Source organism: Cucumis sativus, chromosome 1, assembly GCF_000004075.3.
Source record: "Cucumis sativus cultivar 9930 chromosome 1, Cucumber_9930_V3, whole genome shotgun sequence".
NCBI classification, from domain to species: domain Eukaryota; kingdom Viridiplantae; phylum Streptophyta; class Magnoliopsida; order Cucurbitales; family Cucurbitaceae; genus Cucumis; species Cucumis sativus.
In genome coordinates this window covers 8,273,062-8,328,226 of record NC_026655.2, presented here as the reverse complement: position 1 = coordinate 8,328,226, position 55,165 = coordinate 8,273,062, and the positions used below count along the sequence as shown (strand labels likewise).

General features: G+C 30.2%; 3 protein-coding genes across 7 annotated transcripts; 1 reads left to right on the top strand and 2 right to left on the bottom strand.

The window, feature by feature from the left end:
* Nucleotides 1–15,026: 15,026 nt before the first annotated feature.
* On the top strand, nt 15,027–31,215 carry LOC101214657 (E3 SUMO-protein ligase SIZ1). Of its 5 annotated transcripts, none has more exons than XR_004219441.1 (18): nt 15,027–15,226; nt 15,446–15,497; nt 16,692–16,772; nt 18,985–19,027; nt 19,487–19,559; nt 19,752–19,911; nt 20,044–20,174; nt 21,859–21,936; nt 24,151–24,238; nt 24,320–24,395; nt 26,200–26,273; nt 26,499–26,606; nt 27,579–27,740; nt 28,054–28,158; nt 28,233–28,313; nt 28,392–29,577; nt 30,295–30,673; nt 30,760–31,215. XR_004219441.1 is itself a non-coding variant. In XM_031890175.1 (17 exons), the coding sequence occupies exons 2-17, from the start codon at nt 15,474–15,476 to the stop codon at nt 30,432–30,434; spliced, it is 2,610 nt and encodes an 869-aa protein (XP_031746035.1). In that variant the 5' UTR covers nt 15,028–15,226; nt 15,361–15,473; the 3' UTR covers nt 30,435–31,215. The 5 variants fall into 5 exon arrangements, 1 of the variants encoding a protein (XP_031746035.1); XR_004219439.1 differs by having other exon boundaries at nt 15,028–15,226; nt 15,372–15,497; XR_004219438.1 differs by having other exon boundaries at nt 15,028–15,226; nt 15,361–15,497.
* A 1,140-nt stretch (nt 31,216–32,355) lies between these two features.
* LOC101214417 (transmembrane protein 209) lies at nt 32,356–36,444 on the bottom strand. The gene is given in 8 exon segments (XM_004147218.3): nt 32,356–32,867; nt 32,988–33,143; nt 33,145–33,365; nt 33,509–33,694; nt 33,836–34,025; nt 34,558–35,471; nt 35,592–35,647; nt 35,973–36,444. Coding segments are annotated over 8 exon segments (2,058 nt in total). The 5' UTR covers nt 36,167–36,444; the 3' UTR covers nt 32,356–32,726.
* A 1,409-nt stretch (nt 36,445–37,853) lies between these two features.
* LOC101221560 (MLO-like protein 3) lies at nt 37,854–47,568 on the bottom strand. The gene is made up of 15 exons (XM_011655253.2): nt 47,105–47,568; nt 46,959–47,016; nt 46,581–46,846; nt 46,368–46,484; nt 44,399–44,459; nt 42,562–42,650; nt 41,702–41,776; nt 41,478–41,566; nt 40,382–40,431; nt 40,203–40,243; nt 39,631–39,804; nt 39,427–39,462; nt 38,997–39,064; nt 38,548–38,608; nt 37,854–38,425 (listed from the first exon to the last, which is right to left on the bottom strand). Exons 1-15 carry the CDS (start codon nt 47,228–47,230, stop codon nt 37,982–37,984), a joined length of 1,755 nt encoding a protein of 584 aa, XP_011653555.1. The 5' UTR covers nt 47,231–47,568; the 3' UTR covers nt 37,854–37,981.
* Between the last annotated feature and the right edge of the window lie 7,597 nt (nt 47,569–55,165).

Below are 55,165 nucleotides of genomic sequence, written 5' to 3'. Positions count from 1 at the left end.
TTTAGTTATTAATTTTCATGAAGATATGCATCCTCTCATAAGGCATTCATTCATGAAGAAACACAAACAATAACCATTTATTCCAATAACCATTTATTCCAATAACCATTTATTCTAGCACGTGTTTAGTCTCGTAGATAAATATTATTTGAACTATTTTTTAAAAGGTGGACTAGTTTTGTGAAACGAAAACCCAACCGCAATATTTTTTTATGATTTTCCACTAAATTCAATAAGTTTGAAAGAGAAATTAAAAAAATAGAAATAAACATATGTTTATCGGTATAGAAAATTTTAGAGTGATAGTGATAGAGTTAATATTTGAACCTAAAGTGAGAAATGTCTATCCGAGTTGATAATGATTTATTATAAAAGAACATTTTACTATATTTGTAAATAAGTTAGCTCATTTTGTTATATTTTAAAACATCCTTTAAAAGATGTTAAATTAAAAAAAAATACTTTGGAGTGTTTTTAAGTATTGGTCTAGTTTTCTAGTTTTGAAAGATTAGGTTTTTAGGAAACATTTGTTTGTTCATTTGAAATATTGGGTGTAATCCTAATTAAAGTATATTTTTAAAAAATTGTTAGTGATTAAATCATGTTTTGGGTGTGGTGTTTACTTGTGTGTAATGAGAATGAGTTTTGTAATCAGAAAATTGAATGATTGTCAAAATATTTACATTTTAAAGTAATTTTATAATGACAGTAATTATTTTAGATTTTAATATATGATTAATTATTTGGGTTTTTCTCAAACATTGATGTGATATAATTTCTAACATATAATTAACAATAATCACACTTTGCAATGTTAAACCACCATGAGTTCGAGGGAGAGTAAGGTCAAACATGAGCAAGCATAAGCGAGAGTAGGAGAGGAATTGATCAATGAAATTTCTAAATTAGAAGGTCCAAAATACAACAATCTCGCTCTACAAATAGCGTCTAGTGTGTATGGTTTTGACATAAAGTAAGAGTTAGAGCAAAAGCGAGAACGAGAACGATTGCAAACATGAGTGAGACCTGGATCACGCATGAGATGGAGTAGGATGGCGAGTGGGAGAGGAATTGATTGATGAAATCGCAAATCAACTTATTAAAAGTCCAAACTTAACGTAATTTTATGGGTTTGTTAATTGCAAGCTCAAAAGAGATGGAAGAATGAGTTTAGCGAGGAATTATATTGAAAAGGAAGAAGGTGAGATATGACAAAGAAAAAAGAATCAATGAAGGTAATACATATATGTTTGTGCATTTTTTACTGGGAATAAACCATTAGTTGTAGATGGCAAAGTAGATGTCAAAGATGAATCAAAATGTGACGAAGTGGAGAAGATGACGGAGATGGATTTAAAATTGAGGTGTAGAAGAAGATCAAGTGAAGAACAAATGTGTAAAAAATTAATGTTGATGGATGTCAAATAGAAACTAGACTCAAACTTAGAGACGAAAGTATCTATTAAATGCCAAGTTAAGGGTTGTTCGGGCCCTTGAAGGTAGTGGGGTGGGATTTTGTCACTCATTCCATGTTTGGGAGTCGAATGATGTTAGTGATTTTCACAATTATTTATTATCTACAGCTAACTATAATCATACTATTTGATACTATTTTATCGTTTATTATCCATTCTCTCTATTTTTGTTATGGTGTTTAATATTTTTTATCCACGCTAAAATAGTCTATTTGTCAAATACAAACTATTATAATTCAGACTAATGACATTGACAAACAATTTATCGCTTTGAATGTTGCTTAATGTACTTCAAATTTCAAAGTGAAGCAATTAAGTGAGTTTTGTAAAATATGTCACCTAGATTAAAATAACTTGCACTTTCAATTTTTTTTGTTCAATAAGTCTCTAAATTATAATAAGTTTCTCACAATTTCAATTCTTTTAAAAATTATGAATACTTATGCTAGATATAAATTTGAATTTTGTGTTTAATGATTCAAATAAGATGAAAACAATTTTGTGTTTTATACCTCTAAAAGATGATAACTTGTTGTGCACGTGCGTGCGATGTTTGGTTGGCGATAAAAACATATAGTTGAGTTTATAATAATTAAGAGAGTTGATCATAATAACAATGTGAGAAATGTGAATAGATTCAAATAACGAGATAATAAATCTCTTGATTGATGAGTTATTTTTACCCATCCAATCCAACTTTTCCAAGTTGCCAAACTTCTTTTTTTGGATGGGGCAAAAAAAAAAGCATATAAAGTGTAATAAAAAAGCATATGATAAAAAAAACCATCCAACCATTGGTTGATTAAATTATAAATAAATATGCTTTAAACTAAGTTGAAATTTATACCAAAAAGAAAAAGCATATTTATTTATGTTGTAAGTGTAGAAATCGCTGACTTAATTAAATAACATTTTTATTTTTTAGTTGATCGATTTATCGGATACATTGTCCAAAAAAAAAATAGAAAATTTGACAAAATATTTATAATTTCGTAAAAAATTCAAGTGTAATAATTTTTTTGTTTTAGTGATTGTTTTGTATGGAATGTAAATATTATATATTTTTTTTAATAAACTTCATTTAACTGGAAAGATAAAAATTAAACATTGAAAAAACTTGTCAATCTAATAAAAATTAAAATTCAAAACTTTATGATTATTTTATTCCTCAAATATAATTTCATAAAAAAATTATAATTTTTCAATAATTGAATTCAGTGTTAAAATACTAGTTTATTTCGATTAAAGTTAGCCTATTATGATTAAAAAATAATTATTTTTTTTGAATTAGTTAAAGTAAAAAAGTCCATGAATTTTATTTCAAAACACATAGTAAAATATGAATATCATATATCTCGATAATATTAAATTTATCAAATAAACATTATGATCTAATAGCACATTAATTTTAATAGAAGTGGTTATGTTATTACAAAATTTTATTACAAAATTTTATAATTTTTGTAAAAGAAGTTATATTATAAAATTTTATAACAAGCGAATCTCACGTAGTAATAATTTAGTTTATATAAATTGGTGGAAGATATACTTTGAATTATGTTTTCTAAATATCGTGTTTCATGTACATAAATATATATGACAAAAAATAATGATGCAAAAAAAAAACATGATATCAGATAATCGATATTTATTTTAAAAAGCTATAATATATATTATAATATTATGCATTCAAATTCAAAGTACCGATTATAGTGCTTTGCACCTTAAACACATATTATAATTATAATACATAGTTTATTATAATCTACCGAATATAATAATCTATTATGCGCCGTAAACACCCCTTTAAAATCTAAAACTCTTCCATAACTTTTGATTCATTTTCTTACTTTTTTTTTTTTCTTTTTCTTTAGGTGGTGAGCTATGCACTTTCTTTTCTATAGATTTTGTCAATCTATTTCATTTTTCTCAAACTAATTTTCTTTTCTTTTTACTTCTCCCATTTGCTTTTGTTTCAACCTTTTTTTTTCTTCTAATTCTTTGTCTCATCAATTGTGTCAATTGGGATAAACAAACTAGACTTTTAATATCATTGTGGGTAAAATGATTACATTAAAAAAAAATGATGATAAAGAGTATTCTTTTCAATTAGGTTGTAACATTTTTAATATTCAATAGCTTTGCAAGTGTTTATTGAGTTAGAAGGTAAGTGTTTCTTCGTTTAATGATTAAAAAAGCGTAGTTTAAAGATTAAAAAACGTAATTTAAAGAAATGTTAAAACATTATTATGCTTTTGAATTAAATATTCAAGATCTAGTGTTCACTTACCATTCTCTCAATACACACCAAAAAAGTTCTAACATATCATTTTCTTTTACTTTTCCAAAATAGCTCGTTTATGATCACTAGTTGGCTAAAATAATGGTATTTTAGTTGTGGAGCTTTGAGCTCAACTTTACAGTGCATGGTAGTTTGAGTCCTTCTAGTGCATGATGGTTTGAGTTACACAACGTTTCAACTGAGTTGTTATATCATGGACAGATTAGAAAGAAATATTTGTTGCACCAATTCATGGTTGATATAAAGAGATACAACGTATACTTCATAGGATTTGAATCTCCTTAAAAAGAACGAGATATATGCGTCTAAAACCTAATTGTTAATGTATTAGTTTTCTCAATATTAACTTTTCGTTTTTCTCCATTATTATTTGTAATTCCCTCGTTAGGTTAAATTTCCAATATATGTGCAATTCAATAAAATAAAATAAGAAAAACTCCTAAGATTGTTTTTAAACTCCATACGCTATGTACCCACAAAAATACTATTGCGACACTACTAGTCAATTGGAGGAAATTAAAAGTTAATCATAGAAATGGATGCAATGTCACGTTTGTCTATTCTAAATAAAGTAAAAATGGATTGTTTCTATTAAAAAAATGTATTGAGAGACACGTTGTTCAAACCATATATCAATATTAGAATGGTAGCTCAATAATTTAGAGTTGACTTGAAAGAGTAGTCTCATATGGCAGCTTGGCCATAATTCTCATATATTTTCTCTTTAGCTAACATATGCATGTGCTATACACACCTTCAAACTTTTGACCCGTGTGTGCTAAATTAAATTGGTCCACCAATGTCCCTTTCATGAAAGTTGGTATAAATATCCTTTATTTTCATCCCAATTTGGTTAGGGAAGCAAGGTCACTCTACAAATTTAGCTTCATCAAACAATTGTTGAGCAACGATTTAGTTCATGAAGAACTTTAGACTTTTCTATGTAATCCATTTGGTTTTAGTTTTTAAAAATTGTGTTTGTTTTCTATTGAGTATATTTTCGACAAACAATATTAAAAAAATTTTAGCCAATTTTCAAAATCAAAAACAAACTTTTGAAAAATTTTAAAATTTTGGTTTTGATTTTCAAAACACACCAAAAATCTAGACAACAAAAAACACAAACCAATTGATAGAAGTGATGTGTATAGACTTAATTTTTTAACAATTCATCATAGGGTTCCAAAGAAAATTAAAGTGTACAATGGAGTTGAGAACTTATGGCTATGTTAATTTAAGTGAATGTGGTTCAATTTCTAGTATTTGATCATCTAATTCTCTCTTAGTGATCAATGCATACGCTTGATGTGTCGAAACTAGAGCACATCGATGTTATTGAAGTTAGAGTCTTAAAATAATTAATATCTCTATACCAAAGAACTTATTCCAAGTGTAATTCAGCTTCAAGAGTTTATATCGAGTCTTTCAAGTGTTAGGAAAATCTTCTTTATACTCTTTGTATTCTAAAATCTATGAACCTTTCAAATGAATAAGTTTGAAATCCATATATGTAAATTGTTATAAGGTAGAGTTGATCTCTACTTTATACAACACAATGATGATTGGATAGTTAAAATATGGTTAACTTTCATAAATAGAATAACGGGTAAAATATTTACGGCTGTGTCACAAAATGAAAAAGCTCATAGAATTTATCATTTTTTTAAAAAATAAGGTTTGTCGTTTCTTATCACCATCTTTCTTCTCTTCTATTCTCTTCTACAATATTTTTTCTTTCCATCATCTTTTTCTCTTTTTATGCATTTTTCTAAAAAAGTTTCCATTTACCCTTCCTTTTCGTATTTTTTCTTCTGCAGTTTTTCTTTTTCTTTTTCTTCCCATCGTTTATTTTCTCTTCTTCTGTAATTTTTTTCTTTTTCTTTTAATCATTTTTTTCTTTCTTTTGTAATTTTTTTATATTTTTTTCAAACTATTATTTGGTTTTTTAAGATCGTGGGCCAAATATAAAAGATCGTAAAAAAAATCATTTAGATTTGGCTACCCTAATTTAAACGATCGTGTGCCAAATATAAACGATCATGTGCCAAATATAAACTATCGTGTGCAAAAGATAAATGATTGTGTGTGTCAAATCTAAAATATCAAAAAAAAAAAATTGTTTACATTTGACTCCTCAAATCTAAACAATCGTATAGGAAATAATAGCCAAATTTAAACGATCATTTTCCTAATACATTACGGGCGTTGGATGCCAATTAATCATTGTGAGCTTGTGGGCTTTTTTCGTTTTCGAAATTGTTCTATCGCGTGTAATTTTGTTGCCGCTTTGTTATATTGTTTTAAAAAATCCTTTAAAATATTATTGGATTAGATTTACTGTTCTATAGAATTTTGGTAAAGAGTTGCATTTTCTTTTGTTGGGGTGAGAGGAATATCATTTTATACCCTTAAAATTTGGAGGTTGTATTAGTTAAAATTATTAGTTCAAATTTTTAATTGATACAACTTCCAAAGTTGATAGATATATATATTGGATATCGTTTTGAAATCAATTTCAAGCTTTATAAAACAAATAGAAACAAATAAAAAAATTGAAACCTTGAAATCAAATATGCATGTCTTGGAACCTCAATAACAAAAAAAAAAATAGAAAACTAAGGTCACGTTTGTCCCACTGAAAACGTAATATGAAAAGTGGATAAGGAGCCACTTACATGCTAGTACCTATTCAAATAGCGGTTGAAAATTATTATGTGAAATTGTTGTTAGCGTTATTGATACTGTTGTGAATTGAAACGTTATCATTGTCGTTCGACTATAAGTAATAATAGTAAATGTAAGAAACAAATTAAGTTTAACAAACAAATATTTAAGTTTCCACCCTAAGATTGTAGATCATATCAGTTATAAACTCAACTTGACTAATATCCTACCTAATTATTTAATTACCAAGTCTTTTTTCTTTATTATTATTATTTAGTTGTTAATATTTTTAGCATGTAGAGAATCTTCTAAACGAAAGTGCAAAAGAAAGTCATTGACCAACTATAGAAATTAAAATGTTGTTAGTTTGCACCCTCATCAGCTTTTGATTTGATGAAGGAAGTATACACTTTACAAATTGGTCCTCAAAGAGAAAACAATTCGTAGTAATAGCAATTTTAACTTTATAAAAAAGAAAATAATTTGCAGTATTACTATAATTAAATACGATGAAAATAATATATTTAAAAACACACTTTCATCTGCCAAGTTTTTTTAAAAAAACTATATATGATTAATCAAGTTTTGTTAGAAAAAAATGTGTGTGTGATCAGTGATCAAAGCTAGGGGTTGGAATTAGATGTTAGAGATGGATTGACCAAGTCCATGGCTAGAGTTTGTTGTCAAAGGTCACTTGAGTTGGTAGTTATCCAAACATGTTTACACGGTTGGCCATTGGTAGAGGTGCTCTTCGTCAAAGTTGATAGTCCATCTCATGGGTGTATTTGTTGGAGTTGGTCACCTAAGTCGATCTCAGTACATATTGTTGAAGTGAGATAATAATTGTGTTTCTCAAAGTGAATCGTAGCACTAATCTATGATTGCGTGTACCTGAAAATTTTAGACGCAGTGGCAGATCCAAAAATTTTACATAAGGACACCAGACACTATATAATGAACACACTAAAAAATGTTTTAAAAATATTTTGACGTTTCACTGATGCTCCAATAACATTCACTACATTTGTAGCAATTTGACCATTTTCACCTGATTTTTTTTGTAATGTAAATATGGGCATTTAAAATTTGCATTAAAAAAAAAGAAGAAAAAAAAGAACAATATATTTTTCATGAAATATTGTTGAGCGAGCGAAAGTTTGGATCACCCATTTTGTTGCATTTTTTTTATAAAAAATTGTTGGATAGCAAATCAGAGTTAGAAAATAAGTTAGGGTTATATGCTAGATGAGTTTTTTTTTCCTCTTTTTAAAAAATTGTCTTTCTTTTAGAAAATCGTTGAAATTTGGGAAGAAATTTGATATCTTCTTTTTATGAAATCATTAAAATTTAGGAAGATTTAATATTTAGGGAAAGAAAATTATTGATATTTGAGAAAAGAAATTTGTTGATGTTTTAAATAAAATCTATTTCGTAACAATTTACAAAGAAAATTGATATTTGAGGAAAAAATATTAATATTTGAAATAAAAACCATTTCGTAAAAATAATTGTAACATATAAGATTTGAACTCACAATTAAGGGGTTGTGCAAAGACACAACCACGCATAATTTAGGCAAAATAAAGTTAAAATTAATATATATTATAATCTAAAACTTCAAAATTAATATTAGAATACAAAATCTAATAATGTGAGGGTAGTCCCCTGGCACCTTAATAAATCAACCCTTGATTAAACGGAGGAAGAGTTGTCAACTTGTTCATCAACTCAAGTTGGTGGGTCAAAATTTGAATTGATAGATTCTACTAATTTAACTCAAATTGGTGAAAGTGTTTAATCCTAAAAGTCGAAATTAAGAGATTGTTAACGCTCTTTGTTTGTCATAAATAATACGTTGGCCCCATGACAAAAAGAAACTGCTAATTTCGTGGTTCATTTAATAAGTAAATTCCACTAGTCAACACCTTCATTCATGGTCTTCTAATGCCGCTCTAATGAAATATAAGTAATTAATAGCAAACACATTTTTGTATGTCCAACCTTTATAGTTCAACTAATTTAAGTACCTTTCGTAAAAAAGTATCAAGAAGTTCAACTAATTTAATACACGGTTTTATATCAATCTACGTTTTTAACAAGTTGACTTATTTAGCTATTTATATTACATTCATTTAAAATCTATTTCGATATACGTTCTTTTACAATTCTTAAAATTATTGTAATAATCTAAAATATGGATTCATATCTAAAACGATTTGAATGAAAATCTATAAAATGTTCTTGTAAATTCGTCCAACTTTTATTTTTTTTACTTTTTACCTTCTACCTTGCCGACAAGGGTTCTTATTTTTAAACTTTTTTTGGGGGTTGAGTAATTTCGTAATCCGAAAGTAATGTGAAATTGTGAAGAAAGCTTTGTATTTGTAATAAAATAATCAACGTATGATGGAGTGTTATTCTCTCTCATAGCCTTCCGGTGAATAATAATATGCCAAATTGTACGGCTGCAATAATTCCACGTTTGAGGGGTAATTTGGGAATTTCGTACCCCAGCTTTACTAATCCAAATTCTCTTTTTCTTTTCCGAAAAAGGAAAAAAGATTCCCGGAATCAGATATTGATTAAACGCGTATTTAAATGGTGGGGTATTTCCGTACTTTTCTCTTTATTTTCATCCTTTTTTTTTTAAATAAACAGTTTGGAAATAATTTGGACAAAAACCACCTCTTTTAATGTTGTGTTGATTAAAATTTTATCAGCTTAATTAAATTTTTTATAAATATGATTTTATAATTTAAATCAATTAAACTCTTAAATGTGTAAAAGTCAATCAATTTGAATATTAGATTAGATTACCTTAAAAAATCATCTATATATAATTCATTAAATGTGTAGACTTTTTTAAAAGCTAGTTTTATAAAATGATTGATTGGAGTATGTTTATGGACACATTTTAATGAAAATTTTATATAAAAGTTTAGATTGATTTATTTATAAAAGTATTAATTAATTTATATATTATAGGTTGCATACAAGCTTTTTTAGATGAAACATAATAAATTGTGTTAATTAACATGTTTATGTAGTTTAAAAATTAAAAGTGTTTAATTAATATAATTATTAATGCAAATTTTAAATTGATATAACAGCTCAAGTTTAGGGATATAGGATTGGTATTTTTGTTGTATTAGTGGTTAGTGAATTAAAATTTTATTTTTATTTTAGAAAAATGGATAAATTTCAATTTTAGATGTGGAAACAAATTAGTGTTTGGTGTTTGGTGTTTGGTAAAATACTACTAAGTTAGAAAAAGGAAAAGTAGTATTAAACAAATGAAAGAATTTATCAAAATTTGGTGAAATCAATTAAGAAATGGAGTCATTGATTTTTTTATTTTTATTTTTTGAACTTGTGATCGAATGTTTTAGATTGGTCGTTTGCTCTCAAATTATGAATGAGTGAAGTTGACTATTTTAACTCACTTCATGTTTGCCCCAACGATTATTACTATTATACTTTATTTTTCCTATTCCTCACTCCCCCTTTTCACTATTCATCATCATCGTCTCTCATGTATGCCACTAATATTCCTTATTTTCTCAAACATAGATTATAATAACTCAAAATATAATAATTTGCACTCCAAACACATATAATAATAACCTACAAACTATTATAACTCACATATAATAATAACTCACTTCATGCCCCAAACACCCTCTTGAAGTTTTGTTGAGGAACAAAGCCAATTTTTTAATAGATGAGGGGAGATTAAAAAGTGATTATATAAATGAATGAATAATATGTTTTGTTTCTTTTTAAAATGTGTTGAATTGAGGTCAATATATGTTTATAGTAGACAGACGGTAATATTTTCAGCAATTTTGTCATTTAAAATAATTTCTTTTAAACTAATCTTATAACTATGACAATATTTGATATGTATGAAAATCACATACGACAAGCATTTGTCACTTTTTTTATTCTATAGTTTTTTTTAGCTAGTTTGTTTTTTTGGTACTATGGATGAGGATTTCGTTGAATTAGATTTAACAAGTATCAAAACCTTCCATAGACTATGATAGCTACTTTAGCGTGTGTTTTGTACGAGAAGTTTGGAACTAAGAATCGTTTAGTCCTGAGAGTTTGTATAAGTTTCACTACTAAAAACACGTCAATTTTAGACCTTACTAATTTCTTACATTGTCGATCTTACGAATTTACAACTCTCCAAACTTCATAACTATAACTTTCTACTATTCAACTTCTCACCCCAAGACATCCCATTTGATGATCATATTTAATTTTGTAAGCTTTTTTCTTAAAAGAAAAAAAGTGATATATGTAGTTTTTCTATTTGTAAATAAGTCGGTGGCTTCGTTCTATATACAAAAATTCCTAACTCTAATGGAATATTTTTTGAATTTTAGTTAAATTTTGATAAATAAAAATAATATATAGTTTATAAACCTTTTGATAACTATTTTATTTTTATCTTTTAAAATTGTGATTTTTTAAACCATTTTTCATTTGTAAGAAAAACATCTGAATTTAGAGTTAAGTTTTTGCTTTATAAAAAAATATAGCACTAGAACTAATTTGGTTAATCATCGTCTTGGTTTTTGTTATTGAAAATCAAGCACAATCACTCTTTCCCCCTCTAGATTTTCTTATTTGTCATATACTTTTTACTAATGTTTTAAAAACCCAAGCAAAATATTGAAAACTTACTTCATGCTTGGTAACGATTTGGTTTTTGAGTTTTTCTATAAGTAAACGCATTCACACTCTTTCCACCTTCAAACAAGTTTCAAGAAATTGTTTTATGTTTCTTTTTTTAATTTTAAATACTTAAAGAAATGGACAAAAAGAGAAAGAAAATAGACTTGATTTCAAAAAACTAAAAGAAAAAAGGTGAAAGGTTGTTTGCAACCACGACTATTTAAGATTATAATAATCATCTCCTTGCTACGGTAAATATTTTTTTGTAATCTCCAATTAACTACCGTAAAAAACTATTTCAAAACCCTAAATTGTTACAATATTTACTATTTACTATAATTTTTACTATTTGACATTCATCATTTTTTATTACTTCCATGTTTAACATTTTATTGTCAAATTAAAAAAGTTGATACCTAAAACACATATTATTATAGCTAAAACTAGAATAATCTACAATGTAAACACGAACTATGTAACTCAACAATAAATAACCAAAAAATTATAATAACCAATTTTTTTTTGTCGTTAAACGGAATCTAAATTATGACTTTTAACATTTTTCTTTTTTATTTTGAAATTTGGCAAATAATTAGACTCTTACGTAGAAATTGTTCTTCTGAATTAAGAGAAAAAAAATAGTTTTCAAAACTCGTTAATTAGAAAAAAGAAATTAAAATGTGGATTACAAAACAAAAAATTTATAGGTGAAGTGATGTTTATAACCTTCCGCTTAAAAAAAAATCAAATAGTTATAAAACGATGTCAAAGAAAGTTTGTTTTTGTTGCATAATTCTAACTATGAAGAATGGTTAAATTCAAATCATGAACAAATAAAATCAATACAGCTAATATCAATTTTGAAGATGGTAGAAAAAATTTAATTATACTTCGTATGTTTGGTCCATCGTCATCATAAATAACTCAACTCTACTTATCTTTAATGATATACCATTAAAGTTCATAAATTTATCAAGAAAAATTATGTATCTTTTTCTTTTAAACATTTATTAAATAACTTCATTTTCACATCCTCTCCATTCCAAATATAAATTATCTAATTCTAACATATTAATTTCAAACTTTACCATTCAACTCATATCCCAAACCACAATTGTCATTACATCAACATCACCATTTTATAAAATATGTTGAGGACATAAATACTCACAATAGATGTCGATTGAAAAACTTCATTCACTAAGGACTCAATAGATGAGTCTCTCGTCCTCTTTATTAGTCATCTAAAGACAAGTCAATAAAAAAGATGTTTCAACACTCGTTTCATTGTCATCTTCGTAACTATTACAATATTATTATGCAACTAGACATCTCCTTTTGATCCAACGAAGTTTGTTAAGTGAACCTCAATAACTAGTGTTAGACAATATAACATTAACTTTACCTTCTATCCCATAATCTTAAGCTTTTGGATCAATAAAATATTTAAGATGATATCATACGATATATGTGTTCAAATTTCTTCTTCATCAAAAGAATGTCATTGGGGAGTTTTATTGGAAAAGCTAAGACTATTATATTCTTTTTCACAAAAAAATAAAATAAATGTTTTTTAAACGGTCAACATAAGACTATTGAAGCATGCATTGAGAGGAAAAGTGGCTTAAATGAATATTCTAACTTAAATAAAAAAAAAAAAATGTAGCCTTCTTCCTAAAACAAAATAAAAACAAAAATGAAAACATCAACATGTAATGCATGGTCATGCTTGGTTGTACTGCCATACTTGGACATATATGTAACGTCTAATGAAATATATGTCATAAAACCGTATAAAATTGTAAGTTACTGATATTTTCTGTAGTGCTTTGAATGTTCTCCTAAAACATGAATTTTATAGAGGCTTGTGGTTAAAGACAACTACTTGCCAACTATATATTTTACTTTATTTGGCTGTATTGTAGTTTTTTTTTTATTATTTTAAAAAATATTCAAATGCAAATTTAAATTAATATCTATTTTCTAAAATTATTACATTGGTATATATTATTTTGTTGATAAAGGTAAATTAGCAAATTAAATAATAAAAGTATATTAATTTAAAATGAAATTCAAATTCACGTAAACAAATATTTTATATAAGTTCAATTTAGGTTACTTTCAAACCTAACAAAATTATTTGATCCTAGACAAATACTTACATCAATATATATTAAATTAAAATATCACAAAATAATCTATTTAGGTCTATTAGGGATCTATCAGATAAATTGTGATATTTTACTATAGTTTATAGATTCTATCATTTTAAAATTTATATTAAATGAATGAACTCTGTAAGAACATTTTTGAAATACTACGTAAATTTATATATGGATCATGTTTGATATTTGAATTTTCATGTGTTCATTTACTATAACTTTTATGGTGTGTAATTAAGTTACAAATTATATTTTATTATTTTGCTAAAAGGGTAAAATAAATATTATTCTAAGTTTACAACGTTGATTCAAAATAAGGTTTACTTTTAAGCTTTATATATATATATATATTATATACATATGGCGGTTGGGTAGGGTCAAACAGACCCATACTCACCCGAAAGCCAGGTTCAACTTTATTTTTTTCAATTTTCTAACCCAATCCAACTGAATGCAAAATTTAACGCAATCCAACCCTTGTGGTTTGGTCAATTGGATAATCTGAGTTGGTCACGTTTGAAACACCCCTAAATTGCACATTCAAAATTTTACCGTTTTTAAAAAAACTTCTATTTTATTTTTTAATTAAAATAAAATAATTTCAACATAAAGTACTCAAAATTTATATATAACAAAGGGAAGGATAATGAAATAAAATATATCACACAAGTTTAGTGATCTAAATATTTATTATGATCAATGTAATGATATAATACGACAAGATCATCCTAGATTGAAAAATTCACGAGGATATAATACGACAAGATCATCTTAGATTGAAAAATTCACGAGGATATAATACGACAAGATCATCATAGATTGAAAAGTTCGCTCATGAAAGAGGGCCGTTTAATTAAGCCCCATCTCTGTAAAGTTCAAAAAGCGATACTTTCAAAGATTTTACATTAAAGAACGTAACCGTTACCGAAGTAACCTCAATCTCCTTCGAAAGCTTCCAAACAAAATCAAACAACTTAAAGTCAAATACCTAAATAAGGTACGAAATCATAAAACTTGAACGCATAGATGGGAAATTTGAGAAGGTATTATGCACCATGAAAGCATCAATATAGTTTTGCAATTTTATCAAACATTATGAAATGAAAAAAAAGGTAACATTATTAATTAAAACAAATTATATTTTATTAATTGAATAATTATTTTTATTTTTGTTAATATGTCAAACCCTACCTTTTAAACAAGTTTTTTTAAGAAAAAGAAAGGAAAAGAATCCCTAGCACAGCCATAAATTGTTTACTTAATTATTTGCCCATGTATATTAAAAAGTAAAATATTAATTAAACTATTTGATATTGTAATAAACAAAGACCAATTCTATCAAACCCTAAATTATTTACCGTAGTAAAACAAAAGATAAATAATAATAATAAGAATAATAATTATTGGTGTAAGTAAAGGGGTATTATTTCATAAAAGAAAAGTTACATTATATTAAAAGAAAAGAAGAAGAATTAATTGACTCGAAAATGGTCTGCCCGGGTGGGTTTTTCATCCGATACCTATCTAATTTTCGAGGAAATATCGTGGGTACAAGCATGTATAGAAATGTGAGGAGGTGGCGCAATCAGAGGCATCATTCTCGACCCCATCTTAAAATCTGAACCGTCGAGTTAAATAATTATAAAGAATGAAAAAATGAGAAAATAAAATTAACGTAGTGAAAAATTAGACACGAGTACAGGGTATCGAAGCCCGGACATGTTCTCCGTTCAAAAACCGGAATGGATAGTCGGCGATGAGTCCGAACTTTGTAATTGGAGGGGATTTGTTCGGGTTGGGGTTTCGGTCAAAAAGGAACACTAGCGCTAAAGGACAGGGTCGAGTGGTGAAGTCGGCGTGGGCGACCCGGACCTCTCCGTTCATCGATATACCCTTTTCAATTCATCTTTCACTTTGTACAAATCCTTAATTTCTTTTAGGTAATTTTTTTAATCTTGTTTATATGCCATCTGTTGTTCAATTGGTGGTTTCTTGATTAAATTTTGCTTTTTTCTTTTTTGGTATGTGAATCTGATTTTGTTTTTTTGTTTTAATTCTTGGTCCTTTTCATGAGATCAATCGCAGTTTGGAGGACCATGCGTTGGTGTTGTGTGTTGGGTTACTGCTAAAATCGTGTTTTTTTGGCATACCATCGTTAGGGATTTGGTGGGTTGTTGCTTGGAAGGGATGGACTTGGTTGCTAATTGCAAGGTACTTTTTAATGTTGGTTTTGAGTTCAATTTGTGATTTTCACTGCATGTTTTTTTATATTTGAATTTTGGGATACTTATTTGTCTCTTCACTTGGCTTGCTCTAGGATTTTGTTGTTGTAATCTGAGGTGAATGTGGATTTTGACTTGTGAAATGAAATGTTGTGTAGCTAAATTCATAGGAGATTTGCTTCTCTGGTTTAGTTACTTTTTATTTTCTTCCTTAAGCTTGAGATGATCAGGATATCTCAAGTTTAATTTAGAGTTTGTTTGTGACAGTTTTCTAATCACACTCTGGATGTGTACTTTGATTGGTGAATTGTGTTAAAATTTCTTTGAATTCGATCAAGTGGATAGCCTTTTGAGTGATTGTGTCTTCCAAGCTCTCATTTCTTTCATGTACTACTGTTGAACTAGTTGTTTACTATCAAGTAGTAATGCTAATGTTCAGATGTAAAATATTGTTGACCAGACAATGGCCCCGAGTCTTGAATGTACCATACCATCCAACTGTTTAACTAATTTATCTAAATCATATTTTCATATCCACCCATAAGAATTTTCTATAATGATGCTCTGGCAGCGGAAAAAGTATTTTCATACTATCTTTTATATTTTTCTTTTGAGTAGGGAACCACAAATTGATTATCATTTACTATTTAAGAACAGGATGATGGTATTTGATATATACTTGTTTATCTTCAAATTGGATATTTTCTGAAGCACATTGCCTTTGATACATTTTCTGTATGCATTTGAGATGATTTCTAGGAATGAAGTAAAGTCCCTTCCATTTGTTTTATTTGTTAATTATCATGTATTAAAGCTTGACTTAGTTTCTTGTTGGTACAATATCTTTACCATTTAGTTTTGCGCTCTGAAAAATGAAACGTACTGCTGATTGTTCCATCTATTTTGTCTCTTAGTTGTTCGAAAGTTTCATTTGCCATTTCCATTTTCTTTTGGCTGGTTTATCTTCTACTTGAATTCTAAACTTCTAATTCATCATTGGAGAAACTCCAAATTTGGCATTAATAATTAAATTGGATTTTGAAATTGTTGTTGCTTTGGTTAGACAGAGTATCTCTTTTTCCGCCCTTGCTCAGATTTTATTAGATCAATCTGGATCCTGTGAAGAAATTTTAATGGTACCGATTTGAATTCTGATCATGCTTTTTGCATTTTTTAATTGTAGGATAAATTGGCTTATTTTCGAATAAAAGAGCTCAAGGATATTCTCACTCAACTAGGTCTCTCAAAGCAAGGAAAGAAGCAGGTGAATTGTCTGAATGTTGACTATTATTCTTTTTCCTTCTTATTTTTGGTAAGAAATGGTCTTTCTTTCAGAGAAATGTGAAGTAGTACCCAAGAAAATAAAGAGGGTCTAGGTCAACAATACAAAGTTTCAAAAGACAAAAAGCAAGGTGTTACAAGAAAAGAGCCCTAATTGTTGGTTTCGGCATCATTATCTTGAACATGTTTCATTCAAATTGTAGAGTGGTGTATTTAGATAATTGTACCTGATTTAGAAAGTCTGATGATGTTTGTCTTTTTCTAGTCTTTGCTCAGCATGCTGCATGAACATAATTCGTCTTTTCTGGATTCTTGATGTCACTAAACAAAAAAAGGAAAAAAAAAAAAAGAATTAGAGCACATTAGCTTTTTGAGGTGCATGATTGAAAAATGTAAATAAATATTTATTTATAAAAAAATGTAAATAAATATTTATTTTTAAAAAAATGTAGGATTATTGACCATGCTTTTGTAAAAGTTTGTTTAGCTTTAGAGAAATGGTGGTTTTTGGATATTTCTTCATGTATTTATTTATTTTTGTTTCTTTTTTAATTAAAAAAAGGTGAGGTTGTGAGGTGCCTTTTTGACGAGACACAATCTTCTAAAGCACTGTTGGGAGATTTGTGAAAGCTGTATTCTTTATACAAATGTTGAGGTTACTCAGGGGAAGCCTTGGTTTTGTCTACGATCTAGGTAGAAGTGTTTTCATATGACTAGAATCCTTCTAGCCACTGGGGGTGTGTATTCTTAGTGGGCTTTTATATTAAATTCAAAGAATTTGATTACGAGGTCCTTGAGTGAAACTCTGTTATTCACAAATTTTGAGGCTGGATTAAAATTTCATAATCTTCCTTTGAACTTGTGGAAGGAGAATCTGCAATCCCTATGGTGATGCATGTGAGAATTTCATTTATTGTACCATAAATCCTTTAAATGAACTTGTCTGAATGTATGGGGGATACTATCAAAGTCCAAAAGATTATCTCGAGTTTCTGCCTGCAGAACTCATTTGCTCACCACATCTTGATTTCCTTTATGTTGCTAGTCCTTATGATGAATTTGAAATCCAAATGAACTACAAATCTGAAATTCATGATTGCCCCTTTAAGATTATTTTTTAGGAAAGTTCTTCCTCTTGAGGTTAGTGGGACAGTCTCAACTTCTGGGAGAAGGGAGTCTTGACAAGAGCTGTGCGACTCATTAGGCATTCATGACCTATCAGGCAGTTGTAATAGTCCTTAGTGTATTAGTGGGAAGTCAAATGTAGTTGAAGAATTTATTATATTTTATGTTTTGGGTTATAGTTTCTCTATTGAGTGGCGTGGATGGGTTTCTCAAAGTCATTAGGGGTGCATACTTTTATTTCTTCTGATTGATTTTATAGTAAGCTCAAAAGATTAATGATTATTTTGATCTTTTATTTTATTTTCTTATGATAGTTGGCCTTAAGTTGGGTTTCATTTTTGTAAGTTGCATAACTACCATTGTGCTTTTTTGTTTTATCGACGAAAAGTTTCCGTTTTTTTCCCTAATGAAGTTTCTGCTAGCACAAGACTTAAGAAAACGTTTAACAAGCTTGTCCCAAAGCTTTCTTTCAATGATATTCCCAAAGCCACTTGTTTTTGTTTGCATCAATGGCTGGTTCATAAAATACACTCCAGAAGGTGAAAGAAAATTTTAGGGTCACTTTCCTATTCTCCTTGGCGCTTGTAGGGTCTAATGCCCTTCAAAAGAAAAGGAAAGGAAAAAGATTCTGGCTTGATCATTATGGTCTTCGGCTCTTCACACCAGTGTTTTAAATTGCCCAAGGCGCTGGGTCCAAAGGCGCAAGGAGCACTAAAAGGCTTTCACTATTTTTGTCGCACACCGACTTCTCTTACTGTAAATATTGGGGGGGAGGGGGTGTGTGTGTGGAAGGTTTGCAAGGCTTGCTAGCCAATTGGAAATTGAAATCCTTCTGATGGTTCTTTTATAGGGAGAATTCAATATCCTTTCACTCCTTTGTCACACACTGACTTCTCTTACTGTAAGTTTCTGTTGCCAAAGAGTATAGAGTAGAAAAGTTCAACCATAATATGATTCCATGATTATCAACACGAGTGGTGCCTTGATATATATTCCTTCCAATTCCTACCTTATGATTACAAGTTGCAATATGAGACATGTTTTAGTGATTGTTTGGCATGTTTTTGTAGGACCTTGTTCAGCGAATACTAGACATTCTTTCTGATGAGCAAGGTATGATTTATAAATTTTGATAACTTTCTTGTTTATAACCCATACATAAGCTGTACAATTGAAGACTATATGTTCCCCTTCTTCCAAGAGGAAACCTTAATACATTGAATTTTGTTTCATAATTCTTTTCTGATATATGTTGGTGTCTTAAAATATATTCAATACTTTTATGTTGATTGTTTCATATTGCATGTCCTGAGAGGGACTAAGGGAAAGCCAGTTGGTTGATGGTTTGGTATGTTATTATTAAGGTCCCGTGTTCAATTCTTTTTGGTTAACAAGAGCAAAAGATTCTTTGGTTTCTTCTGGTATTTGGCATTGAAGGACCCCATTATTTTATGTCTTTGAACTCAAGTTTTAGTTAGTTTACGAATTTCATAAGATTTGTCTCACCTTTTTTTTGAGATAAAGGCTTATCTTTTATGTATAATCATTATCTGTTGAAATTATTTGTTTCAGTTTCAAAAATGTGGGCAAAGAAAAATGCTGTCGGAAAGGATCAAGTGGCAAAACTTGTCGATGACACGTACAGGTTTGTCTTCTTGTCGACAAATTTCCTAAGTTCACTCACAAGTTTCTGTTTCATAAATATATCTCTTCTTGTGGTGTTTCTTGTAATCATCTCACGTGGTGCTTTCTTTTCACATTCTCCTATTCCTTTTGTATTCCCAACTGTCATTTTTTCTTTGTTTCATCTTCTTACCTGTATGATTTTCTTATACAGAAAGATGCAGGTTTCTGGGGTGGATTTAGCTACTAAGGGCCAAGGTGTCTCAGACAGCAGTAATGTGCAGGTAAAAGGTGAAACAGATGATTCTTTGCAATTAGATACGAAGGTTCGGTGTCTTTGTGGAAATGGTTTGCAAACAGAATCAATGATTAAGGTATGTCAAATCATTCCTTTTATGCTGTTTTCCTCATAAGTTCCTCCCATGTTTATTTATTTTGATCTCTTTTTTGGTTCCATCTGCCTTGAAACATCAGTTACTTTACACTAGTAAATTTTTTTTTGGCAGTGTGAGGATCCACGGTGCCAAGTGTGGCAGCACATTAGTTGTGTTATAGTTCCGGAGAAACCTACAGAGGGAAATCCACCATACCCTGAACACTTCTATTGTGAGATCTGTCGACTGAATCGTGCTGACCCGTACGTATCTTCTACCTTTGTCTTTTGTTTAGACTATAGAGTTCCTTTTAAGAAATGTAGTTTTTAGGCTTATTTGTGGAACTTTTGGGGTATCATCAAGTTTGCATGTGTTAATGTCACAATAATTATTTTCTTTTATTTTGTCCTTCGCATGTGGTTGGTGTGGATTTGTGCAGGGGTGACCTATGAAGTATAGTGTTTGCTTGAAAGTATTTTCTCCATTTGGTTTGATATGTTCGGGCTTGTTTGATGTCTCTACATAGAGAAAAAAGTTTTAGTAGCTTATGTCATGGATATAAACAATGTTGTTAATTCGTGAAATGGTATGTGTGTCAAAATTTAATTTTCGTGTATCCTGTATCAAATTTAATCTTCATTTAAAAAAGTAGGAAAGAATATGAAAAGTTGTTTTTATGTTAAAAAGTTAAGATAATTAAAAGGCATGTGGAGATAGAAAAGGGTTAATGCCTTGGAAATCACTTGTTTTCTATTATTTAAAAAAGTTAATATGCCAAGTCTATATTACTTTTTTTAAAAAATAGGAAACTGAAAAGACTGTCTCTCTCTAGTCTCTTCTTTTTCCATCAGTACATCTCTTTTCAATCAAAGTCCAAAAATCAAACTTCTCCTGTCTGGCGTGGTACAACTTGAAGAGATGCAGATTAGTAAAACTTGCATTTTCAATCAGTCCATCTTTCTTCAATCCTCAAAAACCAGAACCTTCTTCTCCAGAAAACCCATATTGTTCATCCAGAAAACTCATCATTCTTCAACTTGAAGAGAAGGAGAACAAGGTTTCGGCAAGTACCCATCTTCTCTGGTGTGATGCAATTCGAAAATGGTAATTATTTTTTGAAAAGTGAATTGGAACGTTCCAATTTATTACAGTTCACACTTTTCAGAAACTTGAACCGTGAGATACATGAAGCTTACGATTCATAACTATGAGTTGAATCATTTTGCCTTAGTTTTGAGACATCGTGAATCGTTTGTTTTTAATAACATTGGATACAAATTGACTTTGGAGAGAGAAATGTTTGACAACGAAATACTAAGATACTTCAGCGAAGGAAGTGATTGTATAATACCGGTCTAATTAGGATTTGAGCAGCTACGGTTACCTGTAGGTTCTTTAAAGCAATTATGAACAATTTGAAGTAGGGACCTGTGCTTGCAGGAAATTTTGTTGATATATCATATTCTACCGACTGACCATGAATGAAGTTTAGCCCTTTTCTCTATGTATTTAATTATTGACTGGAAAGACTTAGTTTTTGTTTGTTTTTTCTCAAATGATGCATATCTGATATACACAAAATATTTCTTCGTGATGTATTTGTGCATCTTTGCATATCTGATATAGCCCCTTTCTATATATATGTAATTATTGACTGGAAAGACTTGGTTTTTGTCTGTTTTTCTCGAATGATGCATATCTGATATACACAAAATATTTCTTTTGATGTATTTGTGCATCTTTGGAATGATCCAAATTAACAAAATGATTGAATGTTCCTTGGATAAGGGATCTCTTGATTCTAGTTTGATGTGCGCCAACCATGACTATGAGTTAATTTTTTGGGGTGCCCACATTGATCCTTCTAGTTTTCTAACAAGATTTAAATAACTGATGTTGCTTTGTTTCTTTTTTCATGGTGTATTTTCTAACAATTTTTTAATACAGTTTTTGGGTTTCAGTTGCACATCCTCTGTTTCCTGTAAAGCTGATAACCACGATGTCCACAAACATTCCAACTGATGGGTGAGTTCATTTTTATTAACTTTTGATTTAAGATATTCTTTATCCCACCTCTTCAAAAGAAAAGGAAACCCAAAAGCACCGTGTTTATCTATTCGTGGATACAATTTACTAGCTTAAGCTTAAAAGTTGCCACTTCTGGTGGTGACTTTATAATGTGTTATGTAATTATTCAATTTATTATATATTGACTATTTTCGGGGCTTTCTTGTAATTTCACTTAGCCATGGGTTGAGGTTATCCTCTCCAGTTTTGCGCATGCATTATGTCAATGGAATTGTCTTGTTTCTTTTCAAAAGAGTGTAGATCATATTGACGTTTTTAGTTGGAAGAAACTTAAACGAATGGATAAAGGATCAAATGATGGAGATGATTATCTCTATTGCTAAGAAGTGCAATTTCTTTGATCTCCAGTTTGTTTTCTCCATTTGATACCTGTTCGCTCTTTTCTTTGTCAAAATATTGTCATCCTCCAACTTTGCCACAATAAAATCACATCTGAAATGTCTTCCTTCACAAAGGCCAAGTGAGAGTTGTTGAACGTCGGAGTGAGAACTTTTCTTAAGCATTCAAACCTTTGAGATAGCATTATCGAGTGAAGACATGAGTCGGATAGGTCTTAAATCATTAGGTTTTCTATCCACCTTCTTTCTGGGAATCAAACCCAGATTTCATTGGTCTGTTTTTAATGATGCTGTTAGGGAAAAATTCCTGGAATTCCTTAATAAAAAAGGAGAAGAAAATGGGTTAGCGTGAATAAGACTTTTATAGTTATCTAACTTATCCTCTCTTGATTATCTATATAGGTTATAAACTCCTTGCCAAGAAGATTAATCGAGAAATGCTTCCAAACCTAGTTCTAGTGTACTCAACTCTAGGGCCCTAGCTACTATTGTCAGTCGCCAGGTCACTGGACCTAACCCTAGTCGGGCTGTCACTGCCCCTGGTAGTTGTCAGATTCTGACTTTCTTTCAGTTTTATTCATTATATTTTAGATCTCCACATCTCCGTGAATATGAAGAGTTGTTGCGTATAGAACATCTTCTTTAGTAGTTGGGTAAAAATTGTATGATTTTTATGGAAGTGATGTGAAGTAATAAACTTGTTCCTATTTCAACTTTTCTTCCTTGTTGGTTTGAGTGTGCTATTGTTGAACTATGAAAACTTTGCATTCACTCACTCGAGAAGAAATTTAAGGATGATTTTGGTGTCATTAGCCTATCCAACTCTAAATCATCTTTTAGATGAATTTTAAATGCTCTGTGTGGGCATCCATATGATGGAGAAAGCCTGTGATAGTTGTTGCCAACATCAATAAAAAATGTGGGAGGGGTTTTTGGGAAATGTTAAGTGAGCTTGGAAAATGGTAAGTGATTTTCTCTCATCTCTTGGGAACAAGATGCATCTCTGGGTAAGATAAGAAAAGAAAAAGAAGTAAGGAATTTAACATCATTTTAGTGGTATGTCATTGACTCATTTGCTTGCTCATTATTCTTGGAAGTTCAGTTTTCCTATGTAAAGTTCATATGAAAATCTTTTATACCTCGACTTTAGTGGTAGGTGGAAAGTTTTTGGAGGCTTTCATATGAAACATGAGCGTTGATTTAATAAGAATCACTCTCATCCAAAGGTTATTCTGATAGAAAAAAGGTTATAGAGGTTGGTCATCGGGTTTTTTATGATATTCGTGAGTTTCCGAGCTAGCTTACGCACCCCCTCAAGTAATCTCATGGGACAACTTGCCTGACCCTTCAACATTTTTTTGGGTGTCTAGGAAACTCGGTAGTATATTAATTCCTAGGTAGGTGGCCATCATGGATTGAACCCATAACCTCTTAGTCATTTATCGAGATTATGTCTCTTTTTTACCACTATGCTAACCCATGATGGTTGAGGTTGGTTGTCAATTTAAACTTTAGCTTTAGAATATTTGAAGATATCATTTTATCCAAAAAATAAAAATAAAAATAAAGAGATCAGTCTTAGAAGCTTTAGGACAAAATTTTGCTGGGTTTGCTAGCATTGCCTCCCAAGCCCTCAATTTCCTAGATTGTTAAGCAGCCCTAATAGAAGTTAAATAACTAGTTGTGGCTTCGTTCTAACAGCAGTTACTGTTTAGTATTTGAGTTCTAATGTTATACTCTTCCTCACATTTCAAAACATATATAAAATGATTTTCTGTATTTTGCATGATGGGTCTCTTGTTCAAATTTGTAGTACAAATCCGATGCAAAGTGTGGATAGATCCTTTCAACTCACAAGGGCAGATAAGGACCTCCTTTCTAAACAGGAATACGATGTGCAGGTTGGTTCGTGCATCACATGATGAATCTCTTCCCCGTAAACCGATTGTTTTCTTGAACTAAGTATATCTTTGTTATGCTAGGCCTGGTGTATGCTTTTGAATGATAAAGTTCCATTCAGGATGCAATGGCCCCAATATGCAGATTTACAAATTAATGGTATGATATCTTTTAAAAAGAAAACTAAGGGTTTGTTATTAATTTGTTGCTTTATGTATAAAAAATGTTGGGCCTGTTTGATAATGTTATTCTGATATTTGTTTTTGTTTCTAATATTTTTAGAAACAAACTTGTTTGACAATCCATATATTTTCTTGCTTCCAACATTTGAAATAAGTCTTTTTCTAAATCTGGGGTTGAATATCGGAAACTACTATGTGTTTAAAAAAAAAGATTCAGAAACTACCAACAATATCAAAACTGGTCTTTGGTTTGTTAGCATGGGAATGCATAGTAATTCCCATTGCTCTCTAGAGGTCATTATTGGTTGGTCAGAGTCAATATTGGGTTAAAACCAACGTCAGCCACCAATATGTCGGTTTTTGTTGGTTGGGTTTGATCAGTTATCCAACGGTCGGTCAGGTTGGTTTTTCCAACTCTAACGAACTATCTCAAAAAATGGCCTGAATTTAACGGAATAAATGTGAGAAAGGAGAAGAAAATAAGTAGATTAGGAAGAAAGGGGGAATAGTAAACAGATGAAAGAAAGAAGAAATGCGAGAAGAAAGGAAGAGATGTTAGTGAAGGGAGAAGGAGAAAAAATGCAGTCCATGGTGGGGCTTGGTTCTTTCAGTGGGAAAAAAAGCAGAAGAGAGAAATGAGAAAATGAGAGAAGAGAAAGAAGAATGAGGAAGAAGAAGAAATGTGAAAATAAAAGTGAAAAGGGGGAGGAAACAAAGATAAAAGAAGGTAAAAATATATATTTTAGAAGGTAATGAACTTTGAGTATTCAATATTGCAAAATTTATGTTTATTTACTATTTTAATTTCTGGTTCAAATTTTGAATTTTAATTTTCTATTATGTATATTATATACTACTTCAATTTTTAGTACACTTGGAACCTACTAGAATTTTGAAATATTAAATTTTGCTCACTAAAAGAGCCTTTAGTCTCACTTTGATATATATTTTTATATATTATTTTAACTTGAAATATAAGTTTTTCCTGTATGTATATTTACGTACTATTTGAATTTTGAATTTGAATTTTTGCACAATGTATATTATATACTATTTGAATTTGAATTTTTGCACAATGTATACTATATACTATTTGATCATTGAATTTTAATTTATGCACTTGTATGTTACATACTATTTCGATTTTTATTGCACATGGAACCATTTAAAATTTTGCAATATATAAATTCTGCTCTCTAAAACATGCACTTAACCTCAGTTTGATATTTTACAACTACAACATTTACAGAGATTTGGGTCGGATCTGAGTTAACATCATTTGAGTGAGAGAAAACATTGATGATCAAATTTGGACTTGATTTGAAGTACGGGACTTTTATTTTTTAAAAATGATTTTGTAAGCTTTTGATGTTATTTTTTTTTCTATATATATATATATTTTTTGATTGTATAACTAAATTCTATTTAAATTTTGAAAAGGGGAAAAAGGAAACAAAAGAACAAGAAACAAAAAATAGTCATCAAACACATTCTTGTTTCTAATTTTTGAATAAACAAGAATAAGAAAAAGAACTTTATCAAATAGCGTCATAATTTCTAGTTTTCATTTGCATTTGCATTTATCTATTTACTTATCAAAACTATAATTGTTAGTTTTGCAGCTGTATTTATCTGTCATATTTGTAAGTTTGTTATTAATTAGGTATGTGTTTAATTCTGGATAAATTCACTGTTGCATTCTGTGTGTGTGATAGAGTTTCTCTACTATGCAATAGGACAGTTCTTTTAGCCTTGTATAACAAAATTTAATGGATTCACAGGTTTGGCTGTTCGTGCCATTAATAGGCCTGGCTCTCAACTTTTAGGGGCCAACGGTCGTGATGATGGCCCGATTGTAAGTTCTCATTCTAAATTGTGATATTTTGCTAAGTTGGAAGTCTTTCTTGTAGTTGTATTGTTTGTGTGGTGATCTTTGTTCACCCTTTTTGATTTATTTATTGTCAATGAAAATTGCTTTTACATAAAAAGAAAAAGCATTGTCATGCTTAATTGCATATTTCCTGTATTCTAGTCAGGCAATCATATTCTCTAACTCTTTCTGACTTCTTTGTTCTGTCAGATCACAGCATGCACGAAAGATGGAATGAATAAGATAGCATTAACAGGGTGTGATGCTCGGTCCTTTTGCTTAGGGGTTCGAATTGTGAAACGACGCACTGTTCAACAGGTAACTTTTTTTGGATCAATGAAATAGTCTGTTTGCTATAAAAAAATTGTAACCTTACTTATTTAATGTCTGACTAGGATTTGTTATCTTTTGGATATCATTTGGGATCACCTTTTATGTTTTTAACCATACTTTGAATATGAAGCAGCTCATTTTTCTAGTGGTGCAGTTTCATAAGACATAAGCCGTCTTTGTTCTGATTTCTTGTGTTCTTATTTCTTGTTATACTTACATGCTTCTAGAAATAAACTTACCTTTCTAATTAAGTCGCACTAGTTTCTGTAGCCGAAACGATAGTTAGAGATGTTGGGAAAAATTTGTAATGGGAGATGGATGGTGATGGAGGCTTCTTGGGCTGATGGGGTGTGGTCGCTAAGGGCTTAAACTGGTGGTGGTTTATGCAAGAGATTTTATTTATAAGAATGTTGCTATTAGGAAAGTCGTGCCTTGTTGTATTTTGAGGGATACACTTTTTGGGCATTACTTTTGAGAGGTAAATAGAAATTGGGTACATGAAAGAGTGGGAGATGGCTGGAAATAGAAAGGCAATAAAGGTCGGAGGCTTTCCCTCAATTATGAAGGAGAGAGGAGCGAGATGTTACGATGCAAGTGTTTGTATTCATTTTCATTTCTACTCTTTTCGTCCAGAAGTCTTTAGATCTTTTTTCTTGTAAGAAACTTCAAAATTGTAATCCAGAAGATCACAACAGCCTAGGGGTGAGACCGGTGGGTTGAGGCAACCCCCACAGACTTATACAGGGAGAGCCTTCCAATAACTAATAATCATCTAAAGGTTGTAGTTACAAAAGAATTGTGTGCGCAGATAGCCAACAAGAGGTGGTATTTTTTATGCTATGACAAAAATATAAAAAGCTAAGCAATACCACAATTTTGGTCTTTAGTTATCACTAATATTTTCATTTCTACTTTCAGTCTGTGTGTCTTTGTTTACATGTGTTTTTTCTTCTTTAGATTCTAAGCATGATTCCTAAGGAATCAGATGGCGAACGTTTTCAAGACGCTCTTGCCCGCATTTGCCGTTGCATTGGCGGTGGGAACACAGCAGATAATGCTGATAGTGACAGTGACTTGGAGGTTGTTGCAGAATTTTTTGGGGTTAACCTACGCTGTCCAGTAAGTCTCATGCCGTTTAATGAAAGACATTAGTCTCTAAATGTGACCAAGCTCGGATTGTAAAATGTTTGATTAACAGACCATTGTAAAAAAGAATCAAAGTAAAACTCCTTTCGAGATCTCTCAACCCCTCTAAAGATCTCATTTTCTAAAATATGGTGTGACCAAGGAAACGATGGTTGAAGCTAGAGTGCAAAATCGTTTTTCAGCAAGAAAATTCTTGCATGTTTTTGGAGACTAGCATATTCTTGTGTTGCAGACGTCATTTATTGATAGTAATTTGAATTTTTTTTCTCTATGCTCTGTTCTCTAGATGAGTGGTTCAAGGATGAAGATTGCTGGACGATTTAAACCTTGTGCTCATATGGGATGCTTTGATCTCGAAGTGTTTGTAGAATTGAACCAACGTTCAAGGAAGGCAAGTGGTTAAATCAATTTCTAATGTAAATCTTGTTCTCAATTCATATCTGACTGTTCGTATTTTTACTGCAGTGGCAGTGTCCAATATGTCTGAAGAACTATGCACTGGAGAATGTTATTATAGACCCTTATTTCAACCGTATAACATCTATGGTACTGCCTTACACATTCTTCATTTACAATTTTTTTTAGTGGAATTTTGGTTTATGATATCGTATTATGGTTGTACAGATGAGACATTGTGGGGAAGATGTTACAGAAATTGAGGTCAAACCTGATGGTTTCTGGCGTGTGAGGTCAAAAAGTGAAAGTGAGCGCAGGGATCTTGGTGATCTTTGCATGTGGCACTCCCCTGAGGGCACTTTGTGTGTTTCAAATGAGGAAGTTAAACCAAAGATGGAAGCACTGAAGCAGATAAAGCAGGAAGGTGGATCAGATCGTGGTCTGAAACTTGGCATCAGGAAGAATAGTAATGGGGTTTGGGAAGTCAGCAGACCTGAAGATATCAATAATTTCACGAACTATGGGTGCCATGACCAGAAGATTATCCCTATGAGCAGCAGTGCCACTGGCAGCAGGGATGGGGAAGATCCAAGTGTAAACCAAGATGGTTTAAACTTCGATTTCTCTAACAACAATGGGATCGAGTTGGATTCTCTTTCCTTAAATGTTGACTCAGCATATGGATTTACTGAACAAAATCCTATCGCTCCAGTTGGTGAAGTCATTGTTCTTAGTGATTCAGATGATGACAACGACATTTTAATTTCATCTGGAACTGTTTTTCCGAGCAACCATACAGATCCAAGTGAGGTTCCTTTCCCCATGCCACCTTCTGGACTCACAGATGCATATCCTGAAGATCCAACTATATTATCTGCGGGAAATTCATGCTTGGGGCTTTTTAACTCCCATGAAGATGAATTTGGGATGCCTGTTTGGCCATTACCCCCTGGAACTCAAGGAGGTGCTGGATTCCAATTGTTTGGCTCTGATGCAGATGTATCAGATGCTCTAGTTGACTTGCAACATAACTCCATCAATTGTTCCACCATTAATGGATATGCAGCTACCCCAGAGGCTGCTATAAGTCCCGCTTCCATTGTTCCAGGTTCTTCTATTGGTCGTACTGATGGTGACATGAATGACAGCTTGGTTGATAATACCTTAGCTTTTGCTGGTGATGATCCATCTCTTCAAATATTTCTTCCTACAAGGCCTTCAGATGCACCTATGCAGTCTGATTTCAGAGACGAGGCTGATGTATCAAATGGTGTTCATACTGAAGATTGGATCTCTCTCAGGCTTGGGGGTGATGCAGGTGGTAGCAATGGGGAGTCCACAACCTCCAAGGGATTAAATTCAAGACAACATATTCCATCAACAGGAGGCGAGATCAATTCATTATCTGATACTGGTTAGTTATTTTCCGTTTCTATCTCCTGTTGCATTTGGGAAGATTGCTTAAATTTTAGGGTGGTTCCAGATCTGTGGAGCACGGATTGTTGAATAGGTCTTTTGTGGTTACTGCAATGTTTTTACTTCAGAGTGTTTTATGTTTCCTTCACTAATATTTTATGACTTTTGACTATATCTATCGGTGAAAAGTGTTGTCTACATATTTGCTTTCCCTCTTTCACCTTCACTTCACTGATCATGTCTATTTTGATTTGGACTTGCCAATTTTCTGAAAGAGCTATTAAATAATCTATAATTAGTATTTAGCAAATTGACCGCATGAAAGATGGGAAAGCTGTGAAAAAAAGATAGTTAATTAATTACAAAAATGCTACCGGAACATAGCTCAACCAATTGAGTCATATTTTTCAGTCTCTTGGTTGAGGAATATATATGACTAGAGGATCAAATTTCTACTCCACGTCTTTAAACTGAAAAGGGTCTTAAATTACGCTCAGTGGAGGATCTTTTGGTAGCTCATTAAGCCTTTGCGAAGGCTTTACTCCCCCCTTCATACATTTCATCACATTATTGGTTGTTGTAATTTATATTTCTGATTTTATTTCATATTATTTATTTTAAAAGCTTGCATCTCTCGTTTCTGCATTTGTTTTTATTCGAAGTTCTGGGGTATTCTTGATTTTGACTTTTGAGGCTAACTATATCCTTGCATCAGCTTCTCTGCTTCTTGGAATGAATGATGTTAGACATGAAAAAGCAAGTAGGCAAAGATCAGATAGTCCTTTTTCCTTCCCTCGCCAGAAACGTTCTGTCAGACCGCGAATGTGCTTTTCTATAGACTCCGAGTCAGAGTAGGCTTTGGACTTTAGGTGACCAAGAATTGTTGCTGCTCTCATTTGAATTCTTTTCTGGGGATAGGCAAAACAAGACCGTAAATATTCATTATGGTCCATCTCATCTTCAAACATCGAAGTATCTTCAATATTTTGTGGGTAAGAAAGTTGATGACACTGATTGTGCTCATAAAGTGAGCCATCCATCGTCATGGAACGAAAAGCGCGCAGAAGGAATCTGGCCAGTCATTTTGGAAATAGGTAAGGGATAATGAATATCATAACCTTAATTTTAATTTTCTTACACTCCTGACGGCATAGTCCTAATTTGACTTGTGAGATAGCAGGTTGGTCGGATGACTTGTTTGCCTCTAGTTCCAGTGCGGGTTAAAACTGTACAGAGAGATGTGGTCACATGAATTGGGTAGCCGTCATGTAATTCAAAATTTTTCCTCTACCATGAGAGCAATTAGCTGTAAATATCTTTGAGATCTAGTTTATTTATAGAAATTAATTTTACACCAGAAAGAAAATTTTAATGTTTAATTGGCCTAACCTTTCTAGATTTCCAAAGGATAAAGTTAGTTTATTGTCCTGTCAAATCATTGGTAAAGTAATGAGTGGTTGCTGCCCCTTCTCTTTGTTGCTACGTTTCGGAAACGGACACAACTCGAACATACATTGATCATTTCATTGGCACAAATACATTGATCATTCCATTGCCAATGAAAGTCGTCAAGAAATTTGTGTATATCTATTTTCTAGGCTTGTTGCTAAATATATCTGTTAGCAATTTCCCTTAATTTCCCTTATTCTCATCATTCACTTCTATTTCCCCCTTAAATTCTTCTAATTATTTAAAAAACAATATTGGCTAATCGAGTGTCTTCGATGGTACATATAATTGATTGTTATATTGGTAGGCACTCTAAAGTGACCAATTGACCTTTCCTTTGCACATTTGAGCAACATGAAGTTTTGGCATGAGCTCTTTTAATAACTAACGATAAAAGAATATCAATGTCAAATACCTGACAATAGTAAGTATCAGATAGTTGATATCAAGTTCCTACGGAACTTCATGAAAATAGCTTATTGGGGGTTTAAGTAAAATCACCACCCCACAGCCTAGGAGGAAAGTGAGCTTCAGCCTTCCATCTTTAAAAATCTTGTTCAGACGATGGATCTTCCAAGTCATTTTAACCATAGCATCAAGTGTACGAACGCCATAAGCTTTGCATCTCCATCCAATCGATTTAGGAGCTGAAAAGTAACAATGTGATTCTCTGATTTGCCATTATTTGAAATCATGCTTGAAAAGCTTTATAAATAGTGATATAAAGCATTCTCGTGGGAATATAGAAAGTAGACATTTATTCGTAAGTTGTATCTACTCGTGGATGTTCATTTGTCAGATCGCCTGAAGATCTTACAGCCAAGATAGGAAGTTTGCACTTTGGGTAAGTACTGACGACTGCATAAAATCAGAAGTTCATTTGAATGAGTATGCAATAATTGAAAGATAAAAGGTTCCCTTCTACAAATTACAAAGGGGCAAAATAGTTGGTGTCGTGGATCGTGAAGTAATTTATCAGAATTCAAGTATAATTGTAAAGCGATGACGATGACGGTGACATAGCCAAATGCTGTGAGGAGATAATAGAATGAATTACACAATTAAACCAAGCAATTAATTAATAGTATGAACTGCTTCTCATGCCCAATTGCATGTAATATAGTGAGCTCGGCAATTCCAATCTGTGCTAAAACGATGACCCAAATAGAACACTAGCACTTCGATTTCATCAATGGATCACAAAGCTACTTGTTATTTTCATCGGATGGTTTTGGGTTTTTTTGAGAACATTGTACATATATACTCAAACATGTATCATTAATAAATTAAAAGCCGGTTCAAAATAAATAAATAAATAACTAAAAGCAATTTTAAGAGCAAAAAGCACTGCTCAGCTTTAAAATGGCTCACTGAAACCCAAAGTTCAATACACTGTTAACCTATAAACTACAATGATACAGCCAGCCAAGGACAATTCTAAAATGGTGGTTTGTGACAAATTCTCATCATGGTTGTGAATTTGTGGTCAGTACAACTATTGAAGAACTCAGATTAGGATACATGAACATTCGAGCTATGAAACTAAAGTTAGAGGCTTTCAGTAAGCAATTTCCCCAGAATACATGTTGTACAAAGGAGCAAAATTGTTGCACAAGCAGAGTTTGTGGTGTCTCATGTAACAGCTTAGTGAGTTAATGCAATAAAAATACTATTGGAAGCAAAAACGCAGATGCTCACTCAGTCTACAGGCTCTGAATTCAAAACTGGAAGGATTCTTAGTGAAGATGAACCAAGCTGCATTCCCCGAATAACCCCGCCATATCCGATCTTGACTCTGTGACACAGAAGCAATATGGCATCCCACAATGCTGTTCTTCCCTGAAAATTAAGATCAGAACAGTTATTTTTATCCTAATAGTAACAAAAAAAATTTAGTAGTTGAGATAGTTTCGAATTCATGACATTGGACAAGAAATAACATGCTTAAGGGCAAACAACCTGAAGGGAAAACTGAAGCTTTTTATCCCAATACAAAGAAAAAACTGGAGGATTTTTCCTTCCAACGGCCAGTATGCAAGCTCCAGGGTGAATAACAGAAGGAACACCATATATAATTGCTATATACTTCTCGGGAAAGCGTTCTTTCGGAGGAAGAAATCCCCAAGAACAAAGGATTTTTACTAGACTGAGCCCCGGCATAGATTGAAGGATCCAGATGTAACATCCACTTTGGATGCTCTAGGAAAGCACAGAATAAATACAAGAGTAAGTGAGAATCGGTTGGAAGCTCAAGTGTCCACTTCTTGCTTTTCTTATCATAAACCTCTCCAGTACCAAGATACTCGTAATTCTTCAAGCACGTCCCTTCAGAAAGCTCTGTACAATTCACAAAGGCATTGGTGTGAAAGTCAGTTAATTGTTTTAACTAAAATCTATTCATCTTCCAATTCTGGAGAGACCAATAACAAAGCGGGAAACTGGAAAACATAATAAATCAATCATCAACAGCCTATGCCCACCTTTGATTCTTTGTACTGTATAATCTGCTCGAATACTGCTTTGCGGCAGTAAGCCTTTGACCCATTCACCCTTCATCAAAGCAAGGAGTTTCTGGTGCTCTGCAATGGCATCGACACACTCTTGCATGGTCGGAATTAAGGGGTTCTGCTGAGGGGACAGTGGTGTATTTGCCAGAGGCATCTTGACTGCATTGGAGGTAGATGATCGTAAGCAAAACAATCATTATTATTATTTCAGTAGAAAAGCAAGCTTTCCTTTGACGTCACTAATGAAAAAAAAGCGCAAATCAATGATCATTTTCTGAACAAAATGATGGAAAGTCTTACTAGTAGAGGCATCTATGGATTGCATGAGAGTTGCTCGTAACTGGTGGAGGAGTCCATCTTCATCAAGGGTCAATGTTGGTTGCCATTCATTAGTCCTGTCAACCAAAGATGCAATGGGAAGGGATCCTGTGGAGTCGCCTACAGGACTTATAGTAATTGAGACACCGAGTTTAGCAGCCGCTTCTTTTACCTTAAAAAACCAAGTTATCTAATAAGGCACAAAGGATGTGTAACCTACCAATATTATTATAATTAGATTTCAAATTTGAAACTCCTCATGCAACTAAGCAAATATCGCTCTCAAACACAGTTAATAAATCAGCCCAGCTTGAAGTTTGCACATATAAATCATAAAACGAAGATATGCAAGGAACAAAAGAGGAATAAATCTTATGTTCACATGTATTGCTTCCACACAACTCCTCTCTGATGAATGCACTGAGGGTGCTAAAAATGAAGTACAAAACGAGACACTAAAAAAATAAATTGTTCATGTGCTATAACCTATAAATATAATTTAGCCTGTACTATAATGGAACAATTTATTTTCTGTGATGTATAATCTATAGTTACACCAACAACTTGATCATCGATAAGCTAACTTGCCCAATATAGAGTTCCTAAATACTGTAGATTTGACTTATAGAAAACAATTGAAATTTCAGGTGTTGCAAATGAAAGCTAATTAGTAAAGCACAAAGTAGACTGCAGAACAACCATACATGAACATGACTGGTTTCAATCTTTTCTACAAGAGGACTAAGCAAAGTGGAAGAAAACCACTGCCTGAGACGATCACGCCATTCTTCAATTTGAGGATATACTCCCAAATGCTTGAAAGCTTCAACCATTTCCTCCATAGACATTGGGGAGGGATCATCACCCTCTACTTTCTTAGGAGGAGTGGTGAATTTCTGTGAACTCGGTGACATCCTTACAGGCCTCAAGGGAGTACTTCTGGTAGTTCCAGAAGTATTAGCTGAATTAGCCACAGTACTGGGACTGGCTATACCCACACTGCCCATGGTGGGGGGTGGAGTTGCTAATTTTCCTGAAGACTCGGTTAACTTTTCATCTACTTCAGTAAGGAATCGTTCAAAGTCTTCTTCAGATGTAATTTCTTTTAGAGTGGACACTCGCTTGCTTGACCATGGGGTATGCACCACTGAATCCCGTCCTGATGAACTCTGAGCAGAAGGCAGTGGTGAGGCCACTCCAGAGACAAGATACAACGAAGATGCAGAACCTGGGGATGTTGAAGGTGTTGCAAAAGACTGCACTTTACTTCCACTGGCAGAGTTAGACTTATCTATGTTTTTTTGAGATGAATAACTAAAATTGCCAATTGAATGATGAAGTGGAACAAGAATATCAGAAGAAGAAGGCGATGAGTAAGGTTTAGATTTTGGAGGCTTTACAGCCTTTTCAGATGTCCCATTGTCAACCTTTGGTTTTAATCCCATAAGCCCCAGTTGACGCTTGGAAAGGGGTGTTTGTTCCTTGGTTCCTTTAGCTGATATAACAGACACAACACCGCTAAATCTTTTTCTATACAAGGATAGTGCCTTGATAAAGGCTAATACCGTTCCCAAAAAGATTGAGCCTACCACAATCTGTGCAGCCTTGGCAGACAAATCTGAAGAATAGAAAAGAAGGTTTATAAAAAAAATCAATCCAGCCAAAAATGTTCAAGGTAGTAGCTCAAGCTCAAGCTCAAAGCAGACATAAACAAATGAGAATAATCACAGTAACTTACAGGCTGCCTCTTCAGGGAAGTTCTTGAGCTTCAAATTGCCAACAATCGCATTTTCCCTTCATTAATTCAAGGAAGAACAAAAAAAAAATTAGCCTTAGCTTCAGTTAACTGAAAAAAAAAACCCAGCTCATAAGACAATATCTACAAACGAATTCCATTTCCCAAGCACTACTTTAAGACAACGTTCTCAAAAGGCCCCGTTCAAAACTAACGAAAAGCTACAACCTTTCTTGAACAGCACTGTGACCTTGAAGCTCCAAGAAATCAGAACTAACGAGAAGGTTCACAATCCATACAAAATAAAGCCATATACAGAAAACGAAGATCACAATGTTCAAGAAATTTAAAATCACATAAAAGGAAGGTGGAGTAGAAGTGTACCAGGAAAGAATACTAAGAAAGGCAGATGCAGATACGGAGGAAAGGAAAAAGATGCCGAGGAAGGTGTACTTCGAAGGTTGGACGCTGTTGGCGGTGAGAGCGGCGGATAGAGCCGGGTTTTGATAAGCCGAGAACTTGAAGGGCTTCGGAGGAGAAGAGCTATCGGGTCTTCTGCCATTTTGAGTAGCTTCCATTGCGTTATGGGTCGGAATTTGAAATTTAGAACTAGGGTTTTGCAACGGAAATAGAGATTCGATTATACTACGATGACATTGGGGAAGATTTCACCAACATGTTCTTGAGCTTCAACAATGAGTCCCCGAAATAGCACTAAAACCCCATAGTCTTCACTCTCCAGGGTTTTTCTTTTTCTTTTCAATAAAGTTTGAGTGATTTTTAATATTAGATTTTGTGAGAAACAAACATCATCACCGATTCACCATCCCATTGCACATCTAATCTAAGTGAATGTTTCTTATTCCTATATATTTATTTTTTCATCACTACTCTTTTCTTACTTTATGTTGGGGTGTTGATATATAAGAACTACCAGTAAAGTGATCACGTTTCAATTGGATACAACATACACACTATATACAAAACAATGGTATAACAAAACTTAAGGAATTGAAATTAATGACCCCAACATGTATCGGAGGCGTTAATAGGTTGTCGAGTTGTAAACACACTACAATTAACTTCTCAGCATGATGCAAAGACTAATTTTGATAGGATACGATCTTAAAATACTTGGATCTCGTGGGAGAATTCTTGATACTCATTCAGCTACACGTAAACAAACAAGTTGCTAATTATAGGTTTAACAACTCTCTAACTTTTCAAAATAAGAATTAAAATTAAATAAATACAAAATTGAGATATTTGGTCAAATTTAACTCAATTAAGTTGTTAAGAAGCTACAAATTCAACTTTTATACGTGTTAAATTTGTACATGAAATATCGTTTAATCGGTTGTTTCGATCTAATTTGAAGTTTCTGTTGGAGTTTTGGTAAAAAAAATTAGTACGAACTGTGGAGGAATTGAACCCAAGAGTGTTCTCGATTCTCAGGTGCATATTCAATATTAGGTGAGCTAAACTCTTGTTGGCTTTTGGTAAGTTATTGGAATTGAAGGATAAGTTAACCAAGCAAAGCTAAGTTGGAGATAGAAGGAGAAGAAGTAAACACATCTAAATGCGGTTTTGGATGCGTAATAATTGTCTTATTCAAATCACCTAGTAAGATTAGGATATATTTTATATATTAGATTAATTAGTTAGTTGTTGCAAGTGGTTAACATACATTTTATAATTAGAGTTTGGAATTAAACTAATTATGTTATTAATTTAGGCCATACAAGTTAATTATTTTGTTATGTATCCCACCAATTACGTAACTTGAACATAATTGGTTGGTTCAATCTAACAAAGATTGATCCTTTATATGATCGAATTGTTGGAAATGCAATCAAAGTCTCACGTCAGTTAGATAGGGAAATAATCATGTATGAAACTATCTTTGTGAAGATAGTTGGAGAGTCCCTTTTCTTTACAAGATAGAATGACACATCTAGTGTCTCGTGATCCATTGAGCAATTGAGTGAATTCAAGTTCGCCTAAGCTAGATCCATTTTACCCATGTTATTTTCTTTTAATATTTGCTCTTTATTTTTATGCATTACTAATCATTCTGCACTTGGTTGATTTAGGAATTTAGCTTGTCTAAACTATCCCAATATTGATAGTTTTTGATCGATATATACTATAATGGTATTTGATTGTAGGCCCTTCAACAAGTCCCTAGAATCATGTCTCAAAGAACAAAAAAAATGCAATACAAGCAAAATTATTTCACTTTATAGCATCCTTCACTACACATTATAAATTTAATTATAATCAAATGTATGATCATATATATATATATATATTCATCAGGTGGGACAATGTTTTTACAGCAAAGAGATCAAAAGTTTTTACATGAAATCAATGACAAGAGCTCAATCCAAAATCTAGGAAATTCGTCTTTCATTTTGAGGAGTACTTAAGGTAATTGTTTCTTCATGAATTTCACTAATCTCTCCTATTTCTATCTCCATTACCTTATTTGAAACTGCAGATTCACCTTTTGTTACTACAGAATCTCTGAGTTTTTCTTCAACAATCTCATCACACTCAGTAATACTAACACCGTTGAGCTCAGCAAAAGAGAGAGCTCTATGATGAGAAGAGCTCATGATCTCTTGATCCGAATTTAGGGTTCGGCTACTACCCTCAAAAACTCGAGACGATGGGTGCTCGGAGACGGAGTGTGATGAGCCTTCTTGGTGCTGGTTTGAGTCAAGGTCATGGTGATGGGAAGGCTTCTTTCTCTTATGTTTCACATCTTTGTGCCATTTCTTTATGGCTTTGGCTGTGTGTTCTTCTAATGCTGCAGCTTTGAACTGTGACCCCATCTGATGATTTTACAAAAGAAAAAACAAAAACAAAAAGGTGTATAATCTCAAAAACTTTATCACCCAGGTTATAATCTACTTATTTAGGTTGAAAAATAATTGGAAGTCACAATGTATTTTACCTGTGTGACAAGAGCATAGAGAGGCAGAGTAATGTAGCTACACAAAACTTGGACTGTGACTCTACAATAGTTAAATAAATAAATAAGCTTCCTTTCACATTATATCAAAGCTTGTAATTCATATAAGTAAGAATGAAATAATAAAAATGTTATTGACATTTCATTTGTGTCATTAAAAATGAACTCATTTTTAGTGACCATCATCTCTTTATATTTGTCATCGAAAATAGTGTAAATGACATATAGAAGCGTGTTAACGATCAAAAGATCATTGATCATCTATGGTTTGATTTTTTTTATAAAAAATTGATATTTATGTATTTTTACTTGAAAATTGATTTTTATAAGTTAAATTAGATAACACGAAGTTAAAATTAAGCAAACCATCAAATCATTGTACACATAGGCATATAGTATTAGTTAAAGAAATTGTTGAATGATATACTTACGCTAAGACCACTCTAATGATGATGACCACCAAGTTTTCATGGTAGCAAGAATTTATCCCATATTGTAGCTGCAAGTAAATAGTATAAAGAGATTAAATCAAGTTCATTTAATTACTGTTTAAAACGGGGTTATTGAACTATATTTTTATGTCTAATAAATATGTGAAATTTTGAGAATGTATAGTTTATTTCAATCCTCACTCATGTTTATTACATAATTTTAAAGTTTATATTAACTAAAACTTTGATATTTTAATTTTATATGTAATAATCCATGAAGACACAATTTGAAACATTATGGACTTAATTAGACATGACTTTCAAAATTTATTACTATATAAAGTATAATACACTTATACAATAAGACCAAACTTTGTAGTTGAACCAAAGGAAAAGAAATATGCAAATAAAAAAGGATGAAAATTTTTACCGTAACCCAGATGAAAAATGAAAATTCGAAGGCATTCTGAAAAAAGAAAAAAGAGAAAATCAATTAGATGAACAAGTAGTAAGGAAAAGATAAGTTTGAAATGACTTTCTAAACCGTTAAATACACTTTTAATTAACACTAGGAGAGAGCCATTTCTTAGAGTAAAAGAAGACAAAAGGAATTTAGGGATATGCGAAAACTTACCATAAACAAAGTGAAATGAAGAAGGGTGAGAACAAATTTAGGGTGATTAAACCAAAAGAGTTCATCACTTGGTTCAACCATGGGAGCTCCTTTGACCACAACTGTCTTGTTTTGAAGTTGAAGGGCAAGCCTTGCTACTATTACTTCAAACTTTGTTCCAAGAGCCAACACTATCTACATTTACCCAAAAAATAAAATAAAAAATATCCTTCTTATTCACCTTGATTTTAAGATACATTTATGGGGATGAGTATTATATGGACTAATTAAAACGAACGATTTTAACCTAAGTTCTGGTTAGACTGAACACTAATTTTAATACTTTAAGTTGGATAGTGGTATTTTTTCTTGGACATTTATATGAGATATTTTCTAATTTAGCAAGGTGAATCAAAATAATTATAAATATAACAAAATGTCAATGATAAACACTAATATATAGCAAACTATATCAATGTCTATCACCATCTATTATAAATAGACAATAACATTTGTTATATTTGTAAATAGTTTTATCAATTTTGTCGTTTAAAATAATTATGCATATATAGTTTAGGGTATTTTCAACTTACAATGAGTGGAAGGAAAGACACCCAGAGATATGCATTCCAGCCTATTCACAGTCATATAATATAACTTTCGTTTAGCCAATTTTAAGTGAAATGAACTAATATATACTTGTATTTTACACATTAGAATTAAATAAAAATGCTAAAGCTTTTTAAATTAATGGGGATCAAGAAAAACTCACCATGTACATCCACTAGAATGAAGATGACAACTATGAGCCACATGAAAGGACTGTCATTATATATATGTAAGAGAAGATCAAGTTAAAAAGAGAAAATCTAAAATTATTTAATTAGTCTAAGGTATTATTATTATTTATTATGAGTTCAAATGTTAAGTAAACGTAAAGTTTCATCTCAAATATTTGTGTAATTCATTATCATTATTATGATTTTTTTATTTTCTTTTTTTAACATACAATCATCTTCCACAACAGTTGTCTATTTGAAAATATTCTTTATTCTTATATCAAATCTCAAATTAATTTGTAAAGTTTTTCTACCACTTCCATGTGAGATTCTCATGTGCCAATCTAAACTAAATAATTGAAATCTAAAGACTAAATTGAAATAAAAACACAAATCTAAAAAGTAAAATAAGTACAACATTTTAAGTTATAAAGACTAAGTTGAAACCAAATTGGGAACTTAAGAACTAAAACTGTCCAACATTTTGAAACTTAAGAATAAGTAAAAACTAGATTATAAACTTGTTTTTTCTTACATCTTTTAGTTAAAATACCATTTTGGTTCTTATACTTGAAGTTGGTTAAATTTTAGTCTCTATATTTTTCATTTCTACAATTTCATTTCCCTATATTTTCAATAAATATTAAATTTAAGTCTACTATTTAATTGTTCATTTTTTAAAAGAGTCTATGTTATCGATCTAAACGTTTTTTCTATAAATTTTAAAAATATATTAACATATATTATATTTCTTTACATTACAATTAAATCAATTCAAAGTTAAGAGACTAAATTTTGATACTCAAATGTTACTTTTACTATTTATCTTCTTTTACTATTATGGGTGTGTTTGGTCGTCCAAAGCAAGCATGAGTATGAAAATATGAGATTATGAATTCCACTCTTTGTTTGGCTCGAGAAGTTAACAAAAAAAAAAACATTAATTTTACTTCTTATGATCAACTCCTTACACTAGGGCGTCGAAGATTTACGATTCTCCCGACTTCACAATTCTTACTCTCACTATTCTACTCTCCTTGTCCCAAATACTGTGGAAAAGTTTAAAGACTCTAAGATTAATTAGTTTACCTGATGCCAACGACGACTTTGAAATCATCGTGTAATGATCTTTCAATGTACTTTTGGAAGTTGAAGGAAGTGTTTCCAGGTACATGAGTCTATTAAAAAAAAAATAATTCAAACACAGTCTATATATATATGAAAACAATGTTGGGAATTAATGATTCAATAATTAATGAAATCTAAATTATACAATAAAACTGATGTGCTAGATTTTGTCAGTATTTACTAACCGAGATGAAACCATGGCGAAGGGTCAAGTAGTCAACTTTGGCTACAGAACGAAAGAACTGTCTGAAGAAGCATATCTGTACATTTTTCAATCCAAATTAATTTCAAATTCATTTTTAACAACAAATTTAGATAGATGAATGGAACATCTAACTTCTGGATAAGAAATGCATGTCAATTAATTTCAGTAAGACAACTAAAAATGTGGAAACTAAATTATTTTAAACTTTAAGCATAATCTTCAATAAATATATATAAGGATCATTACTACTAGAGTAAATAGGGTTTATTTTTCTTTGACATTAAAGCTTGTTAATTTCAATAAGCCTCATTCAAGTATTAACGAGTGACAATAACCAAATTAATTTTGTAATAGGAACAATTGAGATTGATAAATAGAAGTAAATCAATTACTCCCTATATTATATTGATTCATTATCCTTGATTTCAACTATACCTAGTTTTAAAATTACAAATTTATTTCTATAGTATAATTTATAAATATGTATTTACGTTTCTCTTTTCACAATTTCTTACTATAGAGTTTATAAACTATTTCAGAAAACAAAAAAAAAACAAAATGATCATCCTACCCAGAATTACATTAATTTGTTTTAGTTATTTAGTTAAAAAAAATTAACGAATATATTTCTTATTTTCGGATTGGAAAAAAGTGTCTTTATGTAGCTTTGTAGATGTAAATTAACAACATGGTATAATGTACATGCGAATTGAAATAATAAACAAAGATTACTACTACATAAACTAAAGTACAAGAATGAATAAGACCACTTTAAAATTAAAGAAATAGAAACAAAACACAAAGAATTATTATATGCATAAAAACGAAAGATGAACTTACACTCCAAAGAAGAAATGATGGTGTTGCACAGGAACTGATGTGCCGACGTCCAAATGTCGTTTGCCTTGTCAGTCTAAAACGATTTGGATCTAATCATTTCAAAGATACAACCAAAATCATTGTTTTTCTTTCGAGTTTAGGTAAAACCAAGTTGAAATTAGGAAGATTTGAATCTTCAATATCCATTCAAATTGAATGAAATGAAGGTTTTGAAAGTTGAAGGACGAAAACAAAAAATTGAGAGGAATATAAAAACTAAAATAAACATTTTAAGAGTATAATTAAAATGAAAATGAAAATCGTGGAAATCAGTATAACAATTTTTTTACTACATAAATGAAAACCCAAAACAAAGGGTGTTCGTACAACTAGGTTTTAATTTAATATGGTAATTAATGTGGGCAGTTACCCAATTTGCTATTTCTAATTGAATTGAAATAGTTATTAATTTATTGACTTTTGAAATTAATCTTGTGATAAACATTTACAAACTTTAATTTCACCAAATCAAACACGCATTATGTTCATAACTCAGGGTGATTCTGACCATATATAACTCATGGTGGTTAATTAACACTTATTTTTATAATGTTGTTGGAGCTTAGAGATTAATATATTCCTAATAACACACTTAATATAAATCTAATCTTCACTTTTTTTTTTTTTTTTTGAGTATGATAATTGTGGGATGACTAATGAGGATCAAAAACCTCCTACCTCGGCTGGAAGGTCATAAAATGTTTCAAAAGTTAATTCTAAATTAAATTGAGGATAACAATTATAATTGTAGTATATATATAATTTTAACACCTATATATAACAATGTATTTTACTTTCATTCTGACCTTAAAAAATGAATTTATTATCTAACTAAAAAGATATACGAATATACTTGTCATTCAGAATCCCACCTAATTAACTAAAAACCATATCTATAAATAAACCTAGCTATTTGAAAAGGAAAAAAAGAAAAAAAGAAAAAAAAAAAACTCATAGTCTATTTATTTGTTTTTAGAAGACTCGTTGTCTATGTGTGAAAGTCAAAAAGTAGCATCATGTATATATGATACCATTTTAATTTCCCATTATTGTTATTTAAACTTGACAAAAAGATTATATTAAAATTAGAGAAAAAATTAATTTGATCGTGAAAACATCAATCAATTGGTTGAAAACATTATTTATAACTTTAGTTTGGCTTAACGGTGTTAACTTGGACCTCCTTAAATGTTTAGAGAAAATTTAGAAACAGTTTTACTATTAGACTAGCTTATAAATTTCACTAATACGCTAGCTTCTTATATGTATTATTTAAGTTATATATATAATATTTTATAAAGAACATAAATTAATTGAAGGGAACTCGAACCAACCTCTTATAAGTCTTAGACCTATACTAAATTATAAAAGTTCATACTTACGTATTAAACTTAATAAATAAATTAATAACCGAAAAATAAACTATGTGGGTGTTAATAGAGAATAAGTTTTCAATTAGGTAAGAAAATAGAGAAGAAAAAATATTTCTGATCTTGAATTTTGGGTCAAATTTTATTTGAAAGCTTTCAAAACAATAGTTAGTTCTTATGAGATTTTTTATGTTTTGAGTTTAGTTTTAATTTATATGTGTTGAGTTTAGTTATAAAATTTGAACTTATAGAATTTAAGTTATTTAAGTTTTGTTTTAATTTTACGTTAAAATTTCAAGATTTTCAAAATGAGACTCAAACAAAGAAGTAAAAGGAAAAATTGAATAATAAATAAATAGAGTAAAAAAAGAACACCAGTTTAATGGATACCAAAAGAGTAAAAGAAAATTGGGAAGAATATGGATTACCATTGGCCACTTGATAATCCAACGTATTAGTTTCTTCCTCCCAAGCTTTCCAACGCCTCATCTGTTTAAATTTCATTCAAAAAGTGGGAAAATAAAAGTTCATTAAATGTTCCAGTCCAATTCAACGATTAATACTTTTCGGCTAATGAAACCAAACTAAAAAACGCTTCCAAGTTGCAATTAATGTCTTCAAATCTATCAAAAATATTTTTAACCAGAAAAACGTAAAATTAATTTTTTTAATTTTATTGGAAGACAGTATCTAAAAGCAAAATCCAAATTATAACAACAATGATGATTTTAGTTCATTTTTCTCAAAATAAAATACAATCATCATGAAAGAGAGACACTAATAATAAAATCATGTTGTATTTGATGATAAAACATTAAGATATACACACACACATATATATATTTATATATAAATAGAAATAAACATTGATGATATTGACTATATATTATATATGTATTTTTTGAAATAGAATCAGTCAGCAAAGTTGAAATGTCTACATTTTTTGAAAAATTAATACTAAAAAAAGGAAGAAAAAAAACCCAAATTTACAATCATCTTAAGTATATATATAAAAGTTTTATTTTCAGTTTTATTTGGGGTACAAAGTCAATACATTATGACAATCGACAATCATAGCAACAGTAAATAAATTGATAGCTATATTGGAAAATTCAAATATATATTGTCACACCCTACATTTAATTGAATACTCAAAAGTCGTTGACTGTTGACTTGGGTAGTTTGACAATAAAGTTTGATTTATTACCCTAACAAAATAAAGTTTATTAAGCACACAAAACGACACTGGTAGCTGCCGTTTTGAAGGATTCTAGAATTTTGTAGTGTGACAAATAATTGGATACATTCAAAGAAAGTCAACATCATACCTCCAAGTCTTTTTTACTCTACTATTATTATTATTGTTATTATTTTGTTTGTTTGTTTGGAAGAATATACCTATATTTAAACACAACGTATTATTGACTAATAGATTTTTTAAAAATTGTTCTAGAATTATTATCTATTTTAATAATATCATGAACTGACTGTACTTAGAAGGAAAGAAAGAAATAAAAAGGAAACATACTCTAACCACCAACTTATATATGAAGTTTTAATTATTTTCGTTTAATAGAGATCACACATGTTTGGATCATTTATCTAACATTATATTATTTTTAATAGTTTTTAAAGGGTATTCTTTATAATATAATGCATATGAGAAGAAATATATGTATATATTTAAAATTCAATGGGAAAGGAAAATCAAACTTTTGAACTAAAACATCATCTAAACATGTTAAAGTTTAGAATTAAAAGTAGAGGTTTGAGAGATAAAAATAACTTTTTACATTAAAAATATTTAGATTTAACAAATAAATTAAAATAGATAAATATAATAATAATATATCATACAATCATTAACTACACCCTAATCCTTATATTACACACAAAAGTAAAATTTCAATTATTTTTTTTTAAAGAATCAAAGTCCAAGTATTTTATTAATATATATAAGTGATAGAATTTATTATAGACCTAAATATGTTGTAAAATTTTATATTTTTGAAAATTTTTCTAAATTTGAAAATAATTATTTTAGTTCTTGTAATATTATTTTTCAATCTAATTAATACTTACTTGGGAAATGATAGTCTCAAATTTACACGACTGGATTCAAATCCTACCCACATTAATATAGTAGTATATATACTTGTCACTCATGGTTATTCTGTGGTTGAAGAAATAATTTTTAAGGTCCCGTTTTTGTTTTTAGAATTTAACAAAAAAGATAAAAAATAAAAAATAGAACCAAAGAAACAGCTAAAAAAAGAGAATAGTTACGCAAAACCTAAATAGAATAGATAATAAAAGTTGAAAAAGTAAAATGAAATTAGTTGAGGAGGTAAGGGAGTGAAATCAAATAAATAAATATGAGATTGAGAGAGAAAAGACCTTAGCTCTTCCCAATGCCATGGTGAGAACACTGTAGAGAATCTGCATAACAGCCAACACAAATATGAAATTGTTGAGTTGATTCATTCCACCTTGCGACATCAGTGACGCTTTCCCCTGCATCACCACCACAAAATTCATCACCATTTAATTTCAACCGAGTTCACTCACTCAACTCGCCTTTCACTCTTTCACTTCTCTCATCCTCCTTACCTTCGCAGTACAGTAATCCGAAGATGAAGATGAAGAAGAAGAAGAAGAATCGCTGTTACTACTACTGCTCTCAACTTTCTCCGGCAACCATGAAAACGACTGGTTTGATTGGAATTTATCCATCTCCAAATTCTTACTCGCCGTGATCTGTATTTCTCTCTGGCACGGAAGCATCGTATACGCCACGCTATTCGGAATACAAATCTTAGATACAGGTTGTTGAGTTACCGTCAGAGTTAGCGACATGAACCCTAGAAGCATCAATACTGAACAGCACCGATGATGAGCCAAATTTTTACATTAATCCTCTTTGAAATAATTTTCGAGATTTCAGAATTTCTTTGTGGAAATCGTAAAATGATCATCGTTTGTACCAACCTGATTTTAGCTTCTCTACCGCTTCGAACAATGCTGCTTTCCTCTTCCGCTTCAACCACTACACAAAATGAAAATGGAATTGAAATCTGTGGAGAGTAAAATTGAATTAAATTAAATTAAGAAGTAGAGATTTAGAGATAAGTTACATTGGAGAGGAGATGAATTAAATGTTCGAGGAATAAAGAGAGGGAGATGAAGAAGAAACAAACAGCAGCTACAGCCCAAGTAGAGGTGAATTGGAGAGAGGAAGGATCTAAGGCTGCGGCGGCCATTAAAACGATGAGAAGAAGAAGAAATAGAAACTGAAGAAATCAAAAGCGAAAACAAGGAAGAAGAGCGATTTGATCGAAGAGAGAGAGAGAGAGGTGATCGTGAAATTTGTTGAGGAATTGGAAGAGAGAAAAATAAAAATGATGTGTGGAGTAAGACTTTTCTTTGAACGAGTGTGAAGAAGTGTTTGAAATGAAAGCTCTGGCTTGGGCTCTGCCACCAGTAGTTCTTGGTGAAGGCTTTTCCTCTTAGGCGCCGTGTAGTTGAGAATTTGGAATTTCAATGCCGTTCCTTTCAAAATACCTATTTATTTATACTCCTCTATATATACACACACATATATCGTTGGGTGTTACATATATCATTATGATTTAATATATATAAACTGTGATTCACTAATATTAAAGAAAACTTTGGTGGAGTACATATTACCTACATTCATATACTTACTACGGTACTATTGACATTATTTTTTAGAGTTTTCCAAGGGTCGAGATTGATTCAAGTTTCTTTTACTCGAACGAAACATATGTGTTGGTTTGAGGTTAAGTTATTTGGATCATTATTTAAGTTTTTTTTTTTCTATTTTAAAAAGAATACCTAAATTAAGATTTGCAATTTAGATGTATTAGAAGTAAATAAAGTTATATTCACTAAAAGAAAAAAAATTTAGTACTACGATAATGCACACTACATCTATTGATTCTTCCATACGACATTAAATAATTTATTAATTTAATAAATATTTAAAATGTGAAGAAATGAAATATTATAGGTTGTAGTACTAGAAATAATGAATCAACCACATACATTAATGAAACAATTCAGTTGGGTCAATTGCATCGTTATTTTAAGCTTTTATTGGAATTACTCAATTCATTGATTTTTCATTTATTTGAGTTCAACCGAACTCAAATAATTCAAGTAATATTGAGTTGATTGAATCTTTTCCGGTCATCAATTTTTTTAAGAGTGAAAGTTGTTTCCATAAACTAATTATCATATCTTGTTCTCATGTCCTCACTCACATGCATATTATCCAGAAAATTTATGGAAATGAGACTTTATAGTTTAGTCAAAATAATTTATAAATTAGTGGTTCTAAAGATTAATAAATGTACTTACTTTTGAACATCACAATTGTCCTCTACGAGATTTCATGTTTTGAAATCGATACATAATAACTTCATTATCTATCTTATCAAATAAATCTCTCTCAATATATGTCACAAGACAATATATCATTCATCCATTGGTCTTCCATTCGATTGCACATTCGAGTCTTTATAATGTTCATAGCAGAAAATGTTCTCTCCATGGTAGCTGTTGTAACTGGTAAGAGATCAACGCTAAGGTAGACAATCAATAGCATTTTTTTGAGAAAGATCACAAATACTTGTTAACTCAACAAACATATTATTTGAACGTACATCAATGATGTAATATATTATATATACATTCCTCGAAATTAACCATGTATTGTATAGATTTTTAAGAGAAAAGTAATTTTATTGATGTAATTAGTGGATTTTTGAATGGAGTAAGAATGAAATTAAATAGGAGTTCAATGATTTAAGTTGTACAATGAGTAGGATGATGAAGGATCTAGCTTTCAACCTTTTAAAAAAAGAAAGGCTATTATTCATGAACATGGTGGATCAACTAAAATTCACTTTGGTTTAATTTGTCTTAATTATTTTTGGTTTTTACTTTAGTAAATTATTGTCATTAATTATACATAAAGGTTGATTATGTTGACTTTAAATATGTAAATTGAAGAAATGAGTAATAATTATGTAGCATCATGCATGTGATTCAATAAAAATTGGCCAAATACTAAACAAATAAAAATAAGAGTAGGTTGCAAAAGATTATGGTTTAAGATATATTGTCCACTTGCACACCCTTAATAATGAAGATGAGCTATTCTCTAAGGTCTTTAGGCTAATAAGAGTAAGAATTTCAACCCTTTTTAATCTTTAAGAAAAATATATCATAGACTTTAATCAATTAAACTATATACATATATAAACTCGTGTTGAAATCGATATAAACACAACAATATTTAAGTAACAATGTGATTCTTAATGCTAACAAAATCTTAAAACAAGAATCCAAAAGACTAAAAATATAGTTAATTTTATTGAAAGTTGAAAAAATAGATTTACGTTGAATAATGGAAGGTTACAAGTTTACAAAAAAGTTGAAAGTTTATTAAATGCATGGTGGGCAAGACATCACACATAAATGACTTACATATAAGTTACATTGTTCACATAGTTCGTTTTCTTTAATACATAGAAGTCAATGCTTAGAATGAAGTTATGAGCTAAATCATTTTAAGCTAGCTTGATAACGTATATAAAATTCCTTTCTATATACCAATTTGAAGATTTTTATTGAACATGGTATATGAAGGATTTTTTTCGACAACAATATACAATCTAAACTCAATTATAAGGATTGATTTTAGTAATTTGAGGCAACTCCTTTACGTTTTAACCTTGGAGTTGACTTATATTAGGTTTCCTTAGCTTGCCCCAATTTCTTGGTGTTGTCATGACCCCAAACAAATCGATTCGGGCATGTCAATCTTGCTATGACACATATGGTTCAATTTAATGGGTGTATTTATTAAAATAACATTAATGGGTGGTTCAATTTAGACATATTAAAAGTTATTTATAACTATTCTATAAACCATATATGTCATAGCAAGATTGACAATAGAAAAACTATAATTAAAAATAACATTGAATTTTAAATATGTGTATTTATTTATTTAACATTTTAAAAATGAGATTAAACCAAATTTTAGAAAAATGTTTATCTGGTGTTTAATACGAATTTCTCTCAAATATCTATTTTTCTTCCTTTATTTTTAAATTCATTTTTCCTAACTATTTTCACTTGGTTCTTTTTGTTTCTTTATTTTGAATATTTTTCAATGTGTTCATATACATATTTTTATAGGGTTTGCAAATATTCTTCTTTAAGTCAAATCTACTCCGTCTTAACATCTGTGAAAGATCAAATCATGGAGACATTAACGGAGAACATGATCGTTCAATTCGTGAAATGAAAATAAATGAAGAACGTGCTCGAATTGCACACTTTTTTTGTCTAATTGATATTATATTGTCTTGAAAAAGTTTATTAATTTTATTTATATTTTGTTGTTGGAAATCAATTATATATATATATATATATATATATATATATATATATATATATATATATATATATATATATATATATTATGTTTATGTATTTACCTTTCGAGATAATTTCAAGATAACATGAGATTATTTTCAAGTTAAAAAATATATCTTTTAAAAAAGATTCGAAAGGTATATTTCTTTATGAAATTAGTTCATATCGTTCAATAGTTTTTTTATGGTAATTTTTTACTTGAGTATAAACATTGTTAGTATAAAATAAACAAAGCACAGTTTTACATATAAACATTTATAAAGAGATTAAACAAAACATGTAAGTGTTTAGATTTTAAACTCATTTTTTAAAAATATTCTTAAAAAATCTTTTCTTTTCATAGACAATTCAAATGCACCCGAAATCTTGTAATTGTTATATTAAAAACTAAAAAGAAAAACTCATAAATTTATAGTTTTATAATTATTTTGAGATAAAATAGACGTACAAAAATTTCGTCTCAAATGATTTTGTCTTGAGAAAAACAATAGTTTAGAATTCTTTACTTTAAACATACGATGCCTCTTTACCTTATAAAATTTGTTTTATAAGATCGAAAAGTCTTAATTTTTCATTATTTTTTAAAAACTTTGATCAAGAATAGAAATGGAAGGTATAAATTTAATATAGTATCACTTATTGGAAAGAAATTGAGTTATTGTGATGAATTATAATTAAAAAAAATATAGAGAATAATGTGATTGAATCAAACTCAAGTTTAATAGATACCTCATAATTTTTTTAGTGCATAAATAAAGTTTGCTTAGGTTTCTTTTTCTAGTCAATGGTTCTTTCTCCTTTAAAACTTTTACTTTTATTGCTTTATTTGAACATGACAAGAAAATGCTATATATTCAATATCATATCATCCCTTTCTTTTCAACTTTTATTGGAAAACAACTATACTACCAACCTCAGTATCATCGTCTCATATTGCTTGTTGACCCCTTTTAGTCATTATTAAATATGAAAATAATAACAAACACGTCTATTCATGCATCCTAAAAAAGATTTAAATTATCTATCTTAATGAAAATCTCACGATCATAATAAAAATATTGATAATGTGTTTAGGGTTTAGGGTATAAACAGTCTAAAAACGTTGTTATAATTATAAAAAGAAAAAATGATGCAAGATTTAAGAATATCTTCCAACTGTGGATCATCTACAACGAAGCTTCCATAAGGCAATCAAGTACGAGCTTTAAAAGAACGTCATCCAATTCAAGTGATAGTGTGAAATGAAAATTTCATTATTAGGTAGGGAAAGTTTGTGTCCGTGGATATATTTTCATTTAACAATATAATATTGTTCATATTCATTTTAAATTTGTTTTGCTTTTCTTTATATTTCCCCCTTTTTTTGGGGGAGAAAGTTTGCTTTTATGGAACTTGAAGTCACTTTGAGACGCTTCCGTTTGGTTTGGAGATCGTAACTATTAATTAATTTATTAGAAAAACGTGTTCTAGTTTTTCTCGCTAACACGGTTTTGAAATTTGTTTAATTCCTTCTACCTAGTTTTCATACAACATAAGTTATCTACATTTTAAAAAATATATACTTTAAAACCTTCCGCTAACATGATAGTTGTAATGTAAAAATACCGTACTGAAAATATACGAGTGAGTTTGGACTAAGGGATAAATTTAAAGGTTCACTTTGCATAAATAGTTAAAATAAAAATTTTATTGTTAATATGACAAAATCGAAAAATATATTTAAGAAGTTGTCAAAAATGTTTTTACTATAATAAACCATTCACTTTTCAAATACAATTATTAACGGACTCACTCAAACAAATCAAATCAACTCACGTCTTCCAACCATCTACCCAAATCCTTCAAACCTACCTCAATCGATCGAAGTTCATTTTACTTTAAAGTTGTTGTCCATGCGCACTTGATGCAAAATCAGGGTATGTGTTGCTTCTTTCTTTAGTGTTAAAAGACTTATGTTCCGTTCCATCACAAGAAAAATGACAAATATGAAAAATGCATTTTAGAAAATAGCAACACGCTTTAAAAAAATTTAGTAAAAGAATTCAAATTATTAGAAGTCGAAAATTATAATAATTACCAACTCAACTTTGCAGGCTAAACATTCCCTAAATTCCATATTATGTTACTTTTCGACCTAAGGTTAGAGTGGTTGTGTAATGTCCTAACTTTAGAAGGGATATGAATGAACTAAGATCACCTCTAAATAAGAGGTGCACCATCCTTTTATATGACTCAAATCATAGGAATTTCAAAGTCAAATGTGCTTAACTTGAAGAAATTCTATACTAAAATGTGATCTTCTGAGAAATTTCTTAAAATGCATGTCTGTGAGAACAAAATATGTTGAAAAGTTCTGTGTTGGTCTGTGGAAACAACTTTTACTCTAATAAATTAAACTTTGAGAAGGACGAAGGAGAATGTCAAGAACATCAATATTTTGAATATTCGTGTAAGTCCTGAATATGAAGTGTTACATTATCAATACACCACACCAATATATGAAATTCTATTTTTAGAGGCCACATTTTTTGCAAAATAAATTCAATGTTGATTTCATGTAAATGTTGGGTACGTTTCATCAAAAGTTGCCATTCATTTTCAACTTAGAAAGATAATCTTAATGTCATTGACTACATCATTCCCACAATCAATTTTTACAACACCTGCCACATCAATTTACAATAATTATTTTATAATTCGTCTCATATATAATGTATTATTCTAATAGTTACATATTAGTTGCCTTGTCATTGTCCATCATTTTAACCCCAAATAATATATTTTTTTTAAACAATTTCAAACCCAAGAAACATTCTCCCAAACATTAATAAAAGTATAATTTAACTTTAATTATAAATTATTTTTTCAAAATTGAAAGTTTGTATGAGCATTTTTTTTTAATAATAACATATTAAAACTATTTACACTCCCTCTTAGTAAATAGATCATTTCAAAATTTTGCTATATTTTATAAATAAATTCTTAAATTTGAAAAGAATTTTTAGATATTAGAAAAAGAACCAAACCGTATTAAACATAACATAAAAAAAGAGTGTACTTAATAAAAGGAAAGTTTCAAAGTTAAACATGTGAACATATTGAAGGAATATTTTACAAAATAAAAATTGATCATCATAAAATTAATACAAAATAAAGAAAATGTTAATGTTGACTCAATCACTCATCATAGTTTAAAGTAAAATTTGATGAAATAAAAAATTTATAAATAATCCATACATTGTCATCCAGGTCAACCCCAAATGAAAAATATGACATATATATATATATATATATATATATATATATATATCATTTTTTAAAAATAAAGAAAATCAATATAAATGAGCAATTATTAAGGTTTGATTGATGTTTGACTTAGCCAAAAGCAAATAAATAAAAAGAAGTAGAAGAGAAGATTTTTTTTAAAAAAAAGAAAAGATGAAACTATGAGTTGTTTTATTGTATTTCCAACGCGAAGCATATCATAAGCCAATATGCTTTGCTTTTATATTGCCTTTCATACTTTTAATCTTATTTGCAATTAATAATACCATTCCTTATTTAATCCTAATATTCATTCTACTTTTGAAATTATCATTTTTCTTATTCTTTTCAACCTACGAACGGTAAAATAAATAAAAATCAATAATATAAAAATAAAACTAGTATTTAAATTTTAATATTATTTTATTTCGAAACTTTTAGAGTGTTTAGTGTACCACTAATTTTTAAATTTTATGTCTTATAGGTATTTGAATTTTTAATTTTATATCTTGTAAATATATTATGCATTTATTTTTCTTAAAAGAAAATCAATCAACAACTAATCTATTAAAATCAAAATTATTTATGTGTATTTGATATTTAATTTTTAGTTTGCTTTAATTAGCTTAACTCTAATGTCCAATTTTATAAGTTTGTGTTAATATATTAAATAACTTTTCACAGCTAAAGTTTGCATATTTATTCAAAACTTTTTTTTTTCACATTTATTAACAAATTTTATGTTCCGCCTTTTTTCTTTCATCCTTTGTTTAGTGAAACTAAACAATTTTGCATCTCAAACATAGACTTTCTAACTCAATTAAACAACTTTGTAGTTAAAATACATACTTCATGTACAAGTCTTAACATATTAATTCAAACTTCAGAACTCAACTTAAAGCCTCATATACACTCTAAGGAATATATTAAATAGAAATAAGAAAAATATATAAAGTTTTAAGGTTTATAAATTGAATGAATATGAAAATAAAAGTTTAGGGATTTATCAAACGCTTTCTCAAGTTGGGGGACTTATTTGACTCGATTTTGAAAACTTAGAGATCTATTGGACGCTTTTAAATTTTTAAAGACCAAATAGACAAAGAATGAAAAATCTAGGGGTTAAAATATTGCAACCTAATTAATCTTCCAAATTTTAACCTTGTTAATCGTTATAATTATTATCCTTTAAATAAATCAAACCATTCACTAATCAACCTTTCTTTAATTAACAACTCACAATCACAATCGTCAACACGTATATATAGCTTAACAATAACCGGCAATAATACACTTATGTTTTTTACCATCATGTTTGTTGTATACTAAAAAAAACAACTCACAACTTTAAGCGAGTAACTGTAATGGATAACACTTTTAAGGGATAATAACAAATATAGCAAAATCTATCACTTAGAAACTATATTGTTGTTGGTTTAATAGGAGTATATATATCATCG

Coding starts and splice junctions, on each gene's coding strand:
- LOC101214657 (XM_031890175.1), top strand. CDS start 15,474: ATGGACTTGGTTGCTAATTGCAAG. Junction 15,498..16,691: donor ACTTGGTTGCTAATTGCAAG/GTACTTTTTAAT, acceptor TTTTAATTGTAG/GATAAATTGGCTTATTTTCG. Junction 27,741..28,053: donor GGGTTAACCTACGCTGTCCA/GTAAGTCTCATG, acceptor TCTGTTCTCTAG/ATGAGTGGTTCAAGGATGAA.
- LOC101221560 (XM_011655253.2), bottom strand. CDS start 47,230: ATGGCCGCCGCAGCCTTAGATCCTTCCTCTCTCCAATTCACCTCTACT. Junction 42,651..44,398: donor GGATTATCAAGTGGCCAATG/GTAATCCATATT, acceptor TGAAATGATTAG/ATCCAAATCGTTTTAGACTG. Junction 40,244..40,381: donor CATTCTAGTGGATGTACATG/GTGAGTTTTTCT, acceptor GACTGTGAATAG/GCTGGAATGCATATCTCTGG.